Source organism: Labeo rohita, chromosome 7 (genome assembly GCF_022985175.1).
Source record: "Labeo rohita strain BAU-BD-2019 chromosome 7, IGBB_LRoh.1.0, whole genome shotgun sequence".
Taxonomy (NCBI): domain Eukaryota; kingdom Metazoa; phylum Chordata; class Actinopteri; order Cypriniformes; family Cyprinidae; genus Labeo; species Labeo rohita.
Window position 1 is genome coordinate 22,071,290 of NC_066875.1, and position 72,089 is coordinate 22,143,378.

The window sequence follows — 72,089 nt, forward strand, 5'->3', positions numbered from 1 at the left end:
ACCATAGCTAGTTTTCCAGCCAAGATGGGCAATTTTCTGTAACTTGATGCCTCAAACCTGTTTTTCTTCCTTCTTGGAATAGCATCTTGCTCTTTTCCACCGTCTAACTCATCTCCATGTAACAGTTTGTATTCAGCTTTGTTGTCTTGCAGCTAAATGTTACATATTAGAAATTAAAAGGCTCAACTGACCAAAGTATTTCGATGATGAGCCCTGACCTCATTAACATTTTCAGGAAGAGCGGAGCAATGACCTTGTTAACATTTCTGGTGTAATTAATTAATCCACACGAGTGCTGAATCTTTGCCGATTCCTGCCAGCATAGTCCACTCAGCCACAGAGTGAGTGATGTTTTGAGGGTGGAGGAGAGGCAGACCGCTGTCAAATTCTCAGGTCACCCGTATGGGGCACGGGTGACAGCAGTTGGCTAAAAGCTTAATGGAGGAGATTTTAATCTCTACGCATTCATTATAATATTTATTTCACAATTATTCATTTTGAAGCGCTGGAGAGAGCTTCCTCCGTAAATTCTGTACATGCAGACGTAAAGTATCTGTTTTGGCTTTCGGAAGTTGTGTTTCATCATTCTTTGCGATAAAGGTTATATTATACACATGCGCTAGATAGCGTGCAGCACGCATCATTCTCTTAGTATTCAGGGTTAAAGAGTCTCTGAGTGCTGAATATGATGAATCATTATGTCTTCAGCATGCCACAGTGGTCAAGTTGTTTGTTCAAGGCTTTTTCTTTTTTTTTCTCTAGAGCTAATACCAGCACTCTACAAAGAGCAGAGGATAGAGAGAGACCTAAGGCTGTCGGGCTATCACGGTCTTACACATTGCTGCTCTCATGCACTGAATGCAAATTGGATCAGGTAATTGGGAGGCAGCTTGAGAGGGCTGCTTCAGATCTCCCTAGCGACAAGCTCTGCGCACAATCATGATTGGGCCCAGATGGACTGTGAAGCACTTACTATGCTTCCCACTTCACATAACTGTCTATATGCCTGAACGCAGACCAGCCTTGCATGGTTATTTTAATGTCACGTCCCGTACATGAACGTGATCACAAGGGGTCTTGTTTCTAAATGCTGTGTACATGCAAAACAAAGACTTTAAAAAGTGCATAAAGCAGCTCACATATCAGTTGTTATTGTTAACTAAAACTAAGACTTGTTTAGGAAAAGTTAGAGCTGCAGTAACTTTTTTTGTGTTCAAAATAGACAAAATTTATATCATAAGCGAGTACATCATGAATCCATTTTCCAAACCGTGTTTTTGGCTTATCATGAATCACTACGATACACCTATAGCAAGTTTTTATATTTTGACTGCTTCAGACTGGTTCTGGTAGGAGCTGCTTCGGAGTAGCCCAGTACCTGTGTGATTTGTCATAGACGTAAACAGAGCGAAGTATTTCCGGCTACAGTGTTCTTCCGCAAGATGCATGCAGTTCTATTTATTAATCGCTAGAACGGCAAAAGTTGCGTATTGCTGCTTTAAATAAAGCTGAAATAAAATATACATATTTTATTGAAAACTTGCACATAAAAACTACACTCTAAAAAATGCCTGGTTATTTTTTTAACCCAAATGCTGGGTTCAGCCTGTTGGGTCATTTTATTGGGTTATTTTTAATATTTTTTTTTACCCAGGTAGTTTTTCTGTAACTAAGTTGCTGGGTCATTTTTAACGCTGGGTTATTTTTTTCTACCCAACTGCTGGGTGAAACGCGAGGCTGTGGTCTGAAATTCAGTTAAACAGGCGAACAGCAGTCCTTCACCGGCTCAGATTTTATCGACACACCAGCATGAAAATTAGCGCTATTTTGGTAGAAAACGATTACAGAGAATGGTTGAATACACTAAAATTAAAATTCTACTTTTAAATGTTACATTTTTTATGTCTAAAATTTTCGTTAAATAAGTTTAAATCCTGTATTCACCCAAATAAATTTAATTTGTCTTGTGTTTTGTCCATGTGTTCTTGCTTAATTATAAATGTTTTCCCATCTTTTGATTATTGCTGTTGCCTCTAGTAATTCTGTGTGTGTTTTTATAAACTCAAGTCCATTTTAAACCAGCAGTATAATAATTTTTAAACAATAGCTGACTTAAATAAAATAACCCAGCATGTTTGGCAAAAACATTTAACCCAACCAGCTGGGTCAAAATAACCCAGCATGTGTTCTGTCCATTATTTACCCAAAGCTGGGTTGCCAAATAACCCAAGTTGGGTTGTTTTTAACCCAGCATTTTTTAGAGTGTAGGAATTTTGCCTTGGCTGCTAACTAAAATAAAATAGTATAAGTACTAAAATGACAAAGAACAAAGTTCTTCTAGTGCTGGCATTTTCCAAACTAGACATTTGAAAAGAATGTTTTAAAAACATGTAGCAATTATTATTATGATCAAAAGGCTGATTGCAGCAATTGACAGTTTTTGTGCCATGCTGTACTAATTTTTTTCTTTATATAAAAAAACAACTTGTTAGAGTTATTATCCAACAAGCACAGCGATAAAGCTATTTTTAACAAGTCATACCGTTGTCTTTCTTTCTTTCTTTCTTTCTTTCTTTTTAGCTATACTTTGCACAAAGGATGTAATAAAATACTATACAATTGCATTAACTATATAAAAGGCCAATTCTCTGTATGGAAACTATGCAAATGGAATAGGGTTACTTCTAAAAAAAAAGTTTTACCTAGTTTTATCTGAATGCAGATAATGGCTCACCCCTCTAACGAAGGGTTCTGTTGTTGACAGTGAAGAAGTGCAGATGCCAAGGGTACTTAACCTCACAAATGCCTCTAGCATAGCATATTCATAATCTAACCTACAAGTTATTTCTCACCAAAATTCAAGCATTACAATTAGGAGAGTAGATGTATTAAAATAAAGCCCTTGAACTGGAACTTTAGCGGCTCACCTCTGAAATGTTTTTCACTTGCTACATCACTCATGTGTCTTCATTTGACTAAACGGCTGCAAATTGCATTCTGGGGTAAACAGCACTGATAAATTGAAGCCATTGTTTAAACAGCTGCGGCTATAATGCGAGTTGTTGTGCTGAGCAGAACCTCACATAGTGATCGATTTAGACAAAGACAATTTAATATACATAAAACCATTGAGTGAGGCACTATGATTTATGCTTATGAAATTTTATAACACATTTTACAGATGGCTGTCTGTGAGTGTTTCCAATCAGTTGGGCTACAATGTCTTTCACACTATAAACGAAGCGAATCGTGATAATAGGAAATGTCTAGTAATCTGCTTCTAGAGAGTTTATGTGAGAAGGGGAGCATGTGTGCTTGAGGGATTATCACATTTATAACTCGTTTTTGTGGGTAGGTAACAAAATTGAAGTATCACTGTTGATCTGGATTTTTGCCAGTTGGTCAAACACTATGGTAACTCAAGTATAGCAGGAGCTGTGATTTCGCCGCCAGAGATAAAATATAATTGCCGAGGGAAAAGAGATGAGATGCTGGTAAATTAACAAGACATCTGTGTTTAACATTCAGCAGGTGGTATTAATCTGACAAGTTGACTGTCATCTCAAATTACCGGTAGAGGTTTTTTTTTTTTGAGGTAAAAAATACAAAGCATCAAACCATCTCTTTTCCAGTTCACCTTTGATATTAACAATATGCAATTTAAGCAATTTTAAAAAATAAAATAAAATAAAATAAAAAAGGCAGAAATAACGGCAGTTCAATCTTTTCCCTCTGAAAGGAAAGAGAGGTGCCCTGATGGCCTCCTGGTGTGCCCTGTCACCACTTCAGTGGAGTCAGCAGAATAGTTGGTGATTTGAGAGTGAATGTCAGGATGATGGGATGGCTTTCATCAAGGGTCTGAAGGCCACTCTTATCCATCTATATAGACTTGCTGAAACGGCAAGATCTGCTGCATTCCCAGTGCTTCATCTCACCCCAAAACACAGGGATGCCACTGAAATAGATCACACACACTTCTGACTTCGCACCGAAGGGTTTAAACGCAGGGTTGTGAGTATTCTTTCAAGACAGTGATTTTCAATCCCAGTCTGACTGACAGGATCCCTACACGGAGTTCACTGCCCCCTATTTTTTAAGCACAAGTTAATATATGCAAATACATTAAATAAAGTGCACACCTAATATAAATGTGGTTTTTTTTTCAGATTATTTTACATAGCTTTTGTTTTCATATTTTTATTACTTCCAGGCCAATTTGCACATTACAAAACTGTTAAAGGGATAGTTCACCCAAAGATGAAAATTAGCTCATTATTTACTCACCCTCCAGGCATCCTAGGTGTATATGACTTCCTTCTTTCAGACAAATCCAGTCGGAGCTATATTAAAAATGATCCTGGCACTTCCAAGCTTCAGAATGGCATGGGTGGGTATTTCTTTTCATCAGTCCAAAACAAGTCCAATAAAGCGCACCCATCCATAATAAGTGCCTCACGTGGCTTTGCGGGGTGAATAAAGGCCTCCTGTAGCAAATAGATGCATTTTTGTAAGAAAAATATCCATATTTAAAACGTAATAATCACTTTAATCTAGCTTGCACCAATTGGTCGTACACAGAAGCCCTTTCGGGCAGATGACATAGGACGTCGGTGTTGCGCATGCGCTAGTGAGTCTCGCAGAAACAAACATTTGTTTACAGGAGCAAAGGAAGCAAAGTTTCCTTACTTTAGCAAAAGAAAACCTCTTGGCTTGGTCTCCTCTTGGCTTATATTGAAATCATCCATCAAATCCTTGTTTTGTACTTTGTTTTGCACTAATTTGTGACTGGTGCTGTGTTTACCGCTCTCCATGACACGTTTGCGTTTGTCACGCCAGAGCGTTGCATGCGCACCACCGACGTCATACATCATAAGCCCTGAAAGGTTTCCCTGTACGAGTTGGCGCAAGGTAGATTAAAGTGATAATTACATGTTTAATATGGATATTGCATGCTATTCTAAACCTTGGAAGTGCCAGGATAATTTTAAGATAACTCTGATTGGATTCATCTGAAAGAAGGAAGTCATATAGACCTAGGATGCCTGGAGGGTGAGTAAATAACTGGCTAACCTTCAGTTTTGGGTGAACTAACCCTTTATGTTCAAAACCTAATAATGTAAAACTGAAAAAGACAGAAATAAGCTACATTTCTGCAGTAATACTGAAATGTACTCTTAAAAAAATACTACCACAGGTGTAGCATCTGGACCAATCAGACATACAGTTATTTGTTACATTTAACAAATAATCTTTAAAACCAACAACCCAGCTATATGCTGGAGTTTTGAAGACAACCCCCCAAAGCAACGAACACCCCAAAAGGGCTTAGTTGCCACGGTGACTATCTGATAAGAGGTTTTATTGCTTCAAGGAATGCACATCTGCCCATGCTACATTTGCCATAGGAAAGACACAATGCCTATAGACTCTTTCCTATTCATTCCCAGACAAACCTTTCTTTGACCTTCCTATCACACATAGCCCAGGTCATTGTGTACAGTATTACTGCATTGTATTTTAATTTTGTCTGTTGTATTTTTATTTGTCTTTCTACTGTTTTATGCATGCGTTATGATAGATGACTAGTTGTATAAAGCACCTATGTCATGTTTGGTCTCTTTTAATTCGTATGTTGATGATCTAAAAGATGGTGTAAATTAGATGTTGATACCTATGCAACATATTAGTGTTTTAAGAAACCTAGTAGTTTTTGCATCAACACCCAGTCGAATTACATATGCAAAATACCATGCTCACGGACAAAGAGTCATAAACTTTCTCTCCAAAGGTGAAAGTTACCATTGGTTCATGGACCTCCTGGAGGCGCAGCCTCCAGAGAGCTTAAAGGCAAACGGTTGACCGCCTCCCTAGTTCTTCCCTCTCTTCACTCTCTTCACTCGTCTGCAACATCTACCGATTGCTGCCCGTGTGGAGGAGCCCACGGGGAGCCTAAGCCGGCACAGGGCGTGCCTGGCAGGCCCGACAGGCCCAACACTGGCTCTCGACCACTAAGAGCCAGACACTTCCACTCAACTCCTGAATTCATTTTCATGACTCGCCTCAGTCAGTCAGTGGTTCTTTTAGAACCTAAGAAGATGAGCTAGAACTCTTCAGGACTTCCCTAAGCACGCGCCAGGCCTTGCGGCCTTGTCTTTCCATTCCCCAAGGATCACAGGACTTCAGCTGAGTCCCTCTCAGCTCTTGGTTCTTCTTCACTTTTCACATGGGATGAAACTCCCAGTCACCATCGAGTCAGAACATCTTTGGAGTTCATCACTCTTCGAACCCAGAAGAACGTGATCACGATTCCAAAACCACCACTGCTCCAACCATCAAGACCTTCACCAGAGACTGCATTTGGACACTTGTTCAACGACCAAGGCAATGCAAGTATCGTACATTTAACTAAACAATACAGAGGTTTAGTATAAGCTGTAGACAGCACTGATGGTTTCACAGCAGGTGGTTAACTGATTCTTTTCCATAGCTTCATGTTCCTTCTCTCTCTCTAACTGCTTCTCACTGACCCTTCCCCATGTATGAGTGATTTCATGTTTGTTTGTTTAGATTAGTTATGTGTTAGTCCTTTGTTAATAAACTATTGTGCACAAATTACATGAGTTTTGATTCTGACTCTGCCTTGCAAATTAATGTCCCTTTACGATTCCGATTCGAGCTACATGCTCTAATGCAATGGTACTTTAAGAAAGTTATTTCCTGTGGCCAAGAAAATATCATTTCTTAGAGTTGATATAAAGATTATACTGAATGTTCGCTGAGCGAACAGATTAGTTGATGGAAAATTGATTCTGCTACAGTTACTACTGGCAGCTGATATAAGTAATTGTAATTAATCATAATTAATTGTAATTATTTATATACATTTCCCTTTGAGCTAAATTCGCTACACAGGTGTTAGTCTTTCAGTTACACTACCGTTTATACAGCGAGAATACTTAAAATAATTTTGTAATGCAATGTAAATATACCACAATGAATTGTAAACAGCAGTGAGCTTTCAATCTTCAATTTTCAAAAGAGAACTTTGTACAATGCTACCTGGTGTTAGTGTTTTTAGGTCATTGTTTGACGAGTGACAAAGTGTGCTTTTTGCATGTCAACCATTTCTAGCATTTTGGAAGAATTTGATTTGAGACGTGAAGTATTTTGATAGTTTTAGTGCATTTTGAAAGTGAAATTAACTGCTGTGCCAAGTTTACAAGAACGTGTGAAAGGTTTTGATATTTATATAAATACACGTTATATAAACATGTATATAAAATGGAAGTATATATTGTATTGTAAATTATATAATATTGTAAAGGTGCCAGGACTGGAATTGAGGACCACTACATCTAAGACTATATATATTATTTTCAACTCTCATTCTGATGCTCTCTCTAAAATGACCTGTTTTAAGAGGTGGATGCTGTAAGACTTCAGTCAGTCATCTGCCAGTGTTATGACTGGCTAACGTGTTTTGACAACATCATCAAAAAAAAAAAAAAAAAAAAGGTAATTTCCAGACAAAGCATTATGAGATAATTTACTTACAGTTTGTGATGCAGCTGCAGTCAGATCTAGTACCGCTTTATCTTTCAGCAAATATTTCTTTATGAACTCTCCATGACACTGTGCCTCACTTATAAAACAACATCCTCTGAAGTCCAAACAATCCTCTGACACGATCTGGGATGCCGCTACTATCCACTAACTATCCACTTGTTCCTTACGCTAGGATTCTTCTGATATCTGTACAAACTCAGGTCCAGTCAAGCGTTTCTAGAGTCTAAATTAAATAAATGCTTTGTTTATAATGAGGAAGAGGTTTTAAGCTACAGTATGAACCTTGCAGGATGTTTTATTGGTTTAAAGACCTCTTATATGCCAAAAGATGAAGGCAAACTTGATTTCTCATGTCATAACCACTTTAACTAATCAGGGCTGCATTTCCCAAAAGCATCGTAAACCTAAGTTAATCATAGCTCCATTGGCTTATTATGCTTTTGGGAAACGCAGCCGAGGTGATTTAATTCACAGTTTTCCTGTCAAATCCCCCAAAACTGCAATTTTTGCACTCTCTCCTTTGATGACAGTCTTGTTAGTTTTAGCACTATATAAACATGCTGAATATAGCCAGAGACTGTATATTGCCTTTACAGTATCAATTTTTCTTGGAGCAGAAGGGATGGGACTGGGCCTCTTAAAGTTAATGTAAAAATCTATATTTTGATTGAGCAGGTTCCATGGTTTGACACTAGGGATAATTAGAGTTTATGTGCTATTTTTACCCTTGTAGAGTGCAGGACAATATTTTGTCTTGGGCTTTTGGCTTATATCGGTTCTGAATTTATAACAAATTACCTGACAACATCAATTTCACACATATTCATGGTCTTGGGGAACACATGTAGGACAAAAAGGAAATGTGCAACGAGTGATTTCTCGCAGGATTTCTCCTGATGATTGAAAAGCAAATCACAGATTGATGATTATGTAAATAAAACTTAAAATGACTGCGTCAATTTGACTACAGGGAGTAAAGACCGACAAAGACACAGAAGAATCGGGTCAGGGAAATCCAACTACACCTCTCAACTACAGCTCTTGCATGCTCCACAATGCTCAAAACTTTGACTTTCTTACAAATAGTACATGATAGTATAACAGAATTAATGAACATAATGACAGAATTGGATACTAAAAATCTTTAGACTGCATAGAAAACCATCATTAGAGTTGGAGTTAGGCATAATTCAGAATTGAAGTATTGGCTCTCTTTGAAATCATGAGTGTGAATTTTAATCAATTTCAACACACCCCACAGGAAATTGGACCGAATTTTAATTGCTATGTGAATTTATTGAATTTCAATTATTAAAAAGAGCAATTTAGTCAAGCATTGTGGTTAAAAAGTGAATAAATTTCAATGTATTTTTTAGAAATTGACCGTTTTGCTAGATAAGACCCTTATTCTTCAGCTGGGATTGTGTAAAGCCCTTGAAGCTGCACTGAAACTGCAATTTGGATCTTCAGCCCATTGGCCACCATTGAAGTCCACTATATGGAGAATAATCCTGGAATGTTTTCCTCCTTTTTTTTTTTTTCGTCTGAAGAAAGAGCTAACCCTTTAAATATCATATTTAAAATTAAATGATATTGTTTTTGTAATGAAGTTGGAATTTAAAAGACATTCTAAATGTAGTTGTAAATGAGGCACAACCATATAAAATACATTCTCTATATATTATGTCAGTGTGAACCAGAAGGTATATGCATCATCTTTAGGTTTTTATTTTACAGTTTATCCTACTAGCACTTAAAGATTTAAACAGCATCTGTTTATGTGGTCTGTCTAAATGGTAAAGGGCAAGAAATTGTTTTTCCACTTAGTGTGGAAATAGCATCCGCATTTTACAGTGCTTTAGAGTACTTTACTGCGGTTTCAGGAGTAAGAAGACAAAGAAGGCACTGGTGGTTAAGCTGTTAGGTGGAAAGAGGTGATTGATTAGATAGTGCTGGTGCAGTGTCTGGAAATAAATGGTCCCTACATAGCGGTGGAGAGTCATAGAGCTTTCACACCTCTGCTGTCGCACCACTCTGCCTGCTTTACTGTCTGCTCCTGATGCAGTTAAACATCACAAGTCTTCTTCATCTCTGTAACCCAGCAGATTTAAATGTATTTTCTTACATACGGGATTGAGTCCTTCAAGACTTTGTGGTAAAGAGGTCTAACTGTGCTTTATTGCACACTAACTATGCCTACATGAAGCTAGTTAGCATTCTAGTGTAAATTGGCAGCATTTTATAAAAGGAAGCATCACACTGTCCCAAACAATTATAAAGCCTTCTGCAGTACATTCTGTACAGAATTACACCACAGGTGTAATTTTGTTAGCCGCTGTACTGACTAATAAGGCGTTAAAACCAGATTTTTTTTTTCTACCAAATGAACATTAACCAGTTGCTTAGATACTAGAAAGTCTTTATGATTGCAGAAATCTAGTAACAATAAGAACAAATGAAAGACACACACAAGTCTGACACAAGCTTTATCTTTCTTCCAACTTGCTAGGTTTCAGAAAAAGAGCATAAAAAGAGAGTAGAATTATGTGTTAGCACCTGTACTAGCATTACTGTTTATTAATAGATAGCTACTTTTCATAATTAGAATGCATAAAAAAAAAAAAAAAATCTAAGCTGTATCCTTTTATCTGTTTTGTATGGATGCCTGTTTCCACTACTGAATAAAAATAAAAATAAAAATAAAAAAAGGTTATTGCAACTTTTTATCTCACAATTCTTTTTTTCTCAGAACAGTATGAAACTCACAATTGCAAAATATAAACTCAGTTCTCACTTTTTTTTCTCAGAATTGCGTGAAACTCACAATGGCGAGAAATTAAGACTTTTTTTCTCTCACAAATGCAAGTTTGTATCTTGCAGTTGCAATTCTGGACTTTTTTCTCAGAATTGTGAGTTATAAACTCGCAATTGCAAGTTTATATCTCACAATTCTGACTTTTTTTCTCACAAATCTGAGTTTGTACCTTGCAATTCTGACTTTTTTTCCACAACTGCTAGTAATCTCGCAATTCAGATTTTTTTTTTTTTCTCTCAGAACTGTGAGACATAAACTCGCAATTGCAAGTTTTAAAGTTTAATTTTGAGGGGGAAAAAAGGACTAACTTTTCTAACAGTTCTTCTCAGAATTGCAAGTTTATATCTCACAGTTCTGAATTTATAACAAATTACCTGACAACATCAATTTCACACATATTCATGGAACACACGTAGGACAAAAAGGAAATGTGCAATGAGTGATTTCTCGCAGGATTTCTCCTGATGATTGAAAAGCAAATCACAGATTGATGATCATGTAAGTAAAACTTAAAATGACTGCCTTAATTTGACTACAGGGAGTAAAGACCAACAAAGACTCGGGTCAGGGAAATCCAACACCTCAAATCTGGAGCTCTTGCATGCTCCATATAAACTTTATATGTGACATATAAACTCACAACTGCAACTTTTTTTTCAAAATTGTGAGATATAAACTGCAAGTTTTACAGTCCAGTTTTGAGGGGGAAAAAGGACTGGTATGTTCTCGGAATTGCTAGTTAATATCTCAAAAAAAGTTAATATCTCACAATTCTGATTTTTTTTTTCTCAACAATGCGAGTTTGTGTCTTGCAATTCTCACCTTTTCTTTTCCGCAATTCCAAGATATCTTGCAATTCTGACTTTTTTTTCTTAGAATTGTGAGAATTTCTTAGAATTTCTCTTTCAAATAAGGTTCTTCAGATTATAAAAAGGTAAACAAGAAATGGTTCTTTAAAGAACCTTTGACTGAATGCTATGGCATCGCTTGAAGAACCTTTTGAAGCAGCTTTATTTTTAAGAGTGTAGACAGATCATGGCTGTCATCTGTCTGTGCAGTTCAGAGAACTTTATAGTTCAACTTCACTTTTTCTGCTTAACCTTGTTTTGTTTCGAGCTATGTGGGTGGGTGAAATACTTTTTTTATACTTTGGATCTGATTCTATTAGTGTGCTGGCCTCAAACTGTGCTGCCCTCCAAACTGAAGTCAGCGTTAAGAGGAGAGGTCACTTTGAGGTGTTGTTAATGTCTCACCACATGCCCCGGGCTGGGCCAAATGTTTCCCTTTCAACCGCAGATATATTCAGTTGTGAGAAAAACACAAAACACCTGGTGTGCAATGTAATGTCTTTTCAAAGAATTTTTTTTCCCCTCATGAATTTTTCTTTTAAAATATCTCACTTATTATTCTATCATTTGACTGTTATGCCATTGTGTTTATTTTAATGGTGGCGTAGTGGCCGTAGAGCACATATTCAACACAAGTTTGACAAATATATAAATGTATAACACACATGTAAGCGCAAAAAAGTTCTTTTTAAACTGCTGTGTTTTAATTGTCGGTGTGAAATGGACCAAAACACAAGCAAGGACAATTAATTTTCATCATCCCTCTGTGTATAAACTAATATTCAATAATAAGCTTGAAAATGAACAAATTAAAGGAGAACTTCACTGATTCTAAGGCAAGGTTAACAGTAATTCATTTAATATGTTGATGCTGCTCAGCGTGCAGCATAATTAGAGCTTGTGGCAACTCATTTGATTCAAGTAAGTGGTTTTCAAACACAATATTTTAAATTTTAAATATTTTACAATATTTGAAACAGATGAACATCACACCCAAGGGATTCTTTGGATGAAACACACTTCAAAACCACTTTTGATTTTTAAAATTGCATTTATGAATAACTTATTCCATCTCTCAGTGGTGGGACTGAAATACAATATTGATGTGTTTATCGAGCTGTCATAGTTAGCGAACATTTACCAGGCCAAGTGTATTTTACAAAAATAATTTTTTAGATACACTCTCATTTTTAAGAGATGTAAATTAGTTTTAATAAAGCAAATGCAAATTTTGCCCTTCACTGACGCAATAAAGCTGACCAAGAGAAGAAAGGCACAAACTGAAAAAAGAAAAAAGTGATCTCATTATAAATATTTTGATATTCAGCTGCAAATAAAGTTAAACACAAACATATGGCCAACATGCATATGCATGTATAAACTACTAATATCTAAAATGTGTTAGATATTGTTAAGATATCAAGATATCATCAACAAATACGTAGTTTATACACATACAGAACCCAGTTAGACCTGCACTTGAAATAAACCACATGCCCTACAAAGTCACACAAAAGCTTGAGGATTTCACAGTGTCCACTTTGCCCTTGTCACTGAGGACTAGAGGAAGTTCATCATAGATGTCATCTGAGGTCTAAAGCCTGACCTGAGCATGTATCAGCTCTGAATGCTGACCCCTACAAGCTCAACACTCAAACTGCATTAGGTAACCTGCATCAGCAGATGATGGCAGGGATTTGGCTGGAGCAGCATTAAAACAGCCCCATGCTGTCCGTCCTTGGTGGATTGCAAGGTTACTGCACTCTACAGACCTTAGAATCGGTATGATTTTATAGGCCATAAATAATAAAAATGTATAATGCATAGCGAACAATGGACCTTTATCGTACTGGAATTGAACACCGGAAGCGCTTGTCGAAGCAGTGTATCGATTCTTCCGGTTATGTATATTTTTCAATATGCTGTAATCACTGGTTGAATAAAAACCTGTTAAAAAGAGCATCTGCAGGATGATTTCAAAATCCGGACATTTTCAGAGACAGGCGAAGAAATATTCTGATGATTGCTGTGCACAGAATTTTCCAAACGCAACAGAACTTGTAGTTTTAATCCAACGTACCGATCTGAGAAACCCATGGCTCATAAACATGCGTGATTTCACCACAGTGCATCAATGCTGCAGTGTGTGTGAGACCTGATGAATAAGATCAGTATCAACAAATGTATTCATTTGTATGAAATTTTAGTCTTTATTCTGTCATTTTTAATTCACAGTCATTGCACTGTATGTAATTCACGTTTATGCCAAAATTCTTAATTAATACTCAAATCACGCTGTCAGCGCATTTTACTGTCTAAGATTAATTAGCTAAAATGTTCAACATTGTTATTTCTTTAAGACAACGCCCGTGTATTCATTAATCTATTTTAATACCACTCTTACGAAAATAAACATGGTATGTGTTGTAAATCTATGGCAATACAAATGGAAATCAGTCCGTGGAAAAAATTTAATATAACATAGTAACTACATTTACTATAGTAAATACAAAATGTATTTTAATGTAAACACGTATAAAATATGATGAGAAAAACATTGTTAAGACGAAATTGACTGCAGCAGGTTAAATTGATTTATTATTCAAAAAAATCTACATTTGGAAGAGAAATATATTAATAGCAACATTTCAGCAGGTGATATGAGATGTAGGTGTAAACATCCTCAGTTTCGAAATGCATACTCCACGCGAACGTGCTCCTGCATAATATCTTAGAAGGACCTTAATTCATCCCACGCATCTTATCCGTGCTGTGTCAGGAAATTGTGAAAACTGAGGCAGTGTGTCATTGTTTAGAATAAAAGCAGCCAGGTACACTGCAGTAACACCGGCAAAAGAAAGGAAAGAGAGGATCCTCGCATTAGTTTTCATTGCGTTGCGATGGGACCGGAAGTGGGGATACACTGCTTCGCTTACCGGATATAGGAAGTGAGATAAAGGTCCATTGCAAAACAGCACAGTGATGGAAATATCACTATAACTAAAGAGCATATTTCAGGTTGGCCTTCTCCAAGTGGGAAGATGTGGGTATGTTGAGGTCCGACACTGAAGTACCCTTTCGGTCCGGTCTAGGTGGCCCCGGTTCACGATTTCTCCCGAGGTGGACCCTCCACCATGGCTTTATTGTAGTAAAAGTGTAGTAATCATGTTTATTTAGTATATTGATTACCATTTGTAAAACCATAGTTGTACTACAAATAGCATGGTTAAAATATGGTTAGAATACCAAAACCTGGTTCATTTGTAGTTACCACGGTTTAAGCATAGTAACCATGTTTTTATGGTTTTATTTGTAGTAAAACCATGGTTAATTTTCGTAAGGGTCCCGTAACGCCACTTCGCTCCTGTCCCTTTTGGAGGAAACGCTGTGCGGCCACCACTTCCTCTTGTAGTGGAAGTGTTTTGGGCAGTCGAGGCAGTTTTCGCGACGCAGTCTCGGGGCGAAAGTAGTTGCAAACAACAAGGTCACATTAGATAAAACTAAAAAACTAAAAACTAAATAAACAAAACAAACCGGAAATAGCATATGTGTTATTTGCTATTTGTCATTTTATTGGAGAATGACTAGCATAGTTTTAACTATGACATTTTAGATGTAATTGTCCTGGTAAACCAACTCGTACACGCATGCTCTGGATTGTTTTCTTTATTTATATTTCAGTAAAAGATTTTTAATGGATTATGCAACTTTAATAATTCCATTATATTTTAAAAGATCTTCATCATGTTCTCAACACTCCGGTAATTGGTCAAAGCTGATGTGGCTGCCACTTACAAAAAGATAATTTATTTTATTTTATTTTTTTAATCTTTGACGATGACTGCTGTGAAGTGTTGTAAAAGTTTTAATAAATGAGTGTCAGTCTTGTGTAGGAGATTTAATGCATGTGCAGTTCGGGTTGTGTTTTTGTGCCAAACGGGTCGGGTGCAAAATTAAATTAGTGCTGCTGTCGGATAATGGATCGGGTGTCGGTTTATCAAACAAGACCCGTGCAGGACTAGTTTTAATTCCTAAATGAATCAGCGTTGTTGAACCAAGCAGTCGAGTGAATTATTTAATGACTCTATCACAAAAACAATAGCTACACATTCTTTGAAGTTTTGTTTACAGCAAAGGAAAACCTGTCTCCTCTTGGCTTATATCGAAATCCTACAACATTTTTCTATACAAATCCTTGTTTTGTACTAATTTGTGACGGAAGTTTTGTTTTGCTCTCTCCTTTGCGCTTCCGCGCTTATCATTTCTTACCGGAGCTTGCTCTATGTTTACGTCCTATGGTGTCCGTTGGAACGCTACTCTCTCGTGAACGTGCATAGCAGTTACAGTTTATAAACTCTTAAATATGTTTTTTTTTGTTTGTTTTTTTTTTACACAAATGCATCGATTAACTTCAGAAGGCCTTCATTAACCCCTGGAGCCATGTGGAGTACTTTATGGATGGATGCACTTTATTTTGCTTCAAAACCTTGACCACCATTTACTGCCATTATAAAGCTTGGAAGAGCCAGGACATTTTTTTACTCCATTTAACTCCATTTGTATTCGTCTGAAAGAAGAAAGTCATATACACCTAGGATGGCTTGAAGGTGAGTAAATAATTCATTTTTCAGTAAACTATCCCTTTAAGATCAAAAATGTATTTTCTAATTGGAGCAAGCTGCTTTCTTTTGAGAATTACATAAACCACAGTCGAGCTTGCGGTTTTATAGTTTGTTTACGTTTCATATCCTTTGACTGAGATGACTCAAGGAATGATTTGCTGAATCTGTGAAAAGCTTTTCTCGACACTACAAGAGAACGGGTTCAGAGCCGGGAGATTTGGGCCTTTTGGTTTTTTCTTTCATATCTGAAGCGCAAATGGATGATGATCTCCCAAGACGGGTGCTCCTAAACGCATTCGGTTTTTTCATCCATGCTGTGTGTACCTCTGTGATAAGTTCATTAAAATTTCACTCAATTATATTTAAAATGTAAACTCAGTAACCCCAGTTCAGTTCTGCCTGGACTCATGCTGAGTTAAGCTTTAAATATTTAATTGCCAGATCCCTAAATCTGTCTTGCATTTTGCCTACAGCATCACAATCAGGTACTGTAATTCTCTGTATAAGACCCTGGTGCTTCTGAAATCATGATAAAACCATTTCAGCCATTTTTTTGTCAGTGCTACTGAAATATACTTGCCCAAGTAATGACATTGTTAAGAGACTATACACTCCAGTTCTCAATTTTCATGTAACAGTCTCAAATTTATTTAAACAATAATAGCCCAACTAGGTACAGTCTTCACTGTGAGATTCTTTGCATGTTACACTTTGCATACTCTATGGTCTCAACACATAATAGCCAATACTATTAGAGAAAAAGCTTTGCTTTATCGATTTATTTTAGCCTCTAACTAAAATTAGCCTCTTGACTGCTGTGGACATTTTGTAATGCTGGTTACATAAGATATCATTAGGTACAAGTTCTTATTGACAGCTCTTTCAGGGTGGTTGAGATCTGACTGTGCCTTTGCCACTCTGATCTGTACAAACAAATTACAGGTGTTTCATGTACATTTATCACACTATGGAACCATGGCATGTGGAGACATTAAATTTGCTTTTCTCTCAGTATGGCTTTAACCACAAAAGCTGCTATTTCTGTCTGAATATTATGAATTACAGCACATGTAAGCCAGTTAGAAAGCTTATCTGTAGCTAGAAAAAGCAAAGGCATTTTGCTTTTTTCTGTAAAATGTCTGAGGTGAGCAGATACGGGGATGAGGCACCTCAATTACTAATAGCAATTGAATATTAGCACAGGGATGTTGCCAAAAAGGGCAAATGTGATTTTTCAAGTCAACAAATTAAAAATAATAATAACATTAAAAAAATAAATAAATAAATAAATAAATAAAAAAAATAAAAAAAAACATATTACTTATGTGGTTTCTGTACGGATGTGCATATCTTGTCTAGATTCAAGAATCTACATCTGACACAAATTATATGATACTAAATTGAAACTGCAGCATTTAACCCTTGAGTCCTTGAGTGAGATAGATAGATAGATAGATAGATAGATAGATAGATAGATAGATAGATAGATAGATATGCACATTAAATGCAACATAAACCAAAAGGAGTTCATGTGTGTGCACTGAATTGTGATTCAAATACAAAACTGTGTATTGTAAAGCTTATAGAAGAAACTTCACAGTGCATCCCATGGCAGTTATTCTATCTAACAGCCTTTGGAGGACTGTAGGTTTTAGCGGTCTGAAGTGTGACAAATGTACAAAGCCTTGTTATGATTGTTCTGATTTGCACTGACTGACCCAGACATACCCGGAGGGAACAGGGCAAAGGCCCCATGAACTGGACAAGTTGACAATAAGTGCTGTTTGCTTAAGGTGGCGAAATCAATGTTTTTGGAATTGACTTTGACTTCAGTGAACCCTAAATCCAAACTCCACTGACCCAGTTCTCAGACTGTAGCTTCAAAATGCAGTAACAAGTCTACCTGTTTTTCCTCAAGCGGGTATAGAGCAGAAGGTTACCAGTCTGTGTTTTTTTTTTTTTTTTTTTTTAGGAGATAATCATTAGGCTATATATTTTTTACGCTTTTTGCAATTTTTACTATGTGTCCATCCCAGCTGTTAACAGCTCTCTAAAATGGCTAGTGCTCACCTGTCTTTAATCAATTCAACCTAATTAATATTCATGAGTCAGGTTAATAAGATTTGTAATGGTCTTTAAGTCGCACTAGCATCCCATCTGAGCCCCCTCTGCTGGCCAGCATGCAGTCACACCAGGATTCTCGTTAGAGGAATTTCTAAATCTAAATTATACACAGTCACCACATGTGTGGCACTATTCAGTGAGGGAACTCCTGGTTAGCTGGTATGAACTGACAGCGCTTCAGTGTCTTTCAAACAGCAAACGGTTGCCTCAGTTGCCAGCCCAACTGTTCACTGCAGAGGGATCCATATGGGATGGGAGACATGTCCCAATTAGTCACTGTGCATTTCTCTTTGACATCCTCCCATCCTCTGGCACTGACAGGTCCCTTTGTAAATTCTCGATTGAATTACTGTGTTTGGGCCCCTCTGCTTAGGCCTAATAATTGGTGACACAGTTTGATGTGAGTGGCCAACACCGGCCTGTGAAGAAAATCCCTCAACGCGGCGAAACTCGTAAGTTCAATATATAGCTGGTAAATGGAATTCCAAGCAAGGCTGCAAATGCAGAAAGGGAGAAAAGGTAGTTGGCACCAAAATAACAAAGCCCTAAGGGCGATCTTCTGAACTTACCCACTTTCTTATTTGGAGTCTGGAGGAGAATGAATGAGAAAGTAAATTGAAGTTGGACTGAGGAAAGATGGGAGTTTGGGGAGTGGGAACGGTGTGTTAAGGGGCCCTTATTTTGATGCTGTTATGTAGGGCTGGATATCGATACACATTTCTTGATTTGATTCCAACTCACACGCTCTTAATTTGATTCAGATTATTTTGAGTGTATTTCACTTTCAATTTTGTGTACATATTAAATAAATTCTTTCTAAGCTATTGCTGTAAATCATAAAAATAATAATATAAAAGGTTCACAACAAGGGCAAGACTATGCAATTCAGTTATTATTTGTTTAACAACATATTTATTTAGCATTTCTTGTTTAAGAAGTGTATTATTATAAAATTAATACTGTATATTATATAATATGTGACCCTGGACCACAAAACCAGTTATAAAGGGCAGTTTGTTTTAAAATTGAGATTTATACATTACCTGATTAAATAAGCTTTCCATTGATGTATGGTTTGTCAGGACAGAACACAGAACAATATTTGGATGAGATACAACTATTTGAAAATCTGGAATCTGAGGTTGCCAAAAAAAAATCTAAAAAAATACTGAAAAAAAAAATCACCTTTAAAGTTGTCCAAATGAAGTTCTTAGCAATGCATAATGCATATTGCTAATAAAAAAATTAAGTTTTGATATATTTATGGTAGGAAATTTACAAAATATCTTCATAGAATATGATCTTAATACCCTAATGATTTTTTTGCTGATTATAAAAGAAAAAGTGATAATTTTGACCCATACAGTGCATTGTCAGCTATTGCTACAAATATACCCATGCTGCTTATGACTGGTTTTGTGATCCAGGGTCACATATGTTAATGTTTGTTTCAGACGGACTATTAGTCTGTGGTATAGTGGTGGGGACTTTTCAGTGATTCTGCTGGTCTCATAGTTACATCAGTAGGTTGTGGCAAGTAAATCGCTGATTTATTCAGCTGAGTCATTTAGCACTGATTCATGCAAGAACAAAGCAATTTACTGGGTGCTTCTTAGCTGGAAGGCTTTTAGTGAGGCTGCATCTTATCTAGTCTTGTCCTTCTGAAGGTTCCAGGCTAGACTTCTTAGCAATGAATGCTATAAAGAGATGCTATGGTACGTCACTGCCAATGTCATAAAGATTTGAATGATTCCTTCCAAGAATGCTTCAAATTAAGAAGGCCTTCGTTGGCACTTGATGCTATGGCAGCCAATGTATGCAGCTTTAGTAGGTCACAGCCATTTTATTTGAGAAATAACTACTGTCTGTATTAGTGAGTAATTATTAATAATTCATTTATTATTCATTCAATTTATTTGTTCATAAAAGCTCATTTATACAGAATAACAACAAGTGACATGCTTTATGGGTGAATCATTGAATCATTTATTCAACCGCTTTTAAAAATACTGCTTTATTCAGGAAAGGAAAAAAAAAACCTGACTCTATGAGTCACTAAATAATTTATTCTGCTGATTTGTTAAAAAAAAACAACAACAACAACAAAAAACTATTCATTTAAAAACACTGCTTTATTCAGGAAAGAAACAAGTGAATTAACTTAATCATTCATCAACTGATTTTTTTAAAAACACTGATTTAGAAGTGAACAAATTAACAAATTATTCCTACACAATGGGATTAGAAAAAATAAATTCTGAGATCAATCAGAAAAAACAACAGCCCTTATAAAATAAAATATAAAATAAAAACCAAAATAATTCACAAAAGTATTAATAGACTTACAGTGCCTGCTTGGTGAGTGACATTTTTTACAAAGTATTGGCAATTCTGGAGTTGTATATACATGTGTGTGATGAATTAAAAAACAGAGAGCATCCTCCAGACCTACGGAAGGCTAGGATAAGCTGACTCATAGGCAGCAGACTGTTTGTCTAACACTTCCTTTATTTGTGTAAATCAAAATTTAGAGGAGCAGAAGGAGGAAACTCAGAAGAGCATATGGATCCTTAGTCTCTCACATATACGTCACAGAAAGAGACATAGTAATGTAACACACCCCTAACCATCCTCTCCCTCTTAGAAAATACAATTGTAGCTTGGAAAAACTACAATGTAAAGCCATGGCCGGATGGACAAAATGCGCAACCCACCCAAAACCAAAACCCCTGAAAACAATCAGCTCCTTAGGCATGTGTCTAGTTACGTGCAATTTTTCTTCATTTTGCACCTCAGGTGATGACACGTCAGAGAATGAAGCCAAGAACCTGACGTGTATGACCTATTTTCCTTCCCTCAGCTTATGGCATTTCATCATCTGCCACCCTGCCTGAACAATCTGCGCTGCAAAAATAGCTTTCTGAAGATTCAACACCTTCTCCACTATATTTTGCACAGCCTGTGTGTACGGACATTTGTGCAGTCAAACATGCTACATGCATACAGCAGGATGGACTATGTTCCACCCCTTGCTGATTTGCTGAATCTTATTAAATAGTAATGTAGGACATCCTGCTGTGGGTGGTATGAAGCTGCACCATCAGGGGTGTCTGATATCACATGGATAAGACTTCATTTAAAAATTATGTATGATATTATTTACTTTGGCATGCTTATAGTATGCATGCTAGGGTTATAGTTTACTGTTTCGACAATAAAAAGAAACAAATGAATTCCTGGTATCTTTTTTTATGGATACTATGATAAACAACTACATCAATTTTATTTTTTTTCCTATACTTTTTTCCCTATACTACTATACTATTATTCCAAACTGACTTGTACTGTGGATATGAGCAATATTACACTCAAAACCATGCGATATGGCTGTATATCAGCGCTATATATCAGGCTGTGATTTGGCTGTAGGTATGAGGCCGCAGGCCAGTGCTGTAGGTAATCATGCATATTGCATGGTTACAGGTGTGATATTGTGTTTCAACTGCATGAGTGTGCAAACACATAAGAAACCACATCGGAGTGTCTTTGAAAACCCTTTTGTGGGAACTGCTTTCTTCCTCCATGGATTCAAATCCATGAATTCAAAATTCAAGTGTGACAGTTTAACAGCTGAGCCCAAGCCTCATTAATAATATGAAAACGTCACTCAAAAGCTTGCTGTATTGCTGTATTTAAAGCTCACTATGTGGAGTCGAGTATTATGAGAGAGAGAAATGGACTGATCAAGTGTGATTACCTGCATCTGATACAGCATTCATTGTCATTCAGCACATATTCACAATAAAACATTAGTTTCACGAGTTCACGCTTACATATAATTAGCCAGAGTATAGTAATGCATATTTGGCGTGCTGTCCGGGGAAGGGCTCCGAGCTCGGGAATGGCCCGAACCCAGAGAACCCCCCCCCTAGGTGTAGTGAGAACTCGGAGTGAGGAGATGGGGTGGTGGAAGGATGCTAATAAACCGTCAAATGGATAGAGGCAAGTCAGCTGTATTTAAATTTGTAGCGTTGATTAGCTTGAGTGAGCTCCTCTTGTGATAATTAGGCTAGGTATCTGACACACTCCTCCCGAACCTTGTTAATAAAACATCATTTAAAAGCCTGCTGAGGAAAGCAAATCTTTTTCGTACTATCTTTTCATCTGTTAAAGATGATTTTTGATGACCACACTGCTCATTGCATTTGTTGGCGTCTTAAAAGGTGTTGTTGAAAGTTAAAATAACTTCCTTGTTTATAACCCTGTTTCAGTCTCTTTCAATATAAAGGTTTTTGCTGCTGACTTACGCATAAAAACGGTCTCTTGTCGCCATCTAATGTCACAATAATGTTACTAAAACCACCATCACGAACACGCAGGCCATTTCCCAATATTAAAACTAATATTAAATACTAGTATTTATATACATATTATTTATTGAATAATAATATTTAATAAACAACAACAGCCATCATAAAATTTGCCGAACAATTCAGTTTAAAGTACAAAACAGCACTCTGATATACAGCATTAATGTTACATAAAATATAACGCTATGAGATTTTGCCCTCAGCCAAAACTATCTGGAACAAATAATACATTAATAGATTACAAAGATTTACCCAAAACAAATTATATCTTATGTTTAACCACTATGGAGACATTAGAACCAGTGATAAATTCTAGAAGACCTGGCCAAGGTAAGGCTGCTCTCGGCGGGTTTATGAGTGCTGAACGACCCTGGAGCTCACATCTCCGAAAATGCCAAGGCCAATTTTCAAAGAACCGTTAGGCTATCTTTTCAAATTGCATATCTGCAGTCTAAACAAGTAGATTCTTGCCTAAAAAAACCCCCTGATATATAATTAGAATTTAAAATAACTGTGTTCAGTATATTTTAAAATGTATTTTATTGCTGTGATGGCAAAAGAAGAATTTTCAGCAGTCATTACAGTCTTCAATGTCACATAATCATGCAGAAATCACTCCGATGTGCTGATTTGGTGATTATAAATTATCAATGTTGAAAACAGTTGCTGCTTAAAGAGCAGGTCATATGGGTTTTCGGCATAATGTAAAGTAGCTATCCTTAAATGTAAACAGTCTGTGAAGTTGTTAATCAAAAAAAGTGCATGATAAATAAAGATATTGTCAATTCTGAATTGCCTTAACAAGTCGTCATGTTTTCGAATCTTCTGCCAGTTACCAATCTAGCATAATCCCCGCCTGCCTGCAAAATATGAACAGTCTGACCTGCTACAAACACTTCCGCTAGTTAGTGTGTTTGCATTGTGAGTCCTGCACTGTGAAAGCAAGTTTGTTTTGCCGAAAAGTTGATGTTCACTGATGTTCATCGTTGAATTTCATTGCCGAAAGTTGATGTAAAAAATCTTTTTTTTGTTTTTTTTTTTAAACGAGGCCACAGCAATACAATTTGAACCTTTTGTGGTGTGTTTGTCATTTTACTGAGAACTGCTTCTGTACTCTTGGAGAGTTCAAAGCTGGATTTGCTAAATGCTTGTCCATGAAAGATAAGCCTGTACCTTCTTTGTTTGGACCAACAAGTGTCTCTGAACCACAACCTGTAAGTACAATTGGTACGTTATGTGTACATTTTCAATTGAGTGCTCAAAAAGAAAAAAAAAGAAAAATAAAAAAAAAAAAATATATATATATATATACATTTTTGTGGAAACGATGATACATTGTTTCTGGATTCTTTGATGAACAACACTTTCATTTTAAATCAATTTATTGCATTCTTGCTGAGTAAAGGCATTAATTTCTTCCAATTAGTGTGTTATTGCTCTACTTGTAACTACTAATGTTTCAAGCCAGTGCTTCACAGAAGCAATTCAGAGGCACACATTAGACCAAACAGGTTTACAGCTCTTTATTTGAAAAAGAGAACAGAATGTACAGTTTATTCTCTCTTACCTGTTGCCGCCTGCTGAGCTCGACTATCCTCTGAGACCGTATTGTGTCTCTGCAGCTCTCTTTAATTTCTACCCTGAAGACAAATACTATAGAATAAAATTGTGTTATCTTCCTACTACGGGTTTGCAGCTCATTCCTATCCGGTATCACTATATGGTGTGTTTTACTTATAAAATAAAACCTCTGGTTTCAGGGCTAATCTAATTGTTTTTTTTTTTTCATGCGTTTGGTTTGCGCATGCAGGGCCCAGTGGACACTGAAAGTAGATTTTGGAGGAAGTCAAGGCGAGAACAGGAGCAGGATGTGTCTAGACAAGAAATGTATTAGCCAATTTCTGATATAGCGAATCAACATGTTGTAGGGCGTAATTGAGTTTTTCCCCCTGCCTGTTACGCGAGCATACAACGGGACATTGGCTAAACAGGTTGCTTAATTGAAATTAAAACGTAAAAGCATAAATCATGCTGGCCCTGGTGTAATTGAAGGGTAACTGAATATTTAATGAAGCCGGTAGACTAGGCTCCATATCAGGATGTGTCAGAGTGATCTATAGCCCAGGAGTCTGTCACTTGCACACTCTTTTCTTTTTCGTTCTAAATCTCTTTTTTCCCCTCTGACATTTTTTAAAGTATTTTTGTCTCTAGGGAACAGAAGCTAATACATAAAATAACCCTCAATTAAAGTTTTTCACTTGTAGCGCACAAATCCCCAAAGGAGGCTACACAGGTAATAATAATAAAGAAAAGTGGGACAAAAACTTGACAGCATTATGCCAAATGGCAGCCCTTAATTTAAGCCAGTTTGAGACTGTGACAGTGAAACTAAACCTACACTAAATTATGTGGAGAAATCGTGACGGATTACACAACATCCTCCAGCGAAGATAACATAACACTGAAGCAGGTAACTCACAGACATTCGCATGTGTCAACACAAGTTAACATGGCTTGCAACATGTCAGCCGAAGGTGACTTAAGCTTGCACTTTGTAAACAGACCCTGTGGCAAATGATTGTCAGCGATGTGACATTTAGTTATTGTGCTTCAAGTATTTTTGGTGTCCTCTGCACTTGTTATAAGGTCCAAATGTGGTGTCCTTCCAATAAAGAGTGTTTCTCCTCTATATGTAGATAACAACCAGCTTCCTTTTTCACACTCCTTCGCCTCCACCGCCCCCATTAGAGAGCACATGCAAATATGACATTTATTTATTTTTTAGGAGAAATGTAATTGGAGGAAAATGTGAATCAGTTAAGAAATGCAACCATTAGAAAATGAAGCATTGACACGGCTTCCAGCAGAAGTGACATTCTTGGTTGCAAGAATGACCTCAGTAAAAGTTTTAATATTTAATGTGCAACTGGTTAGAGAGGTTGCCATGATCACACTTGTTCATTTATCAATAAAGAGGCAATTACCCAAAAGCAGAGCACATTTGTTGTTCTGTCACATGGGAGAATTTCCAATGGATTTTTTTGGCTGCTCGCGGAGCTCCATGGCTCTGGAGTGCTAGAAATCAGCCAAATAAATGAAGGCATTTAAAGCTGCTCAATATCCCACCATGCCCTTAACCAATTACAAAATGACAGGAAATAGAATGTGTGCTTTGTTTGGCTACAAAAAGGATGGGTTGTATTTATTTTTTTTCAGTGTTTTCTTCTAATTTACCACCAAATATCTCAACCATTGTCCATTGAGGGGGTTTTTAGTCTCATTACCTTGTATGTATAATGTTTTTTATGCTTGTATTAATGTTTTTGCCTCTCTTTTCACCATTCACACATTTCCTTGCGAGATACAGATATGCTAATCAAATGCTTTCTCATTTGCATATCTCAATATCATCTATGTCTTGACAATATCAACAGTGACCTTGGCATTTGCTACGCAGTCAGACAGAAACATATCCAAAAGGTTACAAAGACACAAGATCATCTGGGGGTAAAATAGTATAATTAAATGCTACATTGGTCATTTCCACATATGATCTTTATTCGCCAAGCCAATTAGGATACTTTGTGTCGTGTGACAATTAATGTACATTTTATTAGCCAAGATACACAGCATTTGCTCGGCACATTCTTCTCAAATAAAAACTAGGAAGAGAAAAAGAGCAGCAGAAAGAATAATTGCACATACATTGTGAACAGGAGTTAAGCTTACAAAATTCCTGCTTAAATTAGATTTGAAAAATCGAAAACACACACTCTCTGTTTCTCTCTCTCTCACACACACCCACAAGAATGCACTGGAGGGAGCAAAAAAACCTGATATAATTCACACAACTAATAGAGGCATGAGTCAAAATCTGACAACGAGGAGAAAGGAAGAGAAATTAGTTGATAATTGGAATGAGCTACTACACTCCATCTTTCTCACAAAAGTTATCAGTCCGCACCTGGAAGTCTTGATTGTGCACGATAGAGTCGAGGTGAAGGGACTAGCCGCTGAGGTGATTAGCTTTGCTGAAGAGCATGTGGAATAGAAATGAACTGACTCTTACTCACTCTCTCTCATTGGAAATTTTACAAACAAACAATCTTTAGTTATAAAAAAATGACAACTGCTGCCTATTAAATAGTAAATTACAAGAAATAAATAAATAAATAAATACAATAAATAAACCCTGTTAAATTACAATTAAAAACATCACAAAAACAATTCACCTTTAAAAAAATACTCTAACACTGTTTCCAGTCTTACGGGATGCCTGTACTTTTAGAAGTGTATTTCATTAAGTGATGTAATGATAATATCCAAATCTGCAAGAAAATATCTGGAGTTTTACATAATTTACATCCATGACTTTTCGGTGATGGTGAGCTACATTCACATGCAGAACTGAAACACTGGCTAGCAAGCTAAAACAATCTCTAGCATTAATTTTGATTATGGCTTGTAAAGAAAAATGGAAAAAATGAAGCCAGTGTGTGCGAACCAATTGGAGGTTTGTTGTTGTTGCACTAATTGCATCGTTAGGTTCTGTGCTCCTAATGGTTCTTGATTTGACGGTCATCTGAGACTTGTGCCCCTCAATTCCTGCGGTGGTTACGACCCTGATCAAAGGTAACATTTGATCGCAGTGGTCCTTAATGGGCTGTTGGTGAAGATATTAAACTAGCAATCAAAGACTACAGATTTTGGCCAAGGATCAGAAGAATCTTTTGGGATTTGACAATCAAATCATGGTCAAAATTGTATAGTGTGACAGGGAAAAACTAACAAATTCAAAATAAAAGAGTCTCATGAATCTCATCAAGTTGGTGTTTTTAAGCATTTTATGTTTATTCCAAAATAATAACTCAAGGCAGTAACAATTTAAAGGGCACCTACTATGCAAAATCCGCTTTTACATGGTGTTTGGACATAAATGTGTGTTGGCAGTCTGTAAACACAACCACCCTACAATGATAAAAGTCCACCCACTCCTTATTTTTTAATCCTCATGAAACCAAATCAGTCTCATTAGGCATGCGGTTTTGATTCTCAAAGCAATATGACGTCACATTGTTTACAGCCCACCCACGGCCACTGACTGACAGTCCTGCATTGCCATAGTTTCTGCCCTCTGCAAGTTGTGTTTGGGTTTACGCTGTCCTCCATTTTCTCCGCACTCGAGCAGTTGTAACATCAACAATGTCTGGTAAGCAATCCTGGTGCTCTGTGTTGATGTAAGAGTGAATATAAGAGTGGAGTGTCTCACTACGAAAGACAGTTGTCAAATGTCAGCTCCAGTGCCATAGTCTTTTTGATGCAATTGACCCGAGTTTGAATCCACTCCTTTTTCAAATCTCATGACATCAGAAAGTCATTTATTTTCAGTGAAATGAAGGTAATAATCAAAACGTTTAATATAAAGTATCTGGTTGGATTAGGTTAGGTGTAGGGAGGGCTTTATTGTCCCAGTAAGGTGGCATCCATTTAATAATTTGAATTAAAGTTATTGTACAATTTACACTTAATATGTTATTATAGCATTCTGTTTTATAATGTACCACAAAACTGAGGTGCAGATAGTAGTAGAAGTACCATAAATAGCAGATAGAAGTAGTATAAATAGCTGAAAATCCTTATATTTGTCACAAACGCGGTCAATGATATTCAGTCTGCTCACCAACAGAGGTCGCCGTGCCATTCTAATGATATTCACATTACACAGACTGTTGCACTACACCCTGGACAACATTTCCCATGTTCCACCTCACTGAGTACGCACACAGGTGTATCCAATCAGACTTAGTATAAATACAAGGCCCTTCCCACTATTCTGGGCTGAGTATTGTAGCGTGTTTAGCACTCTCCTTGTGTTAGTGTCTTTATAGAGCCACTCCCTAGTTTGCTAAGTCTAGTTATTTCTTGTTTTCCTAGTTTTTGTCATCTGAGTCTTGTATTCTAGTCTGGTTACATCGTCTTGTCTCATCAGCAGCCTGCCCTTTAGTTATCATCACCTGTCATGGATTTAACCCTTTGTCTTGCCGTTTCAGACTCTGTTTGTGCCTCGTATGAACTCTTGCATGTTTATCGGATCACCCTTTTGCCTAGCCCCCTGGATTACATTCGCCATTTATCAACCCTCGCCTGTTTCACGGATTACTCTTGTGTCTTGCCATCATATACCTGTTTGCCATTGTCTGACACTGCCTGTTTATGACTATGTCTCTGTCTCGTTCTAATAAAAGCTTACTTTTGGATACGCTCGCTATTTTAACTTCATTTTCATTTTCTCCCAACATCTGTAAACACAACCACCACGTCTGAGCCACTGAGGATGCAGCGGATTACTTTTATTTTTGAAGGTAATGTGCCTCAAAATCTACCCAAATACGTTTATTTCATTTCATTTCACTCCAGACTGCTTTGTGAATGTCATGTTGTTATAGTGTTTAGCTAGCGTTTTAACGGTATTTGTGTGTACATTAAGTATTTTAATTGATCAGAGCCACACTGTCCATTTGGTGGCACTAGCAAACATGTCCTCCCTGCGCTGTTGAGTCATTTGCACGGCTCGGTCCATTGAGCCACACTGATGACAGGTCAGCACGCTGTTTCATCCCAGTTTTTGTATGTTTGGTTTCCCATATGTACAGTGAAACACTGGTTCTCTCGCTCTCAGTCATGTTGCTTCTCCCGACTGTTTATAGCTGTAGATATGCAAAGCAGAGATGCATATGCTACGTCTTCTAAAGATAGAGTGGGAATATGCACCTCATTTGCATTTAAAGTGATACACACCAAAACAGCTTTTTTAGACACGCCCTAAAAATGACATTTTCCAAATGTTATAATAAATGATCTGTTGGGTATTTTGAGCCAACACTTGCAAGACACATTCTGGGGACACCCAAGAACAATATTACAGCTTGTAAAAAGAGGCATATTAGGTGCCCTGTAAACAATACTGTATATTTTATTTTCTGAACTAATTTTCAGCTAGGTTTTTTAATAGTTAACTAAATTTACCAAGCTGATTACTCACTAAAAACTCCACAAATCATGTTTTCATGCTATTTTAAGTCTTATTTCCTGAGTGGTTATATCCAAGTGTGTGAGTTTACTTACTTTTTAAAGTAGTCTTCCCATGAACGCCATTAAATTGTTCATTCAGACTGATTTGTGAGAATGCACACAAACACAGTTGGCGGCTTTTATCGCATGAACCAATCACAGCCGAACATAACCAGTCATATCCAATCATATCACGATGGAGGCGTTGCCTCTCACGTGACTTTACATTCATTCTCATTTACCCCCCACCAAACCCACCACACGCTTAAAACTCTGCTGTAACTTTAACTGCTGATGTCACTGTTGGACAATGAATCTTTCGAAAAATGAGTGATTTGTATACTTGCTAATGTTATATACAGATTTTTAATATTTCGAGGAGACACTGCCTCCCTTGCCTGCTCGGAGGAAACGTCTCTGGTGCTTTCACATTATAGTTGCTTGCTGGGCATGTGTATACTGTATGTATGTGTGCAAGCATGGAAGCATGCGCCTGTCTTAGTGGACATACATTAATCATTATCACAATGAAGCAGGAATGTTTTTATTTTTGCTGACAGAAACAGATTAGATTACTCTAAATTGACTGATGGTGTTGGCAGGCATTTCATTTGAGGGCTTGGGAATCATTGATAGGAAGTGTCGAGATTAGTTATCGCTTGTGATTTTACTTTATTAAAATGCAGTGTGTGATGAATGAACAGATTTCATGAGGTTAAAACTGACATAATGAGATTCCATTTGGTAAGAGACTAGACATACTTCATTATTGCAAAGACAGAGATTAATTTGATTTTATTCAGAATGCTAAATTTATGTCTTGATGTGAAACTGTGAAAAAGTATATCTTCATTTTAAATACTCTTCGAAACATTATTCTGAACAGTGGAGTGAGAATGTTGAAGCCAATATATCATCAGCTCTTATTCATATGGCTGTTTTTATTTTAATATTTTGTTTTGTTATACATTCCATTTCTCTTACCTATTTTAAGAGCCAGAAAGAACGCTTATTGTCAGTTTCCTGAGAAATTCATTTTTTACGATTGTTCATTACGACATAAAAGAGAAACACTCCTCTAGAAGCACTGATGGGAATCAGAAGTAGTGAAATATGAAGGAGTTTGAACAAAATGAATAATTGCAGATGCTTGCTTGAACTGGAATTTCCATTTTGTTTACTTGCAAGAAAGATTGACGTCTTAATTTCAAAACAATACTTTGTCTTAATTTCTTCTGCCTTTTCCTCAGTGTAATTTTAACCCTAAAAATTTTAATCAAGCTTATTCTAGGAAAACCCACTTTGACCTTGTTAGCGCGTGCACAGACACAAACACACAGCATGTATGTATAATGAGCTGAGTCACCGTTGAGATGCTTGGGCTCAGTGGGTAAGTTTGCTCATTATCTCATGCACAAATGAACTATTAACCTTCAAAATCAGCCTCTGTTAACCATCAAGGTTAAATAGCAATAACCATCATCGCAATACAACTCCTCTTCTTGGAAGACACAGCAAATGTATTATTAAGACTGTGTGATTCTGATGGGAAGGGTGAGACAAGGTGACAGTGATGTTTAAATGAGATGATTTAAATGAGTATGTGCTCCACCAGCTTGTTTAGTATTGCAAAAGAGCCCAGTCTTTATGTGAGCTATAAAACGCTCCTCCATCATGGCTCTGCTCCCTCTCTCACTGAACGCTGCAGGTCAGACAACATCAAACAGCCATGTGTGAGGCGTAGACTGACATTCTGGAAAACAGTATCATCTCTCTAGCTCGAAATAATGGAATAAACAAATCTCAGATTGTCTGACTGCAAAATGTGGCTGTCAGTAACACGCTATAATATCACAGTAGGAATGCGTTTACTATCACAGCATAGACTACTGCATATTTTTTATTGTTTATACTGGACTGTCAATGTCAACGTTGTTCTCAAATATGCAATGTCTGATAGACAGTGGGCAAATATAAACAGTGATGCAAGCTGACACAATGTATTCAGTCATTTTGAACATCATGTTTTTTTGACCAGTGAGTGTTTTTTGTTGTTGTTGTTGTTCAGGTGCTTCATAATGCCCTGTGGAATGATGTTTCTGTCACAAAATAAAACATTTAAAAAAAAAAAAAAGTAGTTTTGAATTTTTTTTTTCTCCAAATTGTGAGTTTTTTTCTCACAATTCTGAAAAAAAATCTGAATTTTGAGGGGAAAAAAAGTCTGAATTGTGAAATATAAACTCATTCTTTGCATTTCTGCATTAAAATGGCAAATATATGCAAAACTGCAAATATATTTTCCACAAAAAATATAAAAGGTAAACACAATTTTCTATCTAGCAATTCTTACTTTCTTCTTGCAATTGCAAGCTTGAATGTTATAATTTTTACTTTTCTTCTCAGAATTGAGGCTGTATCTTACAATTCACAGTTATGAGTCTCTCAGAATTTTTCTCAGAATTGCAGGAAAAAGTCTGAACTGCAAGATAAAAAGTCACAGTTACCTTTTTTTTCACTCTGCGGAGGAAATACACTTTTATATAATACAGATAACGTGCTTTAAAAAGTAAAAAAAGGCTCAGAAAGAAAGTTGGCAGCTGAATGGGTTCATGAAGATGATCTTTTAATGGACTTCAGAATGTGCTGATACAGTAGAAAGAAGAAAGGACCACTTTTACTATTGACTTCCGTCTGGCACTTGTTGGAGTAACTATCTGCTTTTACAAGACGAAGAAGATGAGCAAAAACAGAAGCCCTTGCACTTTGTTCCATTAAAGCCTAGAGCATGTAGTTAAATAATGGATGTTATTTTATGTCACTTAGTTAATTCTGCTGTGGATAAAAATGACAAAACAGGCTTTGAAGGTCATGTAATGCTGCGTTCACAGGCTTCAATGGCCACCGCCGCGGATTGCCCATCTGTAGCTGGGTAAAGCAATGTGATGTACGGTGTGCATTGATTTTGAGAAGTAGCACTCAGTTCTCACAAATATATCAGAAAATAGAAGCAATTCCCAGGTGGATGGAAATATGTGGCCCCTTTCTCATTAAATATTTAATTGCTTTGCGCTTTTTGTGACAAAAAGCACTGCCAATTTGGATGCCTGTGCCATCAGGTTGCCTCCTCACGCACTTTGTGCACAAGGACGTGATGGCTGTATCTCACGCTTCCTGACGCTCTTCAATCGTGGTGAATGAAAAAGTTTTCAGACTATAAAAAGTCTTGTGCCCATAAAGTCATCTGTAATAGCGAAAGGAGGACACATGAATATTTTATTAGATGCTGAAAGTTGCCGATAAATTCATTGTGGAAACAAAGTGGCTATGTAAACATTATCCATCCTGTTCTGAGTAAAGCAGGAATTTATCTCTTTATCATCTTCAGCTGGAAACAAATCAGTTGCAATCTTTTCTTATTGCAATTGCTTTCTAAACATCAGTTATTTGCTATAAAGCTGACAATGCCAAACCAAAAAATAACTCATTTATTGACTTTTGGATTAAGAGTTTAAAAAAATGTAGTTGACGTCTGTGGAGAGTAAGGATGCATGGCTGTTAAAACTCTAGCAAAGTCCAATAATCATTTTCATATTATGACCAAAAAACAACAAATGTCTGGTAAATTCTATACTATTTTGCCTAAATAAATAAAAAAAATAACACAATCATTTCTGATCAAAGCAAATTTATCCAGGTCTAAAAATTTTATTAATGATTTAGCAATGTATACAATCATGCAAATCATTTAGTTACATATTAGCCTGAATTAACTCCCCTACACTGTAAAAAAAAAAAAAAAAAAAAACCAATTTGTTGAGTCAGCTTAAAATAATTTGTTACCTTGCTGCCTTAAAATTTTATGTTCAGTCAACTAAAATAAGTTTAGTCAACTTCAAATGTTAAGTTGTACTATGTAACAACTTAGATATTTGTGTTTGCTAAACTTAACAGACAGGTAAGTAACCCAGCTGCCTTAAAAGTTTAAGTTGATTCAACTCAAATATCTAAGTTGTCACTTAGTATAATTTAACATTTCAAGTTGAATAAACTTTTTTTGAGTTGACTGAACTTAAAATTTTAAGGCAGCCAAGTTACAAATTATTTTAAGTTGACTCAACAAATTGTTTTTTACAGTGTAGCGGTTAGTAAACAGAACTGCACGCATCCCACGGAAGAACATTCGAACCGGAGCTACTTCTGTAAGTTTATGTCTTTGGCGACTCACGCAGGTATGTATTGCTCCGCAGCGGTGACGACCCGATCAGACTAGTCCAAATATAAACTCTTATTATAAGTGTACCGTAGTGATTCGGGAGTAGACAAAAACGCGGTTTGGAAGATGAATTCATGATGTACTCGCTCATTATATACATTTTGCACAGAAAAAGTTACATAGTCCTGCTTTAATGTAATAATACGCAACCCGTTTAGTTTATCATATATATACATTATTTGTAGCTTATTTGACAGGGACAGTGTACAAATGCACCAAATCCTTCTCTGATAAGAACCAGAAGATGCTTTTCATCATTATGATTATATATATCTTTCAACCTGTATTCTCTAATGTCCTGTTTGCATTGAAGAAAAGCTACCATGCCAAGAATCTTTACACTAAAATGTTTATTAGTTTCACTGACACTTATTCCTACATTATAATTCAGTTTTATTTAATTTTACTGAACAAACTCTCAGTTTAGTCTGTTTTTGAGAAACTTTGGAGTTTCAGAAATGGAAAAAGACTGAAATTTGATTATTATTATTATTTTTTTTTTTAAGAGGTAAATTATCTTTAAAATTTCACATGGGTTTGAATCAGATTCAGTCAAATGGTCAGTTTTCACCCAGATGGTGCAAATTTATATAAAAAGCCATATTTTTAGAATATCACAGATCACAGATACATTTTAGCAATTTAAAATGATAGGAAACATCCTAAAATAAAGATACTTTCACATTGTACATCTACCTCATTTTTCGTTGTTTTGAGGACCACACAGGTAAAAAAAAGGGCTCATTATATTAATATTTTGAGTAAAAATTAACTTTAAGTGAGCATTGTGTGATGGAAAATATATTCTAAAGGTAAACATGTGAAATGAGCATGTACATGATACATAGATAGATAGACAGATAGATAGATAGATAGATAGACAGATAGATAGATAGATAGATAGATAGATAGATAGATAGATAGATAGATAGATAGATAGATAGATAGATCTGTTATTGGCCTAAAACAGCTTTACTCTCACGATGAAAGTGAACCCCATTATATCCCTGCATGTTGTGAATAGAGATTTAAATAATACATAAGTTCCTCAAATGCTTGTTGTGCAATTTTGCTTGTACTTGAAATGTATTTTGGGAATAAATAATTTACAAGCTGAGAACAACTAATTACTGTGCCATACATCTTCCAGTAGCCTCTCTCTGAGAGAACTCCTTATTTGGCATGACAAGGTAATGAGCGGAGAGGGCTCAATGAGTTTTATTTATTGGGCTCCACGCTGGTTCTCCATGGCCCTCTCTGTCTCAGGAAGGGCTTTCTGACAATTTTCCACAGGAGCCAGGCAGCTCCATGCAATGATCGTGAGGTGTTTTCTGACAAAATAATTGGCTACTCTGGCATTTCAATTCATTCCTTGTAAATTGCCTTGTGCAAGGGCATTCTTTGACACTGTATCAGAGGCCAAGAAATAACACATCTGGTGATGGGGCTTCTGTGAACAATACAGGGTAAACATCAAAAAGCTTGGAGTCAGCTACGCTGTTCAAAGAAAAGGTATATCATAGATCTTTACTTTGTCCTCCCTCACTTTTTTGTTGTATAAAAACATCCATACTCTTCTCCTGGCACAGAAACAAACTATTTAAGAACAAACCATCCTAAACCGGCAGGTTGCGTTCCACTTAGTTGGCTGAAAGGGCAGTTGTGAAAGCGCTGACTCAAGCTTCCATTAGAGCAGATCTCACGGCTGTTATCAGACGGCCTGGATGAGGTTGAGGCCCTTGGAAAGTGCTTGTCTGGCCAGAGGTGTTGAACCCCCACCGCTGGAGGATAAATGGCGCTTTCACAGAGGAGGAAGAGTCCCTGAGTGTAATGGTATACTCTGGAAGGGTTCCAGCTGAACCCTTGCAGTTTCCGCACACCTAAATCCAGATGCTTGTCTCAGATGGGGTTTGAGAAAACGATTAGAACCTGCCGCTTCAGGCCCGGAGCTGAGGACAACATTGTGCTATTAACGCCCTGCAAGCCCCCTCTCACTCTCTCTTTCAGGTCTCATCTGCAGTGTTTCTCAAGCACTACAATCTCGCCATCGAAACCAACCTCTGTCTTTCTGTCTGTCGCTTATATCTCAGTCGTTCTGTCACACTCTGCCGTCTTTCTCTTAAAAGCTACGTTATCTCTAGAAACGCCTTCGCTCTCTTTGAAGTGGTTAAAGTATCCAGTCTGCCATTGCAGGCTGATACTATTTCAGTTTGTGAAGCAGTTAGTGACCTCTATCAGTGACTCACCTCTCCTTCAGTTATCAGCAGACTTCAGCCTGAGAGGAAGATCCTGCTAGCGTGAATCACACGGGAGCTCTGCTTCAAAACTGACATTTTACGGAGGCTAATAATCTAGCTTGAAATAAATCAATACATGAATAAATGCATAGACATTAAAGGGATATTTCACCCTCAAATAAAAATTCTCCTCAGTTTCTCACCCTTGTGTCTTTCTGTCTTTTGTGAAACACAGGAGATCTAAAGACTTTAAAGGCTGTTTGCTTTTTCCATCAAGTTATAAATTTAGCAACCATTACTCCAGTCTTCAGTGTCACATGATCCTTCAAAAACCATTCTAATATACTGATTTGCAACTCAAGTAAAATTTTACCAAGCAACATTTATTTGAAATTTTAAAACAAAATCTTTACTGTCATTTTTTAAATCAATTTAATGTGTCCTTGCTAATAAAATTCACTCAACCAAACTGACTTTTGTGAAACACAATAGGAGACGGTTGCTTTTTCTGGGAACTGAAGCATTAGAGCTTTAAAACAGAAAAAAAACTGGTCTATATGACCTGTCAGTTACTGTATATTCCAAGTCTTTTGAAGTCATAAACATCACAAAATTTTGTGATAAACATCACAAAATGTTATGGCTAAATGATTCATGCTGGTTTTGTGAATCAGTTCGACCAAATTATTAAAAGATCTCACAAAACAGATATCATTATTTCTTCCATAAACTTGGCAAAGCTATCGCATCATATGGAGCATTACTGTATAATAACTTAATGGTGCATTTGTGCCTACTTTTAATTGCTTGGGAAACAGCATTGAAAACAACATGAGGATGAGTAAATGATGGCAGAATTCATCTTTCCTTTAAATGAACAAACACGCAAATTTAAATAAATAACTGGCTGGTGTAAATGGCAACAAGCTCTTCACAACGAAGTGTAAATTATACAAAATCATGTTTACTTTAGGCTTGATGAACGCTTTACAACACAAGCAAATAGTCATATCTGTTGATATTTATCCACTGGATGAAAACAGAAGCAACATGCTGTTTACACAAAGTGTGGGCTACGTTACGACATGAGATGACATTTGCTCAGAATTGTACGTAGGGGGTTTTATAAACTCCAACTTTGTAAACATCCTGAATATTAGAGCATGACTAAAGCAATATTATTTTTGAGGACAGGGACCAACTGAACATTATTGACTAACCAGTTTGGCAGCACAGCAGTCACGTTAAGTTCTTTCTTCCGATAAAAGTGCCAGGCAGAAAGCATAAAGTGGGACAGGGCCAGATGCACAGTCTGTGTTTATTCAGCTGGAACCTCTGTGTGCACCAAAAGTCTTGTAATATTCATCCATTTGTGTTTCTTACATACACCGTCATTCCCAAGATGCATGCTGGCTCCTGAATTATGTACATCCCAAACTGATGATGAATATGAAAGCCCCATCAAGGCCAGATACAGAAAGTATTTTTTCCCATGTAAAATGTGCTGGTGTCTAGAGAAAGAAGGAGTGAAATTATCGACATTGCTTTTGAAATTGCTCTTCTCTTCAAAACAGCTTTAATAATTATTGATCATTAAGCAAGGGTTGCTCTGTCAGCACTTTATATGATGTATTCTACTGTGTAACCTTGTTTAAAAATTTGGAATTAAGCTCTTAAATCCAACACGATACCAATCAAAAGTTTGGAGTTGGTAAGGTTTTTGAAAGAAGTCTCTTATGCTCCACACAACTGCATTTACCTACATTTACATTTATTCATTTATAATAAACGTAAATGTAGTCGAATAGTTTCGAAAGAGATGAGTTTTCAGCAGTCACTTGAAAGTTGTTAGGGAGTTGGCATTCCGGATAGCGGTGGGAAGATCATTCCACCAGCCAGGAACGATGTAAGAGAATGTTCTGGAAAGTGATTTTGTGCCTCTTTGTACAATGAGGCGTCACTCACTGGCGGATCTCAGAGTTCTGGAGGGAGTGTAGAGTGTGGAGGTGGGCGGGTGCTGAGCCTGTGGCTATTCTATAAGCAAGCATCAGTGATTTGAATTTGATGCAAGCCGCAACTGGGAGCCAGTGCAGGGTGATAAAGAGAGGTGTGACATGGGCCCTTTTGGGCTCGTTGAAGACTAGTCATGCTGCTGCATTCTGAATCATTTGTAGAGGTTTGATTGTGCATGAAGGAAGCTTAGAAGAGCATTGCAGTAGTCCAGCCTAGAGATGACCGGGGTCTGGAAAAGAAGTTGTGTGGCCTGCTCTGTTAGAAAGGGCCTGATCTTTCTGATGTTGTGTAATGCAAACCTGCAAGATCGAGCCGTTTTAGCTATATGGTCTTTGAAAGTCAGCTGGTCATCAAAGATTACAGCAAGATTTCTGTCAGAACTTGATGGAGTAATTGTTGATGAACCTAAATGGATGGTGAAGTCATGCTGTAGACTAGGCAAGGACAACAAGGATATATCTGACAAATAATAGAGATAAAACATTAATATTGTTAAGTATAATTAGAGTTTCCTATTATAATATCTGTTAAAATGTAATTTATTCCTGTGATGACAAAGCTAAATTTTCAGCAGTCATTACTACAGTCTTCAGTGCAACATGATCCTTCAGAAAAATCTAGAAAAATTTCTTAGTATACAGTTGAGGTCAAAAGTTTGCACCCCCCTTTTAGAATAATTAAAAATGTTAATTATTTGACCAAAATAAGACGGATCATACAAAATGCATGTTATTGTTTATTTAGTATTGACCTGAATAAGATATTTCACATAAAAGATGTTTACATATAGTCCAAAAGAAAAAAAATAATAATTGAATTTATACAAATGACCCAGTTCAAAAGTTTACATCCCCTTGATTCTTAATACAGTGTTGTTACCTGAATAATCCACAGCTGTTTTTTTTTTTTGTTTAGTGATAGTTGTTCATGAGTCCTTTGTCCTGAATAGGTAAACTGCCTGCTGTTCTTCAGAAAAATCCTTCAGGCCCCACAAATTATTTGGTTTCCAGCATTTTTGTGTATTTGAATCCTTTCCAACAATGACTGTATGTTTTTGAGACCCATCTTTTCACACTGAGGGACTCATATGCAACTATGACAGAAGGTTCAAATGCTTACTGATGCTCCAGAAGGAAACACGATGCATTAAGAGGAGAGGAATTTGAAGATCAGGGTAAATTGAACTTTTTTGTGTCTTCTGGGAAACATCTTCTGTAGTCTCTGAAGGGCAGTACTAAACGAAAACATGATATTTAGGCAAAATAAGAAAATTGTACACATCTCCATTCTGTTCAAAAGCTTTCATCCCCCGGCTCTTAATGCATAGTTTTTCCTTCTGATTTTTCAGATTTTTCTGAAGAACAGCGGGCAGTTTAATTGTTCAGGACAAACAAGGGACTCATGAACAACTATCACTAAAAAAAAAAAAAAAACACAGCTGTGGATCATTCAGGTAACAACACAGTTGAAAGAATCAAGGGGATGTAAACTTTTGAACCGGGTAAGTTTTATAAATTCAATTATTATTTTTTCTTGTGGACATTATGTAAGTGTCTTTTTTTTTTAAATATCTTATTCAGGTCAGTATTAAATAAACAATAACATGCATTTTGTATGATCCCTCTTATTTTGGTAAAACAATTAAATTTTTTAGTGATTCTGAAAGGGGGATGTAAACTTTTGACCTTAACTGTAATTAGTATTACAGTTGTTTATTTTTGTGAAACTGTTATATATTTGACAATCTAAAGGTCTTTTACTGCCACTTTTAGTCAACTTGAATCCTTGCTGATTTAAAAAACAAAAAAAAAAACCCTGCAAAGCATAACCTTTTGACCGGTGCTTACTCTTGAAGTCATATTGTTTTTTTTTTTTTTTTTTTCAATCAATAATAAATCTTTTTGGTGTAATTTATCCTAAATTAGTCAATTTTGTCCTCTGAAAAAAGTTTGCATCATAAGTCCACTGAGTTTTTATTTTTATTTATTTGTTTTTCAAGGTTTTATGAACCCTTGATTCTCTTCATATCTGAATAATGCAATGTAAATGCTTTTGTTTACCTCCTGATGTAAGCTTCAGGAGTAAGCTGCAACAAAATCCTTCACTACAAAGACTCGATGATACAGTCTTACATTTATACTTAAAGATTTTGTAACTAAAGTTTTGCAATGATAGTTTAAGGATTATGAATGCATTTTTAAAAAATTATGCCAGAAGTCTTAAGCATCTGCCTTTGGGCCTTGTTTTTACACAAACAAATCAATAATGAACTGGTAAATCAAACGCTGTGAAAGATTATAGCTGCTCAGTAACTAACTACTAGCAGAGTCCTGCAAAATCTTACAACAAGTTTTGTCTCACTCACAACCATGTTTTATCATTGCTGACACTATTTCTAAGCAACATTTAGTGTAGGCTGGGAAAGCTGTGATGCCAGGGGCGCATCATAAATAGAAAAAAAAATCCATTTTTTAAAATAAAATGTATTTTTTCACCTCAGGCAAGGTTAAACTCATCCTGTGCACATTTGAAGAGACTGTATGGCAGGATGCTAATCACGCAGAAACACACTGTCTCCGTCAAACTGTCTGTCAGACAGTAGCCTGTGGTCTGTTTTATAAGTCATATTTTAAATGTTTCTTTTAATTATTATTTAATTATACATGAATGGATAAGTATTAACACTTCCTACTTTACCTCATAAAATTCCAAATGGCATGCATAAGCTGCAAGAATTTGCAGTCAAGCAGAGCCTACACAAACCATACATGCTCACACCAAGAGGAAAAGCTATTCCCCACAGGTTTATTGCATTGAGGTGATAAGCTTTTATGGTTCATTAGTCATTTTAGAGGAAGCTGTTTATAACGCTCAGCTGGAGAGGTACAGTACGTGGCCTGTACATGGAGAATAAAAGATTCCTCCTGTCACCCATGCCTGATGTTGAGCCCCAGAGGAGCCCTTTTAGTGCTCTATACTGACAGCGGTTTTACTTTGGGCACTGAAGGCCCCCTGCGAAATCTGGAGGCCCAACACATCAATAACACCAGTGTATCCTCTGCTCTGAAGCCCAGCGCTGAGGACACAGGCCTTGCATTGATGGAGGGAAGACAAATAAAGCGGACAGGATGGTCGCTGATGTACTACCTGGCTGTGTGAAATATTGGCAGAGCATGACTCTGGAGGTATATTTACCAAAGGGGTGCAGCCAAGCAGAAAGGTGACAGCAAAGGAGGTAGGGGAAAGGGGTGGCCTGGGACCCAGAGCTCTCTCTGTGGGAGCTGACCGCTGATGGACACTGATCTGACTTGGAAAACAAACACTACTGGGTAGTTCAGTCCATGGATGTAACCTCTATCCTCTCCCCCACTGATATCATATACACTCTATCTGAAAGGAGCACTGAGTGAGGACAGACAAAAAACAAACTCTGGCAGTGGTATGGTCAAACAATCAGTCTTCTATAGCAGTTCCTACTTATTTCTTGACTGCTCTGAACATGCAATGCTTATGTGAAAATACAAGGTTTCTTATGCTTGCCTGCATTTGTTTGATTAAAAAAACAGTACAACTCTAATCTTAGAGGGGACCTACTATGCCCCAATCTTACAAGTCTCAGGTGTCCCCAGAATGTGTCAGAAGTTTCAGCACAAAAACAACCAACTTTGAGTGGATGTAGAAACACGCTGTTTTCGTGCATGTATCTTTAAATGCAAATGAGCTGCTGCTCCCTGCCCCCTTTTCCAGAATAAAGCTGTGCCTTTACAGATCGTACCTTTACGTACCATACTCTGCCAAAAAAACATCTGTTTGGTTTTGATTATCATGTCTATCGTGCTGATATCATGCGTTTTAAACCGACGAGGTCATTCCCATGATAGTTGACATGAGCATTTTACCTCAGATCAGCTGTAACAGTCCAACCTCCATTGTTTCGATGCCAGAGCAGGGATGTAAGTTAGACAAGAATATCTCCGATTGAGAGATTGAGGTTTTGTGTTGCTGGATGTAATAATGAACATAGTGGTCATCATTTACTGCCGATATCTGAGCCACTGAAAATGCAGTGGATTACATTTGTTTGTGAAGGGAATGCGCCTCCCGATCTACATACATCCGTCTATGTTCACACAAATCATTCGTGATCCAGCTTCACCTACAGCAGAAGTGAGCATAAGGTTTTTCTTAGGAATCTCTGCAATCACCTTTCCTAATAACGTGCTAGTTAGCAAGTTTCACGGCTAAACGCACTAAATGCGGCTAAAGTAAACAATCTCTCAGAGCAGCAGAGAGAAGAGAGGGGTGGGATGAGCAGCTCATTTGCATTTAAAGGAACAATCCCTCAGAATGGGATGATTTTTGCAGAGCTCATTTTAACAAGGTAAAAAGGGTGTTGTTTTACACAACCATTGAGAATTTTTAACCAAAGTATATTATAGACTTTTTATTAAGACCCTAAAGAATCATATTAACTTGTGGAAAATGGCCCCTTGACCCCTTTAAAATGTAATTTATTTCTGCAATGTCAAAGCTTAAAGAGTTTGTGTCGTTTATTACTCACCTTCATGTCGTTCCAAACCCATAAGACTTTTGTTCATCTTCGGAACACAAATTAAGATATTTTTGATGATATCCAAGAGCTCTCTGACCCTCTGTAGACAGTAAGGGTACTGCCATGTTCAAGGCCCAGTACCAAAAACATTGACAAAATAGTCCATGTGACATCAATGGTTAAATTGTAATTTTATAAAGCTGCAATAATTTTTTTGTTCTCAAAGAAAACAAAAATAACGACTTTATTCAACAATTCGTCTCCTCTGTGTCAGCCTAGTGCCATTTTGAAAAGTATCATGACGCACATGCTTTCAATCAAAGGTGTAGTCAGCTTTGTGTCTTCAGCTTTGGGTTTCTTGTCCTCAGCCCTGGGCTTCTAGGCATCAGGGTACTGACAGTATCAGTATTCAAAGCCATCAACTCATCAGTCTTTTATACTCTTGACATCTTCTTGACATAAGTTGGAATTTCCCCAGTATTTCCTCCCAGATGCAGCATGGTGTCCTCATGTCCTTGAACTTTAGTAAACTCAACCAGGATGGCCGAAATCATTTTAAGCTTCTAGCAGCAGAACTACACTTGAAAAGTTTCCCAGAGCTCACATGGCTGAACAGGTATGTGCTGGTTTATTACATTTTTAGTCCCGTTTTGATTTTAAATGTTTGTTTTATACTCCTGACATAAATTAATACACTTCGCTGGAGCATTTGTATCATAAAACAGTGAAGCTGTTATATGTTTATATTTGTTTACAGTTTGTAAAGATTATCAGTGTTTTCGACCGTACAATATGCATTAAATTACAGTAAATAACATAAATAACAGAGTCTTAGGGTGAATTTTCATTTCAAGGCGAATTTAAGCTTACCACTCATCAACAGGCCATGTGTGTCTATCACTGTGGGCAGAAAATTGGTGAAATTTATATTTTATATTGAGAAATGATGGCAAGGCAAAATGCTGTGTGTGTGTGTGTGTGTGTATGTTGTATATTGTAAGAGGGTGTTTTTAAACATTTTTTTTTTTTTTTCTGTGATGGCAGCAATGGCAAGGAAAGACAAACTTCAATATTTAAAGCACCTCAGACGGTAAACATGTTGGTAATAAAACCTCTGGCCATGAAGTACTGTTGACATGAGCTCCTTTGAAGTGCTAATTAGTAATAGCTAAGGTGCTCTCATTCCACATTACATCTTAAATGTCATTGACAATGTGTGTACCACCTTAGTCGTCGATTAACAAAACCCTTTAAAACCAAATTAATTGCTCTTTCAACTTGACTACTGGGGACATGATTTGTGAGCTAGTAAATAAATGGCTCTTTGTTAGAGGGCAGCCCTCCTCTGTTTCTTAGGGACTAGTGTCTTTATTGCACTTCAAAGGACACCCACACTTGTCCCACATATGAGATTTCTTATGCGGAGGGGTTTTGCTAGTTGTAGCTGTTTTGCAGTGGTCATCTGATCTCGGCTAGGCTTTGGAGAAGTCTGTGGAGGTTTGGGTTGAGTGGCTGATTCTCCCATCGCAGCTGGATGTGGTGGCAGAAGCTTTGATGCCTGGATGAACACAAGCCTACTTTAGTAGAGGGAAATCAGAGGTGAACAAACAAGCAGAGATGAAGTATTGGTGGGTGGTGTGACCCACAGCACACTGAAGAAGAGCAGCAACAGGCATCTCTGATTTACATTTTAAGTGATGGGTGTATCATTTTTACCCCCGCAAATGAAGCTTGGGAGCTTTGATAATAAACACAGCCTGCAATAATGAATCCAGTCAACTAAAGTTTTATATATAGTATGTATATATATAGTCAAGTCAAAAGAGCCAGGGGGTGAAAACTTTTGAACAGAATGGAGATTTGGCCTAAATATATTTTTTTCATTTAGTTCTGCCCTTTAGAGGCTACAGAAGATACTTACATGTTTCCCAGAAGACAAAATAAGTTAAATTTACCTTGTTCAAAAAATTCAAAAAGTTTTCACCCCCCACAGCTTTTAATGCAACATGTTTCCTTCTGGAGCATCAGTGAGCATTTGAACCTTCTGTAATAGTTGCATATGAGTCCCTCAGTTGTCCTCAGTGTGAAAAGATGGTTCTCAAAAACATACAGTAATTGTTGGAAGGGGTTCAAATACACAAAAATGCTGGAAAACCAAAGAATCTTTGGGACCTGAAGGATTTTTCTGAAGAACAGCAGGCAGTTTAATTGTTCAGGACAAACAAGGGACTCATGAACAACTATCACTAAACAAAAAACACACAGCTGTGGATCATTCAGGTAACAACACAGTATTAAGAATCAAGGGGATGTAAACTTTTGAACCAGGTCATTTTTATAAATTTAACTATTATTTTCTCTGGTGGACTATATGTAAACATCTTTTATTTGAAATATCTTATTCAGGTCAGTACTAAAAAACAGTAACATGCATTTTGTATGATCCCTCTTATTTTGGTCAAATAATTAACATTTTTAATAATTCTGAAAGGGGGATGTAAACTTTTGACCTCAACTGTATATATGGGAATCACCAACAGATCCTCTGCAGTGAATGGGTGCCATCATAATGAGAATCCAAACGGCTGCAGAGTACCAGTTGCTGAGCACATGATGCAATGTTAAATTTCTTCAAATCTATTCTGATCTCTTCTGAACTCACTTACAAATTGGATGGCCTGGGGCTGAGTAAACTTACAGAATTTTTTTTTTTTATTTTTCGTCAAACTATTATGTGAAAAATTTAGTGAAACAGTCTCTTGTATCTTGGTATTACTGATGTTTTTTTTTTTTTTTTTTTTTTTTTTTTTTTCTGTTGATATGTAACTTTAGTTGACTGCTTTGACATGGATTTGTTATTACAGGCTGGGGTTTATTATCAAAGCTTCCAAGTATAATGTGCACTGTTAAAATACCTTTTATGTTAATAATTGATTCTGGGGTCTTTCTGAATGTAATCAAAATTTGAGTTCAATTCTTTTTCATGACACATCTGCTTTTATAATTAGCATAGTTTGATTAATTATAATTTTCAGCAATTAATGATGTGATACATGATTCAGACTCAGTGATCAGTATTCAAGTCATTATGTATAACCTCTGGTGTTTTGCTTATATTTGAATATTTAATCAATAGGAGAGCTCTTGAGCCTGTAGAGTATTTTATATATGTTTTTATTTACCAGTATTCTTTTCAAGCTGATATAAGCTACCAGTTTTTTTTCAATGTATTTAGAATTACTAAAACACATCGCAGAGAACCAAAATCCAAATTATATATAACAGTAAAAACTTTTTTACAGACCAAAAAATAGTACTATGGATCAGTGTTATTACAGTATACTATTATAGTATTTATTAATGTTTTGAATTACCTTATATATATATATATAATATTAGCTTTATTTTGAGTTAATTTAGTAGCTCATTTTTATTTTTATTTCTTTTTTTTTCATTTATTATTTATATATTTTATTTCAGCTTTATTTTAATTACTGAAAACAATTTTTAATAGTTTTTTGTTCAAAATAACAACACTGCTTTGGATGTAGCTTGACATGTGGCAAATCCTCTTATGTCATAAACATACAGCATTGCATGAGTTCTGATCCATTAATAAGTTAATCTTGTGGAAGCTTTACCTGACTTGTGAAAGACAACATAAGATGGAGTAGGAAAATCCTTGGTTTTGGATGGATCATCATCTGCATTTAAAAGGTCACATCCATGCTCTGTTTGTTTGGTTAGTGCATGTCATTAAATAACAAAGTGAAGTCAGATGTACGGTATCGTCAGAGTCGAAGTCTTCCTTTGTTGTTCCTATGTGTATAGGAGTGACTGATTATTGTTTATGTTTTTTCGACTTCTCCAAATGTATGGAAATCTTATCATTCAAATGCATGAGCTTTTTAAATGACTTTATTCCGTTGTTTGACTGCAGCCCCAGCAAATTTAACATGCCATTAGAGAGAATGTGGATGTTAGTTTGATGTGTTTCTGCCTGCTAAACAAAATGTTTTCATCTGTAGAATTTAAAATGCTAAATATTAAAAGTTAATAAAAACACTCATCATTATAGTAACCATATTTCTTCAGAGAGTGTCTTATGACTTGACTAAACAGCTTTTGCTGTGGCTTCAGATATAACGGCAATCATAAAATCTTATTTTATTATAAGTTTATTTGAATTTTAATGCACCTTAAATGCTATAATAAAAAGGACTTTCTTTTAAGAATACTGCTTTGATCCGTCCATAAAGTAATAATGGTGTCCATTGTGGGTTTTTTTTCCCTTCTATCTCTCAGCCGACATGTTGCTGTTCTACAGAGGATATGTTGGTTAATCAGCCATCCAGTAAATACAGGTGAAAGAGCTGTGCCAAGCTTGGCTTTGCTCCAGACACGCTCTGGCAAGGCTCTTGAGCACCCAAAGAGTCGAGTTTTATCTGTAGGAGGGTCAAGCATTTTAAGAGCCCGATTCTTCTCATAGCTGAGTGACACAAACAACGCAGCTTACAGGAGCACTCAGGCTCACAACAGCTCCCACAACAACTTGCTGGACCATATGCTGGTCTGTGCTCACCAAATCCCAACACACCTCTGCTGCTTGCTGTTACTTATTAGACTGAGATCCTAATGCATCACCTGGAATGGAAATTGAGATTATGCTTCTTTACAGTGGGACATTATATTGCATTTTCTCATTAGACTGGATGTGTTTATTTAAAAGGCAGGTTATTGTCAGTTTTTGTACACTGATAAAGAAAGGCAGCTCATCATTATTGCATACCGTTGTGCTGAGCCTGGCTGTGCTTTATCTGCTTTATCCTTCTGAAGGTTGGCAGTGGTAGAAATGAACGGCTAAAGTTTATTTTTAACAAGGTCTACATTCATTTCAGTCTAACCTTCACAGTATGTGTACCGTGTTTCAGAACGGGTTGTTTTGTGAACCTGTCACAATGTAATTCAGGCTTTGCAAAGAGGCTGTTATTGAAGGACTGTGTAGTTAGAAACTACACTGGACCTGAAGACAGCTTGCAAAAAAATTCAATTTCAGTGTATGTTACTTTATGGTTTAGATATTTTATATAGCACTATAGCCAGAACACTACAAAGAGGGAATGAAAATTGTTGGGACTGAATCCAAGAATGTAAATTTTATTGATATGAGTTGAGACAGAGAAACAGAAGACAAACAAAATGCTGCATTTCAAGAGGTAAACAAACTTCCTTCAGCTGCACTGAGGTGTTATTATAAAGCCTGGGAGCACCAGGATGAATAAGAGCCAGCATAACATAAACAAATAATTACTAGGTTTATGCACATATTGATCAGACTATTCAAGTGGGTGGTTTTTGGAAAGATCTTGATGCAGAACATGCAAGTTACAAACTTTTTCAAACATCTGTCAGCTCCACGATAATGTCGGTAAATACACTAGCACTGAAAAGATTAGAGATTGGGATTTTTATTTGTATTTATTTTTTAAGAAATTAATATTTTTGCTTTATTCAGCAAGGATGCATGGTTGAATCGATCAAGTTACAATAAAGAAAAGAACTTTCTATTCAACTGTCATCCTTGATACTAAGAAATGCTTCTTAAGCAGCAAACCAGCATATTATAATCGTTTCTGAAGGATGAAAATTCAGCTTTGCCAATACAAGAATAAATTATATTTTAAAATGTATTAAGTTATATTAAAAGTTATATTATTATAAATTGTAGAAATATTTTACAATATTTTTGATAAATAGTGTTAAAAAGCAATCATCTCTCTGAAACAAGAAAATCGTACTGACCTCAAACCTTTGAACGGTGGTGTGTTTACATGCACTTTACATACACAGTTTTAGCCAAAATGAAACAGTAGTATGTCTTTTTAAAGTATTACGCTAATGCTGTAATCTAAAAAACTTGGATTATTCACCTCTAACTTGACTTCATTCAGCATGTCCACATGTTAACACGTACGTCACGGTTTGGTCAGTTACCCGGATGCGTGGCCATATTGGCGATACTCGGATGTAAACAACAGCATGGATTGCACAGTTAATGTACTACTGACTACATTGTTCTGCAAAATTGTACTGTCTAAACCACGGACAAAACACGTGGAAGCTGCTACATCGTATAGAGAAAGACTTAGTAAGCAGAAAATGGTGCAGTATTTTGACAAACTAAAGTTAATAGGTGGTACAGATATGTACGAGCAGTATTAGCCTAATATTTCACCTACCTGGCTGGAAATGATAAGAATAAACACGAATATTGTCAAGATTCTTGCACTGGAAATCCTGGTTCAGTTTGGCCAACCACAAAGACCTTTTGTTCCTCAAACAGTTTTTTTGCACTCATCTCCTTGATTTGTTATAACTTTTGGCAGTCTGTAGTACTCCAAATGTTTTTCCTGGTCTGACCGAATAGTACAGCCCAAAACGTGACAATAATTGACCATTTTCAGCAGCAATGATCAGCAAAATACGCTAGTTTTTGTGTTTGTCATTTTAAATGCAAATGAGCTGCTGCTCCCGGATAAGAGGGTGGAGCTTCAAGAGCTCCAGGAAGACCGGTGCTGTCCTTTGCAAATAAACACTCCACTATTCGTACAAGCCTGTTATCTTTATAGAAAACATACTCATGTTAAATGTCAGTCATCTGATTGTGTTGTGTATAATAAATGCACAATACGGTGAAGTGTGAATTACACAGAAGGGACCATGGCAGGATAAAAATAACATCATAGCTGACCTCATGGTGCCATCGCATGCTACCACAAACTTTATAAGCCCCACTTGTGATTTGTTGTCAAAAGGTTTTCACATTGCTTTCATATACAAATTTTTTAACTACCACATTCCTATTTACAATCATTCTGGCAATATGTGAAGGCAGCATCAGTGAAAGCAGGCAGAGACAATGGTAGCTTTAGCAACATTAGGCTTATAGAGTGCCAAGAAGCTCTTTCAGAAAGGTAATTTGGAAAACAAATGCGTGATACTTACTTTGTCTGAAGCAGATGACCGTGCACGAACGTATTGATCTCTAAACATATAGGCGAATTTACCCATTTTTATTTTGGAACATTTCCTTCGAAAATTAAATTTAACCACAGTGTCCCCTGCCGCTCAGATGGAGGGAGTCTATGGAGAGTCCTGTGTTTGTTGTTGCATCAGAAAACACAACACTTGTGATGCCTCTTTGGCTCTGACATTGTATATCTCAAGCAGCTACAGCAAAAATCAGTAATGGCGGACTGCTGCTTCTCACTCAGGGCTGTGTTTATGCTAATAGGGCAGAGATCGCCACAAATGGGCGGGACTTTTTTCCTACGATGATGTGTAAGTAGGGAGAATCTGAAATTGCTTGTTCTGAGTGACAGTTTATGATTTATTAGGATTGTAAAAAATGAATGGGTGGATTTTTACCATTATATGCTGGTTGTTTTCACACACTGCGGTCACACAGCTATGTTCACTCGCCTTATAAAAGTGATTTTTGCATAATAGGTCCCCTATAAAATATTTGCTTACATATTGTGTCATGTATAGCCAGACAGAAAGTAATTGGTAAGACATTCCAGGAGCCCTGATGGCAATCTTGACGTAACTTTCATCTAGTGCTGGGTGGTATACGCACACTATATAACAAAATTCAGAGATGCTGAAGACAAACGCAGAGAAGAAAATATATACAGTAGCACACAGAGCAGCTCACTGGAAGAAAATTCCAAAAAACGTTACTGAACTGGGAGTTAGAGCTTTATATGAATCTCTTATATTTCTGAGGGGAACTGACTGTCTTTAGAAAAGTTTAGATGGTATTTTCTTGTAGTCTTACCTCCATGTAATGCATATTAATATAGTATTTAAAAGCGCAGTGCTGCTTTGTTTACAGCAGTAATCAAGGAAATGCTGTATTGCTGCTGTTCCACAAGCGCCACCTGCTGTCAGAGAGTAAATTTGCATTCTCATTCAGCCCGACTGCTGTTTTTGTTTTGTGCAGATGTTTTATGTAGCACAAATTTTAAGGTAAGAGCATTCTGTTTTTGCTTTTAAATTTTGAAACGATACAATCTAATTTACATCAAAAACTGCTCATACTGTGGTTTGAGCAGTTTAGTTCATTAAAATGCAGTGGTTCTGCAACTGTTTAATGGAATCTGAAAAAGGCACAGTCAGGGAAAAACCATGATAAACCGTGAAACCACCAGAATCCTAAGAAAAGGCGATGCAGATTTTTGGCCAAACCACCCAGCGCTATTTTAATCTATTCCAACACCTTCAATTTCACTAACTCTTATAAATTTGTGTTTTTCACACACCATAACGCTATGATCTCTTTCATGTCATCTTATATTGTGAGATGTTCTTTCAAACAAAATGGAAAATGAAAAAATGCTGACTCCAGTTCACTGGTATTAAAATAATCTAGGCTTATCTTAGATGTTTCTCTTGCGCAGGCACTGTATGGAAAACAGCGCATAACCTATTCAAATGCATAGTGTTTCTGCTTATTACATGTATATTTCAATGTGTGTTTACCTTGAAAATTGTACATCTAATGTGGTTTCAATACTGACTTATTGCCCTAATTATATAATAGAAAATGATGCCATATTTATATGCGTACATTTAATTTCAAATTACCTCTTTTGATTATTCTGCAGTGATAGAAAATTGTTTTGCTCTCATGCAAACACAGAACAGGGTAATATATTAGCTTTCTCATAAGGCATCTGCAAGCTTTTGTGCTGATTGTGTTCATCATGTTTGTTTGCTTTTTATGTGGTTGAAGCACAATTTGCACATTCAAATTAAATCCACAGAGTCAACCCAGGAACAACATTTTTTTGCATGTTTATTTCATTGCCACAAGAATATAACGCAGCTTGCATGTGCACTGAGTGACAGAGAGACACAAAATAACCTGGATTAACCTCAAATCATTCAAGCTTTATAGCAAATCGGAAGCCCTGATTATAGCACGAGATGGATAAAAGCAGCACATAGATCATTAAACAACTTGCTAGCTGTATGAAATACCCTGTTTCCCTGTGCTAATTTACAGCTGGTTTACTGATGAGAGGGAGAGAGGGAAAAATATCCTAGGTGATGTACAGTAATAGCCAAGCAGATTGCTTTATTCGAGGGAGTAGGGCTTTGCTGATAGCAGGTTAGGCTTCTGGCATGAGAGTGTGTGAGTGGACAAGAGAGAGTGATAGGGAGCGAGCCCAGACTCTTTGCCTACAATGCAGACCATTAGAGGCAGGATGGCCTGGCCAGCATCATAGCTTACTAGCCTCAGATGGCACTGAGCAGGCCGAGCTGTTCAGCTGGCAGAGAAGCAGCCAGGACCAGGTGAGTTTGGCTCCCTCCCTTACCCTCCCCTCTCTCGATATCCTCTGCTTCATCCACTCCCCCCCTTTCTCGCCCGTATCATTTGCCCAGCGAGTCTGGTTACCCCTGACTGAGCAGTGAGTTGGGCGTGTAGCTTGGCATGGCTAGCTGCGCTCGCTCCAGATTTGCATGAGTAAGTAGTCTCCCATCTATCACATCAGACTCCATTGACCTTAGCTTTGTTCAGGCAGGGAAGGTGAACACGGTATTCACTGTTAGCTTTCTTAACCGTCCGAGAAGTAGCACCTGGTTCAGTGACGTGACATACATTTGTTATCTAGTGATTTATTCAAAACTACATTCAAAATTAATTTCATGCATACAATGATTTGAATACCTCTTTCATGAAGAGAATGTTTTTTTTTTTTGTAAAAAAAAAAAAAATATAAAATACTGTCAAGGGCAGCATCTAATAATCTGATAATTTCACTGTTACTGTAAGTCAAAGTAGTTCAAGTTTTTAAAAAGTGAATTTTTAAAAACCTAGTGATATTCAATATTCATGAATTACCAAATGATGACAAAAAAAATGGAATAATACATTCATTTTATTATTATTATTATACTTATTCTATTTAATTTTTATAAGTGTATAATAAATTAGTTTGATATATATCATGTTTTGGCACAAAACATTTTTAAATATTGTTGTCCACAAACTTTTGCCTATAAAACCAAAGTAATATGGGGAAAAAATTCTTAAAATATAAATATAAAAACTTGTATTACTTAATAATAATAATAATAATAATAATAATAATAGTACTACTACTACTACTACTACTACTACTACTAATAATAATATGTGTACACATGTATTCAAGATGTAAGAAAAATACCATGTGGTGTAAATAATAAAAAAGTAAAAAAAAAAAAAGAATATTTTTATTTGGTTATTTTTTGTATAATATTTTTTATGCATAGTATTTCTAAAATTAAAAAGATCTAATAAATTAGTTTTATATTAATATTTTACATGTTTAAACACATTACATTTTTAAATATTTTTGTCCACAAACTTTTGCCCAAAAAATCAAAGTAATAGGGTCCAACCAGCATATACAGGGAAAAAAATATAAAAAATATATATACATTTAAAATATTTTTATGTTTACATATAAATGTATTCAAGAAAAATGCAATGTGGTGTAATTAATAAGTAAAACATAGTATTTTTATTTATTTATTTATTTATTTATTTATAAATATTTATTAATATTTTATTGTTTATAGTTTTCAAAAAAAAAATATACACACACACACACACACACACACACACACACACACACACACATATATATATATATATATATATATATATATATATATATATAGTATAATGTTTTATTATTTATAATTTTATAAAATTGTTTGTTTGTTACTTTTTAAACAATTTTGTCCACAGACTTTTGCATTTAAAACCAAAGTAATATGGTCCAATCACCATACAGGGGAAACAAAATATCTTAAAAATATTTTAAAAACTTTTCTTTGAAAATTAATAATAATAATAATAATAATAATAATAATAATAATAATAATAGTAGTAATAATAGAAATAATGTAATGGTGTAATTTATATATGTAATTATATATAATTTATTTATATATATATGTGTGTGTGTGTGTGTGTGTGTGTGTGTGTATATATTTATACAAATGAAAAATTTTTCAGAACCATATGAAACCATGAATACAAAGAGTAGATTTCTAAGCACCTGGCACATGTGTTTTAAAGTAGATTTTTAAAAGATTTGTTCCTTTTGAAAACACTCTTATATGTCATTGACCCATCTATATCAGAGCTCTCCCACCGTAACTTTTTTGTTCATCCCCTTTTATTGTCTTTTCAGTTTGACGGAGCGAGCTAGAGGAATATCAATATGCTCAGTACGTGTTATACATTTAGACTGGGTGACTTAACACACTCCAGGGGCATTTCATCCACCTACGGTCTCTTTTTTTTCTCCCATCAGTTGTCACAGTCTTTGATGCTAAGAGAGCAAACACGTTTGGGTAATGCAGGATATATGTGAAGTCGGGGCTTTGAGATACCTGTCTCGCAGCAGCGTACTGTTTCATGTGGTTTGTTGTGAAAGTATCTACGGAGTTAAGGGAAGTTAAAACACAGAAGCTGTCAAATTACCTGTCATACCTGCTTGTTTGTGCCGTTGTGCACTCTGCAGACTGCCAGTACACATTCTCATCAATTAGCCTCTATCTTTTTCGCACTGCCACTTGCTCCCAGAGCAGTTTAAAAACATATCTGTAAAAGTCGAAGCAGACTTAACAAGCAGTCCTGCTGAGGTGTGCGAGCTAGCGCGCTGTGAATGTGTACTCTGAGGATGAAGGCCCGTGTGGAGATGAGAGCATATCAAAAGCTTCGTGGATTCACTGATGCGCCTGTATGAATGACCCTCTCCACACTCAAGCTAATAATGGAGACTTTCTTGAAAAACGGCACATGTGAGAGCCAGGGGTGGGCGATATAGCAAAAATGTTACATCACAATAAATAGCACTTTTTTTTTTTTCAGGCAGGATCATGATCCAAAATCTTATCACGATTCTTTTTCTCGTTCGTCTTTAATTCTATAAAGACCTACTAGCCTTATATAAGTAAAAAAAAAAAAAAAAAAATCTCAAGTAGGGGTGTGCAATATTGACAAAAAAATTAAGTCTCGATATTTTCTGGAATTTTTCTTTTTTTTTTTTTTTTTTAATATTCTTTATATTCTGTGTTTTCAGTTCACAGATAGAAATGAATCTTTTCCAATAAATTTAAATTGATTTTTAGCTTTTATGGGCATTTTTACCTTTATTTTGCTAAAAGTGTGCCTCATCTTTTAAGTCAAATTCTTACATTTGGGATGTTACCAAGCAAATAAAACCAGTATCAACAAAATATAGAAGCTGTGTCTAAAGTGGCATTTAGATGTAGCCTACGTATTTACATACTGTGTAATGCAGCGCAGAGCGACATGGAATGCTTTAACCTGCAGTTACAAATACATAAATAATGTTTTGATATTTTAAAGGGGTCATCGGATGCCCATTTTCCACAAGTTGATATGATTCTTTAGGGCCTTAATGAAAAGTCTCTAATATACTTTGATTAAAAATTCTCAATGGTTTTGTAAAACAACACCCTTTTTACCTTGTCAAAATGAGCTCTGCAAAAATCATCTCATTCTAAGGGGTTGTTCCTTTAAATGCAAATGAGCTCTGCTCACCCCGCCCTTCTCTTCTCTTTGTGGAATGACGATCTTGTTTACTTTAGCCACATTTATCGCGTTTAGACGCTAAACTTCCTAACTACCACATTATAAGGAAAGGCGATCGCAAAGATTCATAAAACAACGCTTATACTCACTTCTGCTGTAAGTGAAGCTGGATCATGAATGATTTGCGCGAACATAGACGGATGTATGTAGATCGGGAGGCGCATTCCCTTCACAAACAAACATAATCTACTGCATCTTCAGCGGCTCAGATGTCGGGAGTAAATGACGACCACTATGTTCATTATTACATCCAGCAACACACCTTAATCGCTCAATCGCAGATATTCTTGTCTTACTCACATCCCTGCTTCTGCATCGAAACAAGGAAAGTTACTGGACTGTGACAGCTGGTCTAAGGTAAGAGCTCATGTCAGGGGCGGATCTAGAAAACAATTTTTAGGGTGGCAAAGGGGTGGCATGGTGTCTATGAGGGGTCCAAAGCAAGCCCCCATGCATAGTTTTAGGGGATATATAGTCTGAGATACACAGCTGTGTTCACAAATATTGCATTGCCATTAGGAAATCATCTATACCGTTTAAAATGAAAAATAAATAACATTTAAGTATCCGTCATGGAACCAAGTCAATACGCAACATAAAAAGCTTCAACAGGTTATAAATTTTTCTATTATTAACAGAGGTGAAAATGTCTGTAATCACCCAGAACACACTATCAACCATGTACCCCAGCAACTGAATAGCAAGAGCCTTGCAACCACCCAGAATATCCTAGCAACCCTATAGCAAACCTAAAACATCTGACCAAACTAGTTATGTTTTTAAACAAGACTTTAAGACAAGCCAGCATACATTTGTCTTTCAAACTTTTCAATGTAGTTATCACAGGTGTTCTTAAATGCTTATACACAATTTAAATGCACTGATGACTTTCCTGCCAGTAAACACTCACGAGATCAATAACACTATAACAAAAACAGATACAGATGTATAAATCAGCAATTAACTTTTGGGAAAAATTAATGATTTTCATTTTACTACTGTAAAGTAATCTTGCAGTAGATAATAATCACTAGAAAAGTTCAAATAAAGAATTGTATATGAACTTGGTATACCACAATAATAATAATGCACATTTTCTGCACATTTGGCCATATTTCATTACAGTACTATAGTAGTTTCTTGGTCTTCTGACACAATACTATATCTCTAGGCAGTCATTTTTCAGTTCTGCAAAAACGCACTGTAAAAAAAAAAAAACGGTTACAGATCAAAATTTGACAGTCACACGTTTATAGCTGTACAACATGTGCTACAGTTTACTCTACATATAGAGTAGTGAAATTTCCATAATCTGATGTACTCTATGTGTAACTTATTTTAGTTGGCACATTTCCCGAACCATTTATTCAGTTCTCAAAACAAAGACACATTTCTCAAAAAGTTTAACAATGAGTTAAACTATGTTAAACATTAGCAAAACTGATGACACACCAATCAGAATCTCTGCATCCTAACAACGGAAAGAGGAGAGAGCTGAACGAATCAACACAGGAATTTATACTTGTTAACAATCTAGAAAACTGCAATAGTTTTCGTGATCGGCATCTTCTCATTGATTTCACGTTATTGTTTCGTCAGATTTGGCAAAAAGGCCTATATCCATGATGAAAGCGGAGCGAGTCGTCGGAGAATCGGATCACAAACAATGAATCTCAGACATATCCGGACGGGATTAGATTTCTCAGAGGACGAGTTAGCCGAGAAGCAGTAATTATTATCTGATTTACAAACAAATGTAAAAACAATTCGCTAATGAGCTGGGCCGCGGTTTGTGTTTTTGACTCAAAAAGAACCCGTTCATAAGAGTCATTTGTTAATGAAGCCGACTACACTGGGTACGCTGCGTGAACTGTTTATTGAAAGACGTGTTTTTGCCATTATTTTGCCTTAAACCGTCATCACCGCTGCTGAAAAGTAGCACATGAAACACTGCTTTCATCTATATTTTATTCTGTGATAATTCTGGGGTAGATCCGCCCCTGGCTCATGTCAATCAACTATCGTGGGAGCGGCCTCTGTGGGTGTGACGGCACATCGACAAGCATCTGAGAATGGCTCGATTTGAAAAAGGGGATATTATTTTTACAGATTAATTAAAAACCACTGCATGGATTTTTATCATTATAGGGTAGATGTGTACATACACTGCCAACACACATTAATGTTCAAACAACATGAAAAAGTGAACTTAGCATCCGATGACCCCTTTAAACATATTTGAAATGATTTAAAAATGAAAAGATACTTTAAATGTGAAGTTAAATCTGCCATTAGGTGACATGATGCAGATCAGTGCTGTGACTGTGTTTGGAATAATTTTTGTTGGCGAAATAGAGCAAAAACAGGAAATATGGTGACTAAAATGTAGGTATCTTAATATTAACTTCTTGATTATTGAACTGTTGTATAAAATCAATATCATATTTGTAATATGAGCTCTCTTCGTGTGATATTGATATACATTTTTATCTTGAATTATGTGACCATTCTGAATGCATTTTAATAGACTGAATCGTGCAGTAAAAGAACAAACTCTAAATGCGTGGGCACACTATAGTCTAACCTAACCTACTAGATTTCATCACGTCATATGCCTGCACTTTGTAGGTGTGTTTTGTTTGCTTTTCACGATTTACTCGATAATGTCAAATCACACATCATAAAAACTATAGTATCACAGATGATATCACACCCCTGATAGCACACGTATGTATGCATGATGTCTGGTAAAGTTCACTTGATCTGGAAAGCAAACATCTGACAGACATCAGAATACTAATTTGACAAAAAAAATAATCTGTGCTTTAAATTTTTTCAGGTACAGGAAATGTATTTATTTGTATCTTTCTCCTAAATCCATCTATTTGTATTAAAGGGATATTTCACCTAAAAAAACTCCTTTCAATATGAATCATTTCCCATTCTTGACTTTCTAATTTATTAATGTTTCTTTATCATTTACTCACCCCCTTGTCATCCAAGATGTCTGTCTTTCTTCAGTCGATAAATTATGTTTCTTGATGGAAAAAAATCAGGAATTATCTCCATATAATGGACTTAAATGGTGCCCCCAAGTTTGAACTTCCAAAATGCAGTTTAAATGCAGCTTCAAATGGCTCTAAACAACCCCAGCTGAGGAGAAAGGGTCTTATCTAGCGAAACGATTGGTCATTTTCGAAACAAATTAACAATTTATAAACGATTGTTTTGTCTAAGTCTGCGTGAACACGGTCAGTACAGTTAGGGTATGTCAAAAAATTCTCATCTTGTTTTCTTCCCCAACTTAAAAATCATCCTACATTGCTGCAGAAGTACCGACCCAGTGTTTACAAACTGAACATGCAAAGAAGATCAAATCCCCTTTACAAAAAAAAAAAAAAGGTAAAACAGCAATGTAACCTAACTGTTTTGACCCGGATTACACTGACCTCACATGCGCATCGTAGAGATGGGACAAGACGAGCATTTGAGGTTAAGAAGTATATAAATTGTCAATTTGTTTCAAAAATGACTGATTGTTTTGCTAGATAAAACCCTTATTCCTCGGCTGGGATCATTTAGAGCCATTTGAAGCTGCATTTAAACTGCATTTTGGAGGTTCAAACTTTGGGGCACCATTGAAGTCCACTATATGGAGAACATTCCTGAAATATTTTCCTCAAGAAACATAATTTCTTATCGACTGAAGAAAGAAAGACATGAACATCTTGGATGACAAGGGGGGTGAGTATCTGTACATTTTTGTTCTGGAAGTGAACTTCTTTAATAACTTTGGCAAGTCCTGACAACTGAAAGCTGCACAGATATATTTACTTATGGAAGCAAATAGGACACATTTGTAGGATATAAAAGGTCATGATTTCTACAGATCATGTGAAAAGTAAATTGCGGTTACCTTCAAGCTTGATGATGATACAAAAATTTCAGATCTCCTAAGCCTATGGTGAGCTAAAAGATAGATGTAGTTGAAAAGGGTGTTAAAGTAAAAAAAGAAGTCAGGATCAGATTAAGCATCCTGTAAGCAATCCTGGCTCTCCTTGCATGCTGCACACTCTTTCATCTGCTGTCCACTGGCATGGATTGCATGTCACAGTTGATGAGCCCAATGAGTGCCATATAGTATCTGCAAGGGACATTAATGATGTTCAGGGCATGTACCCGCTGAGCACTTTGATTCGACACAGCTGGCCACGCAAGTAATCCAAAGGAAAAAGTGAGAGGGTGATGAAAGAACATGCGAGTGATGCGTCCTAAACATCCTCTGACATGAAGGGACGAGAGAGGAGATCGCTTTCTAGTGCTGCCACACAAGAGAAACGGGAAAAAATACAAATAAAACCTCTTTTCATGCTGTGTACTGGCTGCTGGCAGATAAACAATTGGGAAAGTGTTTTGCTTTGGAGCATATTGTTTAAAACCAGACCCAAACCTTTATAATAAAGGTCTGGGAATGGCGAAGTCATACAGTTTAGTTGGTCATTGAGGTACAAGACAAACAGATGGATCATTTGCATCATAATGACACTGGGATAACCAAGGTGTTGTATTGAGTAATTGGATAAACAAGCAAACAAATAAATGAACTCACACTGATGATCTCCATTTTTCAGGCTGATTAGAAGCAATCAACAAGATTGGTCTCAGTGAAGCTCCCTTGGGTGCTGTTTACACCTGGTGTTAACATCTGTCTTGGGTGATCCGATCACAAGTGGTCAGCTGAAAAAGACTGACATTTACACATGGTATTGACATGCATATTCAGTAACCACTAGTGATCATATTATCAGATTCTCTTATTTCGCTAGTACATATCACTTACAACATAAAAAATGTTAATCGGTTAACGGTAAGTTACTCTTTACCTCAGCTTGTGGCTTTCTCATTACCAGATGTGTTTTAAAGAAGACATTGGATGCCCATTTTCCACAAGTTGGTATGATTCTTGAAATGTCTCCAACATACTTATTAAAATTCCTCAATGGTAGTGTAAAACAACACCCTTTTTACCTTGTAAAAACATCTCTGTACACAGCGACCCGTTTTGGTGCATGTCTCTTTAAATGTTAATTAGCTACTGCTCACCCCACCCCTCTTTTCCTTTTTTTGTGTATGGTGACGCGTTAACATCGAAAACAAAACACATCCTCAGTGGTTCTGATGTTGGGAGAAAATGAAGAATATGCCTGTTTCAGCATCACAAAGCACCGCTCACGTTTGTGGTGTAAAACTAGGCTTATATTCACTTTTACATCCAACTACAAAACACCTGCATTGCTTACGAGACATTGTTGTCGCTACAGCTGCTCAAGAGCCGAGAAAATAGCAGACAACGTACTAGCTGAGGACAGAAATATGTTAATATGGGACAGTCCATCAGCAGTCGTGGGCAGGACGTGAGCAATATGATGTCATACTGCTCAGAAAATCAAAATGCTGGATAAATGAGACTGTTTAGGTTATTTGGAGATTAAAAAGAAAGGGGTGAATGGATTTTTATCATTGTAGGATGATTGTGTCCACATATTTATATCCAGACACCATATAAAAGTGAATTTTGTGTCCAATCCTAACATTACCAATACCATCACAAACCATCATTAAAGGGATCACTGGATGCCTATTTTCCAGAAGTTGATATGATGAGAAGTCTATAACATACTTTGGTTAAAATTTCTCAGTGGTAGTGTAAAAAACAACCTTTTTACATTGTCAAAATCAGCTCTTTTTAGAGCAAGCTGCTCTGTTGCATTTGCCTTTAAATGCTAATGAGCTCTGCTCACCCCGCCCCTCTCTACTGTGGGGTGACGAGTCAGTCTGTTTACTTTAGCTTTTCCTTCTAAAACGAAAGTAATGTTAATCCTCTGCATGGGAGTACATCCAACAACAAAACACCTCAAGTCACTCAATTCTTGTCTTCCTCTGTACCGGAGTCGAAACAATGGCGGTTACACTGTTACAGCTCAGTCAGGGCGGGGTCTAAGGTAAGACAGCCTTGTCAATCAACTATCATGGGAGCGGCCTTGGTCCGTGTGACGCCACACAGACAAGAAGCTTAGAATGGCTCGATTTGAAAAAGGGGATATTACTTATAAAGACTAAAAATACCACTGGGTGGATTTTTATCATTATGGGTGGTTGTGTACACACTGCCAACACACATTTATGTTCAAACAACATGTAAAAGTGAGTTTTGCATACAATGACCCCTTTAGGTACAATAGTGCCATCTACTATGTTGGAGTTTTGTGTTCAGGTAAATGGTCCCTCAGTTTTATCTTTAGTATTTACACTTCAAATTTAATGTCGTCACATGAATTTAGCAGGAATCTGTTTTCTTTGTTAATTGAATTTGAGAGTTGCTTTCCTCCTGCAAGTTCATTAATTGCCATGACTTATGCCTGTTGACAATTAGGCCTTATTAACACAACACTAATAATGCCATTCTGTATTTTGCTGGTATGTCACATCCACTTGTTCATCCATCCTATTTTTTGCAGTACTTTTCTTTTGGAGTCAGGATTTGCTACTTTTATTGCTTGCAGGCAGATGTATGGTTTGATGGTTTTCTAACCTGTTCCTGTCTCTGTGAAGTAGTAGTGTTAGTAGTGATGTGATGTTCAGAAGTATGCATCTGATGTTTTTAGTTTTGATCACAAACCTACAATGACTGTTGACTTGTATAAGGCTTGAATATATTGCAATGTTTCATCTGCTTCTCTTTTTAGTGTTTGGTGTAGGTAGTAGGGGTTCACTTTGCAATATCAAGTTTTTTCTTAGTCTAGTTTGATTTGTAATCAGTTGGAGGAAATAAAGATACATTTTATTTATTTATTTATCATAGCCACAAAAAGCAATTGGACTGAAGCAGTGAGAATTGTTTGTTCACGTCTGATAAAAACTCACAAGGGCTAAATCCTACTGTAGATCAGTTCAGAGATTTTAAGTTAGTAAGTGGCACCACACAGAATTTTAGAAATAATGACTGTTTCTGAACATGCTGAGCCAACGGAGGACAATTCATCTCTTAATTTTCTTAAGTTTATTATGTGTTTTTTTCTTGAGCAGTGGCCAAAACAGTCTGGCAAAAGAACATTTTGGGATACAACTTAATTTTGTATGTTACTTTTTTTTGTACTGTAATGCTGTAATGTATCTACTGATGGAAATGAACTAAACTTGTTTGAAGATAAGGTGAATGGTGATTAGTCAACTTAAGTGTGCTTCAAATGTATTTATAAAAAAATCTACATTCAAATTTAAAAAAAAAACAAAAAAAAACAAGCCTTTAAATTTTAATTCAGTTCTTACGCCAAATCATGTCATACGCTGTGCGCTGCTTGACAAAGATCGCTTTTAACACATCATGAATATGTGATGCCCACTTTTCAATGAGTCAACCAATGAAAGTGCTGAAATGCTATTGTCACACCTCTCAATACCCACGGAGAGTTTTAGGATGGATTCAAGCTTGAAGGAGAAAAAAGGCCTGTGGTTTGGGAGGGAATCAATTTTTTCTCGCCATGGCTGGTGATTTTCAATGGAATCCCTAAAAGCAATAGAAGAGCGTAGAGTATGAGATCTGGATTGAGTACCAAATGTACTTTTTAGCCCATTACTGAGACAAGTGTATAAACCCTTGAGGTCTCTCCTTTACATGTGTAAATTTCACTGACTACAGTTCCCCTTTTGAAGATGAGACAGAGGTCACGTGAGACTCGGAGGCATTTGTCCCACTCCATCACTTAACCCACATCTCACAGTATCTAGTTCAGTGGTCTGAAGTGACTACAGTCAGTTACATGATCACTACATGATGTCTGACAGCTTGAAATGGTAAGCAATTACCTGTAAATATCAATAGCTTTTACATGCTGCAATAGTTATAGTAGGTAAAACATTGGCATTCATGATTGCACGCTGGCCCAGACTCAGGCTGAAGGAATAGTTGGTGTGCAAAATGAATACAGTAGAATTGATGTGCTGCAGAAACAAAAAAGTGCTGTGCCTGGCATCCAGAACAAAATCATCCAGCCTTGGTTTTATGTCATCTACCATTAGCAGAGATGATTTTGCAGAGATTTTTCTACCACCTTCTGTGATTGAGAGCCCATTGAGAATAATGTTTGTGCTTGTGAGAAGTTCCACAGAGGTTTTTGATTTTAATTGGACCTGTCATGATGTAGTCTGCGCTGAGCCGTGATGACATAAGTACATGAGATCAGTCAGATTGGTGTGTTTGATGCAGAACAATGTTCTCACCTCCCATTTCATTTCTTACTCCTCTTGCATGCAAATAAGCTCCAGCAGAGGCAGTTCTAGTGAGACCTTTTAACAATTAATATAAAATATGCTAAAGGGAATAAATGAAAAGGCTTACGTGAATCGATATGGACTGCGTAATGTAAATCTTCTCTCTTTTCTAAAGGTCACATGTTGATTTGTGATGAAAAGGGAAGAGCAAGCCCCATTTCTCAGCTCAGCAGTGGAAATGTTTCGGCTGATTTTAATGGGCCTGCTTCAGTGTTGTTTTGTGTCAGTCTGGGCAGACTGAATCATTATTGTTGTTCTGAAAACCTTACATGTTCAGGATATTATCCCTTCCCCTCTGACATCTGATATTGGTTCCTGGTTTGAGTTTAGCAAGTTTCAGGAGCCAATTTTTCAGATCCCAAAACATTTTTTGCCCTGGAAAAATGAATTCTTGCACCCTTCTTTGTCATTTTTGACAATGGAGATTTGTCAAAAGATTTAAGGGAGGCTGAACCGTTTCAAAAATGTATTTTTAATAAACGTAATGGCTAAAGTAATGCAATTAATTGTTGTTTTAATTAATGCATAACTTATATAGTCAAAACCCCAGGTGTATCTGACCAACAGAAGATCTAAATGACAAAAATTAACCTCTTGGCTTAACACAAAGAAGATAAACTTCTGCACAGTTTGCAGTGCTGTGAGGAAGTGAAGTGTTTGACATTTAGAATTTCTGTCTGTTACTGTTTTATTTAATTATTTATTAAAGACAGAATGCCTAGAGCCTGATATCATATCCTGTTGCCCGTATTCACTGCTGGTCCAAAATAATTGTGCATATTTAAAAAGCCTAGTGTCGTGAATCCGGTAATAGATCTAAACTACTGTTCAAAAGTTTGAGGTCAGTAAGATTTTGGGATATTTTTGAAAGATGTCTTTTATGCTCACCAAGACCAAGCATTTGTATTGTATTGGCAACAAAGCACAATACGTCTCAACATACATTAGTCATAATATGATACAGGTCAGTGCTAAACTAAATTTCTCATTAGCAGAAATAAGCTTATAGGTAGTGATAGGTTTCATGTGAATACTGGGGGAACCCCTACAATATTTGGACTACTTGCTGCTTGTATCTTCTATTATTAGAATTTATAGTGTAATAATATAATACATTCTAAGAAATCATCTTTACATTGCTGATAGTTATCATTAAACAGATTAATTAACAATTAGCATGTGGCACCAAAAATTAATTACACAGATCACAGCTGTATTGATACTCATGTTGGCATGGAGTATGTGACGGTACATTAATGTGTGTCTTCATCAGAGATTTTCCTGCATTGAAAATTACGAGGTGGATAACTCTGCCATATTTTGTGTTGCTTCTGGCTGTAAACAAAACTCAGGCAGACAGTGACGTGCAAGCATCACTACATTTATTAGGGCTTTTAAAGGTACTAAGCAATAAGCAATATTTAAAAAATGCTTTTGACCACAGTGTCGGACCAAGTCCCAAAACACACTTGCAGCCAATAAACAGTAAGGGGCATGAGTGCACAGGACGGATATTAGCAGATTGACTATAGATAGAAAGAGCAGTTAAAAAAAAAAAAAAAAAAAAGAGTAAAATATGGGAGGAACAAAACATTAAATCTAGGGTTACGATCAGGCAGTAGGTAGGACATGCATAAATAATCAAATATCCAGCGGTAGAGAGAACTCAAGGAGTGGCAGGGCCTGGAATCAGACGCAGAGGTTGCTTTGTTTCTTCTTGCTAGGTGAGCAATGTCGATTTTGTTTTGTTTTAAACTTATCTGTGTTGGCTATTGCTTGAATATGCTTGTGTGTCATCTTTGCTTGGTTCTGCAATCATCATTGCCAGGGTTATGTAGGTACTGTACATGTGGGGTGGAGATATCAAAATAGGGGTGAGGTCCTTTTGGCTTATGGGCGTGCTTGTTTTAGTGCTTTCAAATATCAACATTGCTTGACAAAATTTGCTTAGTGCACCTTTAAACCAAAAGTGTGCATATTTGGAGAAATACTGATATCTTTATATGTGTTTAATTAATATTTCCTTACAGAGAATCATCATTTCTATTCTTTTTCCACTCATTTACACAATCTGATGAGCATTAGCTGCTTCCAATGCTGTCTGCTTGTTTCCCCACAATCGCTGTTATGAATGAGGAAGCTCATTCGTTGCTGATGTATTACATGTTTATAACCTGCCTTGTCTCTTCCAATGATGAGTTTCCCATATACTTCTGCATTCTGTTCTGTCCACAACAAACCCGGAGAAGTGTTTCTACACACAAAACATGAAGCTAATAAATAGGCGACTACTATAGTATATGGTTTGTATGTGATTTTCATGAGATCTGGGGTATTTTCTTAACAATAAATACTGTTTACATGAGAAATGCTAAGCTGGTGTAGCAATTAGCTAAGTAAAGAAGCAGAAAATAACTTATTTTAACAACATTATATGACCAAAATCCAGATGAGATCGCAATCAGAACTTTTTATGAAAACTGGTGGTTTGAAGTGAGAATTGAGTCACATGGACTATTTAACGATGTGCTTACTATCTTTCTGGGCCCTAGAAATTGGTAGTTGTTCCCGTCTATGCAGTGTCAGAAAGCTCTCGGATGTTATCAAAAATATCTTAATTTGTGTTTGTTGGAATGACATGAGGGTGAAAAAGTAATGACAGGATTTTCATTTTTGGGTGAACTATCCTATTAATGTGTCTATGTTTACCTTATGTAGCCTCAACCCTTTTTAGTGTTGCGTTTGCTGTCTTCTGTCTTTCGGTTGTATTTCCACAGTAATCTGACCGATTTATGAATGAACCACTTGCTGTAAAAGTTTCCTGGTCTTCTGACTTTTGTTAAGAAATTTGCTTTAAACATTACAGTGCTCACGATAACTTTCATTTACTCTACAATACATAAATCCACTTTACCAGCTAAATTACTCTTAGACAGTGATGCCATAGAAATATACAGAGCTACTGCACAAACAGAAGTTCAAAGGCAATATTCTAAAGATGGTGACGCGCATGTTCTCTGGAGAATAAGGTCAATATATCAAACACAGTGCTAATTAAAAACACAGTAAAAACAGTTTAACAGTGAGATATTACAGTTTTAAAAAACTCTATTTTAATGTTTTAAAGTGTCCTGTTATGGCAAAGCTGAATTTGGTCCTTCAGAAACCATTCTAATACGCTGATTTCGTGCTCAAAAAACATTTCTTATCAATATTGAAAATTGTTGTGCTGCTTAATAGTTTTGTAATACTTTTTTAAAGATTATTTTATAGATGGAGAATTCAAAATTCTTTGTAAAACCGACTTTTTTTCTGTAGCAAAAGTACTTCTGAATACTTCAGAAAATTCTGTCATAAACTTTACCTAATTAAGGACTTTTTTTCTCTTTTTTTTTTTCTTTTTTTTTTTTTTTTTTCTCAAAGCTACCTATGTTGCTTTCCTTATGTGGTTATATTTAGAATCTTGTTAAAAGCCAAGTCAAGACATCTGCCATATTGTCATGTGTAATATTAATTTTAACTGCAGAAATCCCAGTTATCATTAGTAAGGCAAGAAAAAAAAATGCAAACACGTTTTTAATAGATCTAGAGCCTTCAGTGATGGATTTCAAGAAGGTATTTTTGAAGTACAGTGATGACGTGCAGGTGGGAGCTGGGACACTGGTGATGGATACTTGAGCACATCTGAGATTAGAAAATGCCAGCTACTCTAATACTCATGTTTAACACATAGAGAATGTGGAAATGAGTATGAATGCATGTAAATAGACTTTTGATGGATGGGGATATCAGGCAGCTTTTGGAACAAGATTAGCATGTGATAGAGATGTTGCATGCTCTCTATCATGTGTACAGTGGGGAATTATTTAGATCCCAGAATACATGGATGTGATAGATGTATCTCCCTCTGCATGTTTAATGAATGGACTTTACACTGCATTAAATAGTAAAAACTCTGTTTCATATGCATGACTGGTTGCAGCCACTATCTTCTCCCAATTCCATCGTGCTGAACATGAACTGGCCAGGACCGACCACTGCAGGTCATCACCGTTCACAATCCAAAATTCATCCCTTCTAATGCTTCATTGGATAACCTGAAAATGCAGCTATTTTTATTCTCAATTGCACAATCCGTTAATGACTACTCAGAAGAGTGCACACACATAAGACACAAGCAATGTTTTAATGCACTATTTGGAATGAAACAATTAATGGGTTTTGGGAGTCAGTGGTTGTGTCACATCATCAAAAATGATAGTTTACGCCATGCTTTACAAACGCAAAATAACGCTATTGCAGTGCAATGAACCCACTGTATTGCATTAGTCTGATGAATATGAAGTTCGGAAGCCGTGTTTTAATTTGGCACTGACTGCCAGTCTAAATGAGTTACAAATCACAAGGATAAGATGTGACTGAAGTGACATGAGAGATAAGAGTAATCTATTCTCAAAGAAATACCCAATGGAAGGACATTCTGACAAGTGCTTTTGTCTGTGCAGCGGCATTTGCATGCACAGCAGGCTGGTTTGTTTACCTGAGAGTCTTGTTTGTGTTCTCTGACGCATAACTCACTTTTTTTTCTTTTTTTGTTTTTTCCCCTCAGACTATGATTATGTTAAATAAGATTGCGAATCTAAGAGATACAAAAAACATAAACGATTAGGAGCGTAAATGATATATTAGACGACCATGTCAATGATAGACATGGTACATTTTAGAGTGGAACGAATGAGTGTTATTTTGAGTTTGTGGGCCTGCCTCTATAGCGTTGAGAATGCTTTAGTCATTTTACTCCCACTGATATTTGGATGCGGGCTTTATGTCAGCTGTAAGCCACTAAGTGGTATAGAGAGTGAAAGATGAGTTTTAAACTAGGACCACTCTTTAGAAATATGAACTAAAAGGGCATAGAGATTGTTAATTGGGTCAATAACATAGAATGTGAAGTTTAAAGTTTAAAACATATCAATTCTGCATCTAGCCTACGTGTTGGGCCCTATGATTTTCGTGATGTGGAAAACGCGGACAGAATCGCAGAATCCACTCATAAAAATGGAATTTACTGTATGACGCAGAATGTCATGGAATTTGCCAAATTTGGATGAATGAATCAAAAACGTCAATACACTTAAATCAAAATGCAATATGGATTAGTGTCTGTGAATACTAAGCCGCAAAAATACTATTTAAATATGAATCCTGCATGTTCTGCGTGTCTCTGTGTGAATCAATGGGCCTTTCTCACATTTCTGGGTTTATCATAGCAGAAGTCATCATAGTTGGGTAAAATCTGACTGGAGTAAAGTACCAAAGATATATTTTTTTGCATTCCCATTTGCTCAAATAGCAAAAGAAAAACTCCATGATAGTGTTTTCACGACTTTCAATCAAAGAAAAAAAAAAAAAAAACTGAGAGAGATATTGGCAGTCAGAAGAGAGAACAATGTCTAATTTACCGTCCCTTCCACAGACGCAGCATTAGATACACCCTCGTATTAGCGTTTATTAGTTTGCTTTATTTTTTGTAACTTGATGAAAAGGTGATAATACAAAGTATAGTGTTGTAAATGTACATACGTTTAAAAAAATCAAAATATAAAAAAAAAACTTTCAAGGGTTTATGATGCTGATGACCATCAAAACACGTCATTACAGTCTTGTGAAAATGGTCCATGGCGCAGATGCACCATTTCGTTTACTACACACACAATGAGCTTCTGCCACCTTAATATGAGTACATAAACACATAAATAAAATCTCTAGAACTGCTTTGAGAGTCACTTGGAAAAACAATGGTCATATCAAAGACAATCAAATTTAAAGGACTTCACAGCAACCCGTCAAAATAAAAGTTAGGTTTAACTTGAAGAAACTGTGACAGGAATACATTACTTAATGTCATGATAGTACTGATACTACTACTACTACTAATATTTACCATTTTTTTTTTTTTTTTTACCAGAATTTATGTAACAGAATAAGATAAATTATTTAGAGATGCTTTTGATTATTATATTTAAAGAAATCATTAAAATGGGATCCAGAAAATTAATAAAAATGCTAGAATTTTATTAAAAAAATAAAATCTGAGAAAAGAAAAGGGCCTTAAAAATGTATTTTTGTTAAACTTTTATTAAATTGCCGTTGAATTATGTAAGTTTCATGTTTTCAATTAAGTATACATGTTTTTTTTTATTATTATTATTATTTACTTATTTATTTAACCATTAAAACAGAGTCTGAAAAAAAATTAAAACAGAATCCATAAAAAAAAAAAAAGACAACAGAATTTGGAAAAAATAAAAAATAAAACTGAATTTGGGAAAAAGTAAAACATATGTTTATAGGGCCCTATATGTGTTGTATTCAAAACCCTACATTTAATAAATGTTCATGTGTTGGTACAATCGAATAAAACATGGATCATGTGACACTGAAGACTGGTTTAATATCTGGAGAAAATTCAGCTTGACATCAGGAACATTTTAAAATCTATTAAAACGATTATTTTAAATTGTAATACTCTCACAATATTGCTGTTTTTACTGTATTTTTGATCAATTAAATGCAACTTTGGTGAACATAAGAGGCTTCTTTAAAAAATAAGTAAGCAAATAAATAAATAAATACTAACTTTTGACTTAGTAGCGTATGAGTGAACACACACATTAAAATAAACTTATTTGAAAACATTTTTCAAGGTATACATTTTTTATAAAGTGTTTTTTTTCCTTCACTTTTTATCTTTTCCTTTACAGACGCAATGAATTATTAATCTGTTGTTTGTTTTTGGCTGGATCACATGGATTTTATTTGGTGGACATTTTTTATTCTTTGAAATGCTAAAAAAATTTTCGCTAATGTGCGTAACTCACTTAGTCTTTTCAGTAATTTATTTCTTTTTATTTTAAACAATGTCTTCATTGCATTATAAAAATATGTAGCTTGATTTCAATACAGAAATGAAAAATATGCTCTCTCTCTATATAATTCATATTCAAGTCTTACCTATGCATAGTTGTATGATATATTTTTATATATAGAATAATAGGTCACTCACCAACATACTTAAATTGCTGGTGACTGGCAGATGTACCGGCCTTTAGAGAACTGGACACAGTCTGTTGAGCCTTTTGTTGAAAGGCACATGCCAGCAGCAATGGATACCGACAGACACTTCCACCACCCTAACCTCGGCTTTATCCCAGCTGGCTGGAGTAGGTTGGGATGAGATTGACAGCTCTCCCTCCCTTAACTCCCTTACTTTTCAAACTCCCTTCTCAATGATGCCTGGCAGCTAGGTGAGGTCTTCCCCTCGCTGCTCTTCAGCTCTCTCCACCACATAAGAGCTGAAGGAAAAACACTTTCCAAGCCTCCCTGAGAAAGCAGTCTCCTCTCTTTCTGTCAGAAGAGGTATCACTCTTAAATGCCTCAGCTGAATGCATTTCCCCCACACATGTCAGCAGGTATTAAAAAGCAGTGTTGGAATAATTGATCCTGTCCCATCGGGAGGCCATTATATTCCCGGTGCCCACTTGTAGCAGCGACAGCCGCTATAGGATGCGTATGCACACAAACACACACATGCATTCAGGCACAAAAACACCCACTCGCTCTCAAAACACAAACGTATGCCCACAGACTCACACATGCTGGCATTTTTCAGCATTCGTTTCGGTTGTTGGGAAACACGCAGTGTCACTGCAGAATGGATGTGTTTGCTGTTTTTCCCTGGCAATGCAACCATCTCCCGTAATGCTGAAAAAATCTACCCCGGAGTAACATGTAGTATAAATGGAAATCAGGCCTGGATCAGGGGGCTTCTCCCAGAGGGTATGCAGACAATAGAAGGATGGTTATTTACCTTGCATTAGGCCTAGCATAATGTAAAACACAGTGGCTGGAGGCTAGCGCATGTTCTGTTGATAAAGAAGTGAGTTATAGAAGAGGGAATAACAAACATTTTGGATCAGTAGGTTACAGGAATAATTTAACATAAGCAAATGGGCCTGCAAATAATGAAGACGTACGCTGCTGGAGAGCTCTTTAAAACAAACAGGCAGTGTATCGTTTATGCGAGGCGACATGTGTTGAACACATTTCATTCTCTGTCATTTTCTCCAAAACAAATATTAATTTAATCCTACAAGAAAGCCAACAATATGGCCAACTATTCTAAACAAATACTATCTAATGGACTGTTGTCAGGCACTTTTTTTCCTCTCTTCCCAACAGATGGAGGATCATTGCTGGACTGGCGCACATGCATAATTCTCTCTTCCCTTCTCTTCTGCTTAAAAAGAAAGATATTTCCTGCTATGTTGAATTCTGTAATCCGTCAATGAGCTCAGCGTCTGATGTGATCTCAATCTGCTTTGTGTGAGAGGGGAGAGGGAGCTCTCTTTGCTATGTGCATGGTTACGCATCATTGAATTGATTTGAGGGTTGGTGTGCGCTCCACCCGTTGCTAAAGATCTGAGATCATGTTGTAGTTTCATTCCCCGTCAGCATGCTAAGCACTTTGAACGCTGAGGAGCCCATAGCCCCACTTTGATCTGGAGCCACTCTGCTGATACTTC